The 72,089-nt window shown below is 36.4% G+C and overlaps 1 protein-coding gene across 1 annotated transcript; it reads right to left on the minus strand.

The window, feature by feature from the left end:
- Nucleotides 1-10,210: 10,210 nt before the first annotated feature.
- LOC131059677 (probable LRR receptor-like serine/threonine-protein kinase At1g56140) lies at nt 10,211-26,485 on the minus strand. The gene is made up of 9 exons (XM_057992705.2): nt 26,030-26,485; nt 12,974-13,169; nt 12,622-12,792; nt 12,336-12,454; nt 12,014-12,224; nt 11,656-11,893; nt 11,148-11,298; nt 10,901-10,981; nt 10,211-10,864 (listed from the first exon to the last, which is right to left on the minus strand). The coding sequence occupies exons 1-9, from the start codon at nt 26,483-26,485 to the stop codon at nt 10,658-10,660; spliced, it is 1,830 nt and encodes a 609-aa protein (XP_057848688.2). The 3' UTR covers nt 10,211-10,657.
- Between the last annotated feature and the right edge of the window lie 45,604 nt (nt 26,486-72,089).

The raw sequence follows: 72,089 nt of genomic DNA on the forward strand, positions 1-72,089 counted from the left end.
TTTTTCTGTTGGTCGATAGGTAACCAATACCGATAAAAGAACTTTACCGATATACTCCGGGGGTCCAAAACATTATTACCTATATGTTCCCCCTTAAGCTTTTCGAATCTCAATTTTTTGATTGAGGGGTCTCCACATCGGGTGTGGAAACTGGTACATCTTGTGGCTTTCTTCAGATTTTTTTTCCAAGTTTTATTCATATCTACATAAATAGTTTCAACATTGACCTTTCCTTTACCTTATGGGTCGATCAGTTTGTCTTCTGATGGATTATGTCTGAGTCTGCATGCTCTGGAAGGATGTCCCAGTTTGTGACAACAATAGCATACCATACCAGGTGCTCTCAATGGTTCGGTGTTCACCTTTCCATTCTTTCTCCTACATGTTGTAGCAATGTGACCGCTACCATGACAAATCACACGAGTTGCACGCCAACCGTTTGTCACTCCATAACCATTTGACCATTGGTCATAGGTTCTATACCAGTTTGGTTTTTGGTTCATAAGGGGTTCTTGGACAACTCCTTTTGATCTCGGTGTATCACCTCTAGGGTTGTTCATAACCGATCTGCAGTCAAAAGATCTATGCCCAAACTTGTTGCATGCATAACAATGACTATTAAATCTACCAGCTCTAGCCTTGTGGTTATACACATTGTTTTACATGTAAGGGAAATTATTATAAGTCTTGCTCCTGCATACATTGGCAGTATGTCCTTCCTTATGACAGTTAAAGCATACAGGTTTGAACTTTGACTTACCTTTTCTTTTGTTGTTGTTCTCAGGTACCGGTTTCTCTTTTGGTGCATCAATATTGGTTCCAGAGGATTCACCTTCCTCATGTGCAGAGAAACCAAGTCCAGTGGTATCCCTTGATGGCTTCATTGATTCCAGCTGTTGGTCTAGTTTTGTAGAGCTCAGGTTGAAATTTGCAAGTATCTCCTTCATTTGAGAAGGTTCTTTGAAAAGAGCTTCATTGGTCTTCATTCTGAGAGATGGTTGCATTGAGTTCAGTTTGCATTTCTTCTTTCTCTTCCTTACCCTCTCACAGATAAGCGGTAATGGTACCAATTTCTTGATTCAACTTAAAGATCTCCTGCTCTTTGTTCTTCACTAGATCCTCAACTTTTCTTCTATTTTCCAATTCCTGACTCATCCTAATGGTCAGTCCTTCCAGCTTCCTCCTCAGGTTAGTTTTGGACTCATTCATTTTCTCAACTTCTTCGACTAGGGAATCCATGTTTGCTTCATCAAAAGAGTTATTTTCATTAATTTCCAACATTTCCTCAGCAAGTTCTCTTCTTTTGGCTAAAGAGGCTTTATACTTGACCTTAAGTTCATCATAGGCTCTCTTAGATTTAGCCATATGGTGAGTGAGTCCCCTCATGTTGTATTCCCCCATATCTCCTTGCAAGCGGTTAGACTTAAAGAAAGGTTGGCTCTGATACCAACTGATGAATACTAAGAGGGGGGGAGGTGAATTAGTATACCCAAAAACCTTACCAAACACTTAAGCAATTTTACTTTAAACCAGTATAGCCCTTTAAATAGTAAACTGGTTAATACACAAACAAGCCAAATAGAAAATAAAGCATTCACTCACAATAACACAATCACCATAACAAAAGATATTTTGATGTGGAAACCCAAATGGGAAAAAACATGGTGAGTAAAACACACAAGTCTACTATCTATAGAATAGAAACTAGACCGTTTAAGGCCTTACAATGTTCTTCACCAGAACAGATCCTAATCTCTGTTAGGTGATAAGTCATGTTAAAGACTATCCTGTTAGAGGATTTTAGATCCACAACTGTGAACCACCATGTTAGAGGATTTAGAACAGACTTAACTGAGCCTACCCAGTTAAGGGTTTTTGACTTGTCAAAGAGATTAGTAATCAACAAGTAAGTGATCTAAAAAGTAGCACAAAATGATTAGTTAGATCCTTGATTGCACTCTATTAATGCATTACAACATTAATTCAGTCTTCTATCCTTTTCATGTTCAATATTTTTGTCACAAGATGCTTTTTTGCAAAGACCTAATCTTCTAACACAACACACTCAAAACCCTAAACATGATGTCCTGATATAGGAATCTGATTTCATGTCGATCCAATGAGATTAGATTGCAATTTCCTAGGTACAATGAATCTAGACACAATTTGTAACATGACATAGAATCACCGCATTGGTGTCGGTGGATGATAACTCATCACACTTTACAAGTTTTCCCGTTAACACAACAAGGTATACTGATTATTGGTTTACAAACAAAGACTGGTAAATTGGAACATAGTATTTCGATCTTGAAAAGATTGGTTGCTTCTTGGGTTCCTCGTACTGCTTGAGGTCCTCGATCATGCTTTGACCGGTAAGCTCCTTCTGCAAACACCGATAGTCTTCAACAAACAAAGAGTATGCATGCATTGGCACATAATACTGGTTAGAACAATACATCACATACCACCGGTTGAGAATAACTCATACAGTAAATAAGTATGTGTCCATCAATGACAATCACAACTAAGTACAAACATCATCAAAATGCCAACAAGTTAGGATCCTCCCACCTTTTTCTCAAGGCTCCTCTCCTATAAATACTTGAGGGGGTCTATTGTAATTGATATCTTTTGGCAATTCAACAAAATTTTGCCAGTTTGTATGTGCACTCTAAGTCTTTGAGCTTAGATGTAAATGAAATTGCTTTCAATAAAAGAGGCAAGTTGTGTTGAGACTTTGTGCCAATTCAAATTGTTGTGTGACATTTTCTGGAGTTGATTGTGATTTATGTTCTATTGTTTAAGAGGGATTTAAATTTAATCTTCCAGACTTTGAGCTGCTAAATGTATTTAGAGTTATATGTTTGGTTTCAGATTTGGTCTTGCAAACTTTGAGTTGCTTATCATATTTTAAGTTGGTGTGGAAAGCTCAAGTGGGAAGATATCTTGTAGAATTTGTGTTGCTTCTATTTTTAAGACTTGTGCATGTAAGGTGAAGTGCATCATGTAGTTAGACTTTGAGCTGCTACATACTATGCTTGGTTATTAGAAAATCATCTAAAAAGGTTGATAGGAGAATAGACAATTGAAGACTTTGATCTTTCTTTATGTTTTCTCGTCCCGGGAAAGTGACAGAGGTCTTTGTGCTTTCATAGAAACTTTGCTTCCCTTTATGTTTTAAAAATCCTACAAAAAAGTTTGATTTCTATATTTTCTATTATTTATTTCCAATTGCCATTACTTTTTTGTGAAGAGAAGAGTATAGTTTTTCTTGAAAGAAGAAGAAAGACTGTTGACTCACCCATATTACATTAGTTTAGTTTGTAGATAGGGGTAGCCTTCCCTAAATTAGGAGAGTATCATACTCACATATTGTGGCTGAAACCACAATCTTGCACATCCCCCAGGTGTACAAAATTTTCAACCAACAAGGTCTAGGACTAGGTAAGTGCACAAGTAGTTAGTGACCCAAGTTGACATGAGGAAAAATGGTTCTTCTGGGACAAGGTGTCACCCCCATAGTTTAACCCGACATAGAATTGGTTGAAGATCCACAAAAGGATATTCTTTCTAGATTGACGAACTTGTCTTGGAAATGTAAAATTAAATTTGTAGAATACACATGAGAGTTGTTTTAGTTTTAGAGGAAGAAGAAGAAAATGCCGAAATGCATGATGCCTAGCTTTAGCTAGAAATCACAATGAGAAGAAACCTTATTCCTCTTGTTAATTAATAGTGTTTCCCCCTAGACCTATGACTTGTTCAAGTCATAAAGAGAGGCTCTTATAAGACATTTTTTTTTATTTAGAGTAATTTTCAATTCTTTTCTTGAAATGATCACCTTCAAAGATCGTTATTTCAAAAGACAATTAGTAATTATTATTATCTTTATATGTCAGATAGGAGGTAGAAAGAGAGAATTTTTGTTTCACTAGCTTTTGAACCTTTTAACTATTATTGGAATGGATATTTATTAAAGAGATTTGAATGCAATTTTAGGAATCATGAACTTTGAGTTATGGTTGGTGAATTATGTTATTATTTTTATGTTGAATACCCTGCCACTTAGATTATCTTTTCTTGTTATTTGTTGAATAAATCCCAAGATTTAAATATCCACATTAATATGAATATTTAGCTTTGAATGAATGGAGTAGTAATGTCTTGGTTCCATAAATGTCAACATTTTAGGGTAGAATATTTGTATTCTATTCAAATATAATTCTATTAACCCCTCCTCCCTTTTTTAACCCTTAGAACTTTTGGATTAAAAACTCCACCTTTCTTGCTTTCTGGTTAAAGGCACACCTTAAAAGAACCAAATTACATCATAAGAGAGAGATATACCTTTAAAATTAAGAGGAAAAATACTAATTTGATAGCAATTTCTCCAACTATTAATTTCTAATCAATATTTCATCTTAGGCATTGATGAGTCATATTTGACTTATTGTAGAGAGAGAAATCCGTTAACTAATAGGAGTGATCATTTATTTATATGAGTATTAATTCTTTCCCATGAATAAAAGATACCCTATGAGAGGTACAATTGTGATTCATTTCAATATCATCTCTAATATTAGCCAGGGTTTCATTTGAAACATCTACCGAAGCTTTTATGAAGTCTAGATATTCCATCAACTTCTTTAAAAATGTCATTATATATCAACATGAAAAATGAATGAAAGCTTTGAGAAATGATTTAAACGTAAGAAAAAATGTTTGAAACCTTCATAATGCAATTTACATTAAAAATTTATATGAATGAATGCAAATGACATGAAGTGAAAGAAAGTATTAACCAACACATGATTTTGAAGTGAAAGAAAGTATTAACCAACACATGATTTTGATAAAATTAATTGATGAGCAATGTAATCATGTGTGAATTAAAAAATAAATCAGATTTGTGAATTCCATTATAAAAAATTAGATCTAGAAACATGCAATCAAAAATATGCAATATGTTAAAAGTGTCAGGTTCACCAAAATGTAATGCAAGAAAATAGGGTATTCACTAGCTTAGCTATGGAAACAAGGAGTAAACCTATTTACCCTACTCAATTACATTAACGAGATATAGGATCAGTAGATTCAACATCTAATGCTTGAAAAAGGTTGAATGCTAATTGAATTCCACCTCTCATTGTTTGAGTTGAATTTGATATTGTAAAGATGTAAAGTGAAATCTATATCTAGAGCTAAAGATGAAAATTAACATGAACCAACAGTTTTAGATTTGATATGAAGTTGTAAACAAAAATTTGGAATAAGGAAAATGAGTAGAACTTGTGACTAGAATTTGAGCTTGAAAAAACAAGACAAAGAGGCTCCAAATGACCCTTAGAATGTTAGATACTAAAAAAAGTTATCTTTATAGGATTAGAATGCAATCCTAAATATTTTACTGATGATTCACCAAAATATTGTCAGACATAGATGTGTGGAGTGACTCTATCCTCTATTTTTCGTACTTATAAAAGTTGGACTTGGTCGTCTCTATCTAATTTTCCTAATTCTAGATTAACAAGTCATGAACTTAGCATCTACACCTACAAAAGAGAGAAAGATGTTGGGAATAGGGGTTTACCTTAGTCAAACCCCAAGTTCAGAATTAACCCTTAAAATTGAATTGAATTATTGACGTAAAATGCTAAGTATTATACTTAAAATCTACTATAGAGGATTGAAGGTTGATGATGTAATTCTCTTTGAATGTGATCACAAGTTTTGATGCAATAACATGATGATACATGAATGACCTAAACACAAACATATTACATTAAGATTTATGTAATTTGATGCTCCACAATGTCTAGATCTTGAAGAATATGGTGGGATGAAATGTCGTCTTGATGCTTGAATGATGATGATAACAAATTTTTGATGAATTGTGGATGTGTTGTGATATGAAAATGAATTGGAAGAATGATCTCACAATGATCTTGTATGGGTTCTCAAGGTATTTCTCTAATTAGGTCAACCTCCAATGGCCAAATTAAGACATTGTGATCCAAAATCAACTGGTAGGAAGAGGGCACCAACATGTTCAATTTGGGCTAAGTTTTGGGGGGACAAGGGCACCTAAAGCGCCCCTATCGAGGACAAGGGAATATCAAGCTCCCTTGTCCACCCAAAATAGCATGAACAAGTCAAGGACATTGTGCACTTAGATCAAGATAGGTACTCAAATCACCATGCAAATAGATGACATTAATTTTGAGGTAAAAAGGTCAGAAATAGGCTTGGATAAGAGCTAAAACTGGTCATACTAAATCATAGGCAGAAATAGTGATGTAAATTGTACAAAGTTACAATTTATGATGATATAATTATATGTATATTTTTTATGTTTTACTGAACATAGGTTTTTCACTAAACATCAAGTTCTTTGTTCTACAAATGTAGAAAAATAGTTAATTAGTAAAACAAATTCTGAAAAATATCAGTGCATTAGGTATTGATGTCCTTGTTTCATAAAAACTAATTGAGTTTTCATGCATACAAAACGAGTTATGTATTTCAAAATACACCCGTGTTTAAATTATAATCTTTTTAATGTCAAAACTTAATCAATGCAACAAAATATTATAAAAGAAAATGCAAGTGCTAGATATTAGTGTAACAAATCTATAATTATTTTGACCTATCTTCTGTGCAAGACATTGGTATGCTACCACCACCCAATTTCCACCATCTCACATAAACCATGGCATGATACTGTGCAACTTCTAAACCATTGATTATAGATCAACAATTCTATCTGTGATCAAATATAACTTTTTCCCAAATAATTGATTATAGTCCATCATCAAATAATACCCTCCTCTATCTCTATAATTTGTATTATCACATGGCATTCATTATATCCAATCATACACCAAAAAACTAATCATGAATCACATTTGTGTACACTAGCTTGCATTCTCATTAAGCACTAAAAACTATAAATCCTTATTTCCAACTTGAATTGTTGGCTCCAAGTTTATTATTGGCTTCTATAACTATTTTATTGGTTCAAATTTTATATTCCTAATGCAGGAGCATCCTTGGTTCACAACAATCTTGCATCAACCAAAAAAATTTTCCTTTTTGTTTTGTTTTCTTTTTGCAGTTTTAGTTTTCCTTTTTGTGTGTCCCGATTTTGGCTCATCGGATCCCGTGGATTCAGATTCTACTTGAAGACTTGATCATCTTTCTTGCTTTCAGATCGCATCTCATTTGGATCACTTACCGACAAGACATCGCTACCGGTTTGTTGGCATAACTGATGGTGTTGGCACAACCGGTTCATCAGTTAGTATTGTCATTGATGACTAACACTTACAGGTGAATAAGGCCAAGATCATAGGCAAGGAGGTGTGGTAAACCTCAATGGTTTACTCATGGATGCATATAGTATGGAGGATTCAGTGCTTCCCTAATATGAATTATTGACACACTTAAGCAGTGTGTTGGTCGAAGACTAATTGGTTGAAGGATAAACAGAGTAGCTGATCGGTCAGTCAAGCATCCGGTAGGTGTTGAGATCAGTTTCTTAAACTGGCAGTTGAAATGATGATGCGGTCACAAGAGGTGACTCAGATTGCAATTTAGTAGTCTTATGTACGATTGGAACACTTTGGACAGACAGGTGATTAGTCTAATTAATGATTAATGATCAATGACTGATGGAAAAAGGTGAAGAGTTACACCGGTGAACTGATGATACAGGTTGAAGGATGATATCCACCGAGAATCTCAAAATAGTGACCGGTAAGTTGGATGCGATGACCAAAGGTGAGTCAGTCAGGGTGAGATATCATCAAACAAATTGCTAGTAAAGTATACAATAGTTAACAACTAGTTAAGATGAGATTTATGCAGATTTTTTGGTTCACATTAAAAAGTCAAAACACGACCCAAAAGTTGCTAAAATAATGAGTTGCAGTGGTAGATAAGGACGAGTTGCTGGCAAGAATGATGGAGAGCATGCAAAGAAAGTGCAGGAACATTTGAATTTCAAATTTACTGAGTTTTAGGTCTGAACTCATTTAGGAAACAACATTTATGTGTTGGCAAAACATGGTATAAAGGTTTTTGGTAAAAACCAAAAAGTTTGATCATAAAATTGCCAAGTGCAATCTAGAAGAGATGCGATCCAACAAGGTGAGAAGAGTGCAGGACTACTAAGTGAATAGAAGAGTGGTGAAGAGAGTGTGAAGAGTAGAGAAGGAATGTAGAGCACCATTAGAGTTCAGAGCAAGTGTAACCGGTGGTCAAAACAAAGAGCTTCAATTAGATCTGATTAAGCTAAGAGTAGCTATTATTGCAGGCCATTCTCTCTATTGTTTTCTAATAACTACAATAGTAAAATCCCTTAACCAAGTGGACTTTAACAGGTCCCTTTGCAAAATTCCTTAGTCGGGTGACATCTTAATTGATGATTCTAAGTCCTTTAACAAGCCTACCAGTAATAGGGTAAAGGTTCTAACAAGCCTTGAAGAAACTCCCTTAACTAGGTGGCACCTGAAAGTTTGTAATCTCCTAACAGAGATGGCTCCTCACTGGGCGTACTTCAGAAGAGTATAGATTTTGTGAGTTCCTGCTCACATCGTGGTTGGGTTTCCACGTGATAAACCTTGGTGTTCATGTGATTGATTTTATGTGTGCATGTTTCTTATTAATGCTGCTTATATTGAAAAGTGTTAAGTTTGAGTAGAAAATTTGATTAAGGTTAAATCTAGTAGAACCAATATAGTGTTGATTCACCCCTCCCCTCTCAGCATTGGTTGGGATCAACATGGTTTTCATGACAATTTCTTGTTACCAGTTGTTCCTTTGTTACCAGTTGCCTGAGACCTATTCTGGTGATCTGTCGGAACCCATTCCGAAGCTTGCGGAGCCTTGGGCATTGATTTTGATGTTCCTTGGCATGTAGCCGACCTTTTACCGCACTCTACGTTTTATCCTTTCAATTTTCCAAAGGAATCTCTTGGCGGAGGCCGACCTTGTTTACTTTGCCCGGTAGGTCTTGTTCTTCGGGTTTTGATCCCTTTTGGGCCAACTGGATCCTTTGGATCGATATATATATTTTTAATCATTCTTTAGAATGTAATCAATTAGAATCAATTAGAGTATAAGATAAATAGACTGTTCCTAGAACATAGATCTTTCGATTCAAGGTCCCAGTTGTGACCTATTATACCAGGCCTGTGTGTCGGTATGTTGTAGCCCGGTTGTTACCGACCAAGTGTAATCAAATTTCATGTAATAAAACTATCTATTTTGCATTGCCTCCATCATATCTGTGTGTTTTCGTTGTGTTTACTCTTGCTAACCGGTCCAAACTGATCTCTTTGAGGTCCCTCCTCACCAGTGACTGCTTCAATTCCCTATCTCCGAGACACAAAATATATATCATACCATTCCTTGTGTAGTCAAGAATAAACCTTTTGAGCACTGGAGCCACTTCATCATTTACTAATAATAATAAGAAAATCTTGTTTACTAAGAAAACAAGTTACTAAACTTTACAAAAAGAATTCTCTCTTTAATTCAAAATTTTTAAAAAATATTATAGACAAAATCTCCAAATCAATAGTTCACACCATCTTTAAATTCTTAACGGTTTAGCTACTATAGGTGTTAGAAAGTGAATTTGATTTCAATGTCCTACTTTGGTCAAAAAGTGGGCCAACCTTAAACTACATACTAAGCACCATATTAAGTCTAGAGAATGTTAGTCAATTCTGATTGTTCAACACTTTGAAGCCTAGAAGTCAAAGCTTAGCATGTGTGATTTAAGCCATCCAAAAAAAGTGGTACTCATTATCATGAGATTACTCATTATTTTTTTATTTTTTTGTGATGTGTAATATTCAATATAAAGAATTTGAATAAATATCAATGATTGGATTTTATAGTAAAATGATAGAGAGATTGGTGTTCTAATTAGATTCTGTGGACAATAGTGATTGAATGGCTAATGAGAAGTATTATTCAACAATTGCTATACTATTGGTCATGGAAGTAATGGGAATTTTTATAGATAAATTAAATTTTGTTGGTTTTTTATCTATTTAAAAAATATTTTTCTTTAGATGAATAAAAATATCTTAACCCAAAAAAAAATAAAAATTGTATTTATCATTATTTGATTGTATTTCTATCCATATTAGAAGAAGAATGAAAAATATTATTAGACTCCAAATTTTAAAAATAAATTATTTTATTATAACAAAAACATATATTATTGCATACAAATAAAAAGATCTTTGTTTTATCTTCTTGGACCTCGCTCTAGTTGGCTCTTTTCATATAGATCCGTCCTTTCCCATCTTGCTGCAATCTATGCATGACAGCTCCAAATTGACCAAACAGTAAGTACATATATATGTTTATATGTGTCATCATTTATAGGAGTCATTATTTTGTTATAATTTATAGGCATCATCAATTTGCTCATACCTTGTGTACATTACTTATCTCCCATGTAACTGGCAGTCATCTCTAAGATAATGTTATCACACCATGACATGGACCAGGTTCATGGGCTACCTGGACTAGCTGTAATATAATTACCAAGTAACAACAGATCAAACTTCTAAACTTTAGAAAGCTAATTCCAAAGTCAATTCCAGAGATGAAGACAGGGTTCTTCACTTTATTTATGTTACAACTTGTCTGATCTACCCTCTACTGTCAGGCTCATGCCCCATGTCCATGATTTACCATCTCCTGTGGTTGAATTCGTGGCATTCTGACTTGTAAGCTGCCAGTCCCTCATATATCCAGGACGGCATTGCGGTGGATTAATTTCCATGGCACCTCCTAGCATGGCAACAACCTGTGACATGGAAGGTCGTTGCGTGGGAGTTGCCTGTGTACATAAAAGAGCCACATGAATCACTCTCACAAAATCTTCTTCAGAGAAACTGGAAAGAACACTGGTATCAACCAAATCCAGAAGTCTGCCCTCCTCATACAACTGCCAGGCCTGCAGTTCATTAACTGATAACATAAGACATTGCATTGAAAGAGTACATATTAAATAGCAATATCTTCTCAAATATCTGCTGAATCTTTGGTTCAGTGTAAATGATTTTATTTTGATGAAGTCAGTAGAATAAATCACTCGGAAATCTAAAAGAAAACATTGCTACCGAATCGAGAAGAAAGACCGTCTCATCTGGCATGTTCCTGTCTTCATGACTTCTGTTGCTAACAACTTCTAGAGCAACTACTCCAAAGCTAAAAACATCAACCTTCTCAGTGAGATGTCCACGCAAAGCATACTCTGGAGCTAGATATCCGCTGCAAGCAGTACAAGCTTAAACTTTTATTATACAAAGCATAAGTATAGTGTCAACTATCATTTTAAACCTTGTTAGCATTCTGCATTTGGGTCTTTTCAATAGAACTTTGAAATCAAAATAGCCTACTTTGACTGAATCCGAGTAGTTTCTGCTTGAAAAAATAATGAAACATGTGAACTGTGCTAGCCATATATTAAATTTATTATGCTCTCGAGTCTTACATTTACTGTAACTGGAAAAGAAGAAATTCTAAATCTCACCCTGATCAACATTTCTGCCGATATTTTTTTTTCAATTTAGTGAAACAACCACCGGAAAATCCCCTCTGTAAGTATTAATGAGACAGAAATCTTACATTGTTCCCGCCACTCTAGTACTGATGTGAGTTTTCGCAGCATCATAGAGCCTCGCCAATCCAAAATCAGCTATTTTTGGATTTAAATATTCATCTAGAAGGATGTTATTTGGTTTGATGTCTCGATGTATGATTCTAATCCTCGATTCTTCATGAAGATATGCCAACCCACGTGCAACTCCAAGGCAAATGTTAAACCGTATGGGCCAATCAAGGCTTAGCTTAGGTAGATCAGACCCTGGGGTTTACAATAAAAAACGATATAAGTCACGTTAATAGTAATCTAAATGTTTTCAGAATAAAAAATGGATTCTTATAGTTCATAGTTAGTATGTCAGAGAAATATATAAGTTTATACCAAATAATGCTTGCCCTAGACTGTTGTTAGGCATATATTCGAAGACCAAGAGTCGCTCTTCCTCTTCACTACAACACCCATAGAGTTTGACGAGATTCCGGTGTTGCACAGCAGATATTGTGGCCACCTCATTTAGAAATTCCCGTTTTCCTTGACCAGACGTGGAGGTCAGCTTCTTTACTGCCACAAGATTTCCATCTTGTAGCACACCCTACATTTTAAATCATATATTGTAATATAAGCATTTCAATTTTGATTATTCACTTTCTCCAAAACTAAAGGTCATACCCCACATATAACCAAAGGTTACATTTTAATTTACCTTGTAAACTGCCCCAAACCCACCCTCTCCTATTTTATTTTCGATATCAAAATCTTTTGTAGCTATTTTCATTTCTGATAAACTAAAAAGATGAGCTTTTCCATCCATATTCTTGAAATCTGGACAAACAAACAACATAAAATTTATAAGATCTATCTTCATGGCAACACATTTCCTAATAACATTTTCACTAACAAGAACGATGATCTAAAAGGGAAAATATTATGCAGATGATGTAAAAAATGCATGGAGTTCAGTCCCAGGCTTAAACAATGTGTATTATCACCTTCGCTGTCATAGCCTGAAGAAAATTTTCTTTTCTTTCTATTTTTTCTTACAAGCACTAAGAATAAGCATAGTAGAACGCCAACCCCAACAAGAACTCCAATAATAATTCCAGTGGTTCTTGTTCGGCTGTTGTTACTGGAACTTTCAATGCCAATAGTTGCCTTGAATTCTGCAACAAGTCAAGGGAAAACAATTTCTGAAGTGACACATTCAGAGCAATACAAAGGACATTCCAGAATGATTCAATTTAAATTAAAATTGGAAAATTATTAATCTCCATAGCGAATGTCCTAAGATTAAAATCTAACATATTAATAATATATTTTTCCAAGGCCAACATAGTATCTTACCAGGAATAACCCTAATTGCTGACACTAAAGGTCCACGCGTCTCCTCAGAGGGTATGCCAAAAGTTCCCTTCCCAGCCCAAAAAAGATGCACATCAAGGATATTTTCAGTCACGCTGACATTATAGATCTTTGTAATTGGCACGTTTGAATCTCCAGCGGCCTGCTTGATATTGAAATCTTGTAACTTTCGAATTCCCTGCACAAAATGAAAGATATAAATGATATTTAAATGGTTGAAATGATGAAATCTTAATGTCAGTCAAATATCTGCTTAACGCTCAAAAAACCAGAGTTGCATGTGCAAGGCCTTCAGAAAATAGGCCATAGTCAATCAGTAAAGAAGATTCTACATCACAAAGGGACGTATCACCTAGTAGGCAAGGGAGCTGGATGGATGGCCGTCAAGTGATTTATAGCCTGTGAAGTGCTGGTGTATCCTCACCGTTATGGATCAGTTCCCCCTTAATGAGTCCTGACTCCACTGGACAATTATGACTTTGTCCCTCTAACTCCCTTGGACCGTTAATTAGGCCAGGAAGTCACGAAGAATTTTGAAAGCCATTTACAATAACATCGAGGTCTACATGAAAGCCTAAAGGGCCCCAAGGGATACAAAGTGTCAAAATATGGGCAACGCAACCATTAAAAGAACGCCGTCAGTCTCTCCCATTCATATCATATCAATAAAAACCTCTTCTGTATTTCAAATAGTCAGTCTCTCCCATTCATATCATATCAATAAAAACCTCTTCTGTATTTCAAATATTTTTATTCACGACTTAATCCAGTACTCATACTCCCCTTTTAGTTAAAAATAATTTGATTATTTATAAAAATAAATAAGAGCCACGGATAGGAAACAAATTATTAGTTAATCTATACATCAAACGTATAGATGAAGAATTGGTTGAGTCTCAAATTGATGATTCATAAAAATAAATAAGAGCCACGGATAGGAAACAAATTATTAGTTAATCCATACGTCAAAGGTATAGATGAAGAATTGGTTGAGTCTCAAATTGATGAGTCATATGATATCTTGAAAGAATTTGCAATAAACATCAATATACACTCATCTACATGTAGATTTGTTGATGGGAATCTACGTTATTTAATCCCTATCTATTTATACATCAAAAAGTTATTTAATCTCTATTTATTTATATGTCAAAAAGTTATCAATCATGCTTATCATATCCATTATATTTTAGTCATTGTGCAAAAACACAAGAGATTCATCATAATGGTGTCAAAGCCATGAAATCCCTTACCTTGCCATGCACAAATTCTAATGAATATGGAATATTGCTAACATTAGTTGTTCCTTTTAAGAATCCTAGAGGTAAGAGCAATGGTAGCCATAGACATTAAGGTCAAGGTCGCACTTTAGGTTCAAATATCTTGTACTTTTGTCAATTTCAACCTTTTGATGAAGCTTCAAAGGAAATCGGGCATAGTCAATCTCCCTATACCATTAAAACTTCCTATTCCATGATCATATTTAATATTTGTATATATCAACCCTCTCAAAATTGGCATGGTAAGGGTATCTACAAGTGAAAGTCCAAACTATTTAACTAGATTGAAAGCCTTCATCCAAAACACGGTCAATACATATATGGTGTCAGTTAACTTACTATAGATAATATCTACACTTGTAGGCATTTATGAACAAGGCATTGATGGAAACATGTCAAAATCTGCCCGAAGGAGATCCAGATCGGTCAGAGGTGAGAAAAACCGAGAATCCAATTTTCAATATTTCTCCTATGTTTCAGTAGTTTGCATTTTCGGAGGCCTTCGAAAAGTGAAATTTGGGGTCGAAACTATCCCTGGTCACTAAACTTGATAGCTGGAGGTATGGTGTTAAGGGACTAAAATTAGAGCTTTTGAAGATCTTTCCAACAGTGTAAGCGACTTAATATTTCGAGCATAGAGCGGAAAGTTGTGATTCTGCCAAGTCAAGACCAATTTGCTATTGTTCGTGGAGAGTAGGTATGAGCGTACCATGTATCAACATGACACGGTTTCTAGTAGGTCTGCAACTTCTTACTCTTTCAAAGGAGTGTAGGAAAGGCATGTGTCAGCGCCACGAGTTTTTCAAAGGCAAGAGGAAATGAAGTCTCTATAAGCCCCGCCAGCATGCCACGTGTCGATAAAGCGTGGGCCCATGGATGTTTTGAGCCTGGAGAGATTTCAAAATCGTGCCTTTATTTCTTTCAAGGGAGGAAGCCTGCAGGAGGTATCGTGTGGTGAAACTAGGGAGCGCGAATTCGAAAGAAGCCCACGTGATGAGGCAGTTGCAACAGAAAAAAGGGGAATCCCAGGTGGCATTCATGGCATGCGCTTGAACGGGAAATAATCATAATTACAATCAGGACAACTGCATCAACCTCCATGATGATGGTGGACACGTGGCAGATATGCAGAAGCCTTTTCAGTTTCAACCGCCCTTTTGGATCAAAGAGGTTTTCTCTATATAAGCCCGAGGGCGCATCGTAAAAAGGGGTTCCCAATTGTTTTTACCAATTTTGAAGAAGAAGAACACTCAGAAAATAGCTACGAATTTAGTTCAAACCTTATCATTGTAATTCAATCAATTAATAGAAAGAAAAGCATATCGGATTATGCCCTGTTTGCCTCTGCTGTATGTTTATTTCTGTTTCATGTATGAGCTTACAACTCCGTGTCATCTCAAATGAATCTAGCTATTAATTGTTATGGTTTCTAGCTTTTATGATTTCATCACAGATGCACGGGTCATTGAATTTGTTTTTACTCTTTTAATCATCTGTAATAATTTGTGATTTGAGGTTATATTATGCCTTTTGGCAAGCAAAATTCATAGGGAATAATTGTTTTGACAAGATAATAGGAACACCCCCTGCGAGCCTTAGCGGGAGCTTCTTGCGAAAGGATCTGAATGTTTTTCCCTATGTCTGTGTCACTTTGTGCATTCTGTTCTCTTCCCAACGATGAAGAGTCAGTAGCGTTCTGTGCTCAATCTTCTGGGGCCATCCGTTCCTGTTATTTGTTAAGGGGATTTGAAGCATTGTAAAAGATTTGTTGTATCGCTTTAAGATAGATTTGCTGCTTGTTTTTATTTCTACATAGTTCTATCGCTTTCCATCCCCTTTGAATTTTGAAGAGCTGACTTCTAAAATCTTAGAGCTCATTTCATAGGCTATTTTTCAATCCCATGCTTGCAAAACTTCTTGACTGTCCTTGAAAATTGACGAAAGCCAATTTTGGGGATCAACACTTACTTATCTTATTATCAATAAAATCCTTTAATACTACATAACAAGGCTACCTTAAAATAAGAAAAAAAAGGATGCACTTCTCTTTCCTTATTTCTTACCATCCAAAATTTTAATAGGAATTTTTCTTGTAGACTTTGATGGTAAGAATGCAATATCATATTAATGTTGACAAAGGTCTAGAAAAACAAATACAAACATTCAATTGTAAAGATCTAACAAGGAAACTGTTGAAACAAAGAAAAGAAACCAAGATTTGGATGATTTTTCTTGATTCAACGATATTGCAACTTGTGATATTTGATCCCTTTAAATACACATCTAAATGCTACACTTTGCCACTATTGGTTCAATGAAGTAGAGGTGTATAATATGATCCATAGACTAATATATGAGCTAGGGTATGAACAAAAATATCCTATATTTAACAATTACAAAGAAAATACAAAAAGAATAGATCATAACAAGATGATTATCTAGAGAAAAATAATTTAGAAGAAAAAATCCATGCTCTAAAGAAAAACCAATTATATTATTTAGTAACCAAAGAGTTACAATACAACCTTCAAGTTATGTCTTTATAGGAGTATCACTAACAGAGGCTTCTATAGCAATTTTAGTAGCGTAATAATACCTACAAATACCCTATATGGTACTCCATCCTCAAGCACCATTGAATAGAAAAATATCAAACCAGAAACTATGTTTAGATCCTCCTTTATGATTCCAAATATTATTCTTCATATCATGCTTAATACAACCACCTTATTTGAACTAATAACAACAATTAATAATGAATAACATCACCATAAAATAGAAATAAAGAGGCACAAATAAACAAAATAAGATAATCACATAACACACAATTTATGTAGATAAACCCCTTCGGGAAAAAAATAAACCAAGAAGATAGGTCAAGTATGTATAATCAACAATAAATTTGATTACAATACATTCACTTCTATTATCCTCTTTTCCTCCAACATGGCAACACTTTTGTACTTGTCAACAACATTCTACCTTTCCTTGTTCTTGCAAAGTAACTAGACACATTCAATTGTTCTACATAATTTTCCACATCCAAAGATTTGTTTATATTGAATGAAAAGATCTCCAAACCCACCAAATAGGGGTGCAAGGAAGGCACTTCATTAAAAAATATCCCAACCCTTGGATTGCCCCCACGAAAGTTGAAAGGACATTAGTTTTGGATCCAAAACTTTCCCACCAACTTGGGTACCCAGTCTTGCAAGATAAACATTACATTAAAAGCAATAAATGATGGAATACCAAGAGAGACATGTTGCTTCTTCCAAGACAACACTTGGATAAGCCCAAAGGACACTCATTTTTCCCCTTTTCATGTCAATGATTATCCCATTCTAAGAATCCACATGTGGGGTAAACAATGCTAAATATTTATGCCTACAACCCATCTTTATCATTACTGGTGGAACCCATTGCCCCTTATGAATGTATTAAAGCAATAGTGAAAATAAATATTACAAAATATTTTACCAATACACCCTAAGTGACCTAGAAATTTTTTTGATATGTTGCAACAATGCAATATGACAGGATTTACAAGGTAGATGACACCTTAATCCTAAAAGACAGAAAGGCTGAGCAAAGGGGAAATACAATACTAATATATAACTACTAATAAATTTGAGCTCCATAGACTCACTACAATACCTAAATGTTTTTTGTGTCCACCAACTTTGTCAATGCATCGGCAACATTCTAGAAAGTGTCAACCTTTTCTAGAATCATCTTCCCATCCTCTGCCATGTCACCAACAAAATGTTGGCAATATGCTTCATCTTCATATTAGGTTCTTTCCCAAACATATGGCAAACATATGGCACTCTAATTGTTACAAGAAAAATTAACAGCTCATTGGCTTAGATTAAGATAGATGGTTTACTTGTAAGTATGAATAGATATAACCTCAACATATCACTTATTCATCCAATTAATAACATCATCAAATAAGGTAAACACATTCGTTTGTTGATCTTCTAAACTGGATTATTTTTCTCAATCTAAATCCATAAATATCCTCTTAATGTTGGTCCTTTGTAGAATTACCAATATAGCAAATAAATTATTCGAAAGCATCCCACAAAATACTTGAAGACACTATTAATTGCATCCCAATGATCTTGTCCAAAATCAGCCATGAAATGACTTAGCATTCTCATTGATCGGTCAATGTCTAATCTGGTACAAAATATAGCATACATCAAACTCCCAACAACAGTAGAATAATGCACAAATTCCATGCCCTTCATCTCATTAAGTGTAGTCACACATTTATTGAAAGATAACTTATTATACATTAAAATAATCTAAAATACTCCATGTGATCTACAAAATGGCTAGGCCTCTAGAAGCACACTCTACACACATAGAAAAAGTATTTGAGAAAGGCCAAATGAAATTATAGACCTTGAGAAAGGTTTCCAAAGTTTTTTGAAGAAGCAAGATATCTGATGCAGCCCCAAGCCCAAACCTACTATAATAATCAAGAAACACACAACATTTCCAGTATACATATAACATCGATTTCATACAACTACCAAGAAAAGTGATTTAATTCCATATCTAAACAACCTTTACAAGGCTGAATTTTTAATATTCTCATAAAATAAGTCCCAAAATCTAGGGTTCTCTCCCCTCTTTTATTTATTTCCTACTCCTAAGTATTCAATCTTACGTATCCTCCATTAACTCCCCCAATCTACCTAAAAGACTCCTAAACTGACTCAACATAACTAACAACTCAATCCTACGTATCCTCCATTAACTCCCCCGGTCTCCCTAAAAGACTCCTAAACTAACTCAACAAACTAACAAACACTGACAAAAAATGGACATCTGTTAAAAACAAGGTCCAGTCACAACAAACAACTTAACATTTATAGATAAATCATAAAGAAAAGTTCCCTAAAATCCCAAACAACACCCATCCAACTAAACATGGGTGAGTAGTTGGAGTAAATGCTCTGCATCATCCTCCCCTGGTCTTGAAAAGTTTGAATATCACAGTCATCTTGATTCGAGTTCATAATCTGGAACAACTTGACTATACTTTAGCAAATTAGATTCTGAGATCCAAGAGTTATAACCATTAGGAAGGCCTTCCCACTTAACAAAATACAGTTTGTAACATCTGGATCAGGTAGCCACCAATTTGGTATCTAGCACTCATTCAATCTGCCCCCTTTTCTTATTTGAGAGGTGTTTGGTCCAATTGTCATTATCCTTCTCCTTTTTATCGTTTTCTACATGATCATCACAATTTCTAGCTAAGTGTGAATATAGGTCAGCAACGTTAAAGATGGGACTAATGTCCAAATCTTCAGACAATTCAATTTGAAAGGCATTGTCATTTATTCTGTTGATGATTTTGCAAGGTCCAATTTTCTTGGGCTTCAACTTGTTATAGGCACCTTGGGGGTACCTTTCTTTGCATAGATGTACCATGACCGACTCTCCTTCTTGAAAGGCTTTTCTTCTGCGATGCAAATCTTCCTTCTCCTTATATTGTTCATTCATGGACTGCAATTTGAGTCTGACTTGTTGATGTATTTCTCAAATATTTTCCAAAAAATATGTAGCTTCTTGGTTATTGTGTGGGCTTATTGGTAAGTCAACTAAGTCCACATATCCTTTAGGATTTGCAACATCTACAATTTGAAAAGGAGACTTACCTGTTGATCTATTTACGCTGGAATTATAAGAAAACTTAGCTTGAGGTATCACCAAATCCCATTTTTGAGGATGGTCTCCAACTAAACACCTTAGTAGGTTGCCTAAAATTCTATTAACCGCCTATGTTTGACCATTAGTCTGGGGATGGTATGATGAACTGAATTTCAATCTTCTATCTAACTTCTTCCACAATACCCTCCAAAAGTGATTCAAGAATTTGGTGTCCCTATCACTTGTTATAGTTTTTGGAACACCATGCAACCTCACCACTTCTTTGAAAAAAAAATGTGCCACTTGACTTGCATCATTGGTCTTCTTACATGGTATGGAATGGGCCATTTTTAAAAAATGGTCCACCGCTACAAAACACTGAATCATTGTCTCTTTGGGTTCTTGGAAGCCCCAAAACAAAATCCATAGAGATATCAATCCATGGCTCCTTTGGCACGGATAAGGGCATGCATATGCCTATATTTTGATTTCCTCCTTTTGTTGTTTGACACGCTCTACAAGCAACGACAAACCTGTTCACATCTCTTCTCATATCGGGTCAAAAGAACTTTTCACTAATTAGCACACAAAATTCATATCCCTCCCAAAGTGTCCACCTAAACCATTTGAGTGAATCACTTTCAAAATCTTTTTCCTTCATGATCCAAATCCATCTAACAACACGTAATCTTCAAATGGTTGCATATGAGTATGGTTTGGATTGTTTAAAGTTACCAAGATGCTGCTAAAATGAGGATCATCAACATATCCATCCTTCATCTCTTCAAACCCAACTAGACCATGCTCATAACCCCCAATAGATGACGTCTTCTACTCAATGCATCGGCCACTACATTGGTTTTACCACTCCTATGCTGCAAAACAAAAGTATAGGCTTGCAAGAATAAATCCCATTAACATGTTTATGAGATAGCTTACCTTGTGATTTGACGGACTTCAAGGCCTGATTGTTAGTCATCAAAATGAATTCCTTATGTAAGAGATAGTGCCTCCAATATTTTAATGCTTGTAACACAACATAGAATTTCTTATCATAAGTGGTATACCTCTTTTTAGCCGCATTCAATTTCTCATTGAAAAAGGCAATTGGTTTACTCTCTTGACTTAACACTCCTGCAATAGCTACCCCTGAAGCATCACATTCAACTGTAAAAAGTTTCTCAAAGTCAAGTGTGGCAAGGATACATGCTTTTGTAACATTCTTCTTAAGAAGTTCAAAACTAATATTAGCTTCCTTGGTCCAAGTAAAGACCTCCTCTTTTGTGCAATCAGTCAATGGTGCACTTATGCGACTGGAATTATTGATGAATCTCTTATAGAAATTTACCAATCTGATGAAATAACATTTCACAAAAATACTAGCTTATCTTTGCAAAATTCACTCTTTTCTTGATTGATACATAACCTTTCTACCTTAAGTATATCAAGTACTATCCTCAAGTATTCTACATGCTCCTTCAAAGATTTGCGAAAAATTAAGATATCATCAAAATAGACTTATCACAAATTTTCCAATGTACGTTCTAAATACCTGATTCATTGTTCACATAAATGTAGTTGGAGCATTGGACAATCCAAAAGGCAGATGACCACCCATTCAAATAATCCATCCCTAGTTTTGAAGGCAATCTTCCACTCATCACCTTCTTGAATCCGAATTTGATGATAACCACTTCCGAGGTCAATCTTGGAGAATATCTTAGCACCTGCCAAGCAATCTAATAAGTCATCCATCCTGGGTAGTGGATATAGATACTTCACTATGATTTTTTTAATGGCCCTTGAATCCATACATAGTCTCCAATTCGCTCCCTTCTTAGGGGAGAGTACAACAGGTGTAGCACAGGGACTCATACTTTCTCTCACAAATCCTTTCTCCATTAATTCTGTGATTTGTCTCCTTATTTCCTCATTCTCTAGAGGAGTCATTCTATAAGATGCTTGATTTGGAATTTTAGTGCCAAGAATTAGATCAGTTTGGTGAGTAATGCCTCTAGAGGGAGGGAAACCAGCTAGTAGATCATTTGGCATCAAGTTTGAATATTGTTGTGTAATATCCTTTGTCCAATCTGATGTAATTTTTTTCCATTTATAGCTCAAGGAATATTGTCAAACAATTCACATATAATCTTCTAGCGTACTGGTATGAGTTATCAGTCTCATATAATTGCATGTTATTGACACGAGGGCACAAATAATGCTTGCAAATGATTTCTATAATATCTAAACTATAAGTACAATACATAAATGACTTATTTTGATCTTTCCAATGCATATATATGATTTTTTAAATGAAAAATGTGCACCTACAACCAAGAGACATTTTCACAAACACTTGGCATGCAAATTACTATCATTATGAATATGGACATATAATCAAGTAATAGCCTACAACTTATTTCTCCTTTATTATATGCAATCACCAAATACAATAATCATATAGATGCCTTGCCTCTTGACTTACATTTATTAAACAACTTTAATGATATGTCTGATTAAAGACATCAACAACAACAAGTTCCCTATATGATCAATGCACTACTAAATACATGAAAACTTGGTAGGAGAAGTCGCATTAGAGAGAGAATAAATCTGCAATGAAGCTCCATTGAAAATGACCTCCTCAAGAGCCCAAATCATGGCCTTTTTGCTGCCACCCCTAATCTGATTGCTTCAAAGAGTAAATAAGTAAATACCAGCTTCTTTGCCACCTTTCAAGCATCAAAATGCATTGTTGTATTCTCCCAAATAGAGTGCTCCAGCCTAGGGGCAAAATCAATGCCCAATGTTGATGCAATGTGCAAAAACGTGGCTCTTATAACTAATTTGAATAACTAGAAATGTCTGGTAAATAAATCAGATTGCTCTAGATGGATATCCAACTCTCTAGCACAAATTGTTGGAACATAAATCCTCCCAATTATTGTCTCAATTCGAATCACCAAGTCTGCAAGTAAATTTGGCCCTTGGCCACAAATTTAGCCCAAGTTGAACTCCTGAGGTAGAGCCCACACCTAGCGATAATTCAGAATATCTTTCACAACCTCAAAATCGCATTACCAATTGAGAGTTTTTGTTCCCAATGACTGAAGATAAACAATAGAAACCCTTGGCTCCACAAGCTATCAAACAATGAAGGTGTCAAACATTTGATGCCAGAACAATGAGCCTCATCCCCTATTTATTCTTTTCTGCACATGGTTCGGTCTCCTTCTAGAAGATTCTCTTTTAATAATATTTAATTGCACCTTAAATATAATACTTAATTGCACTTTAGATAGTGTTGAAACATCATTATAATATAAAGTGCAATTGAGTTCATACATGACATCATATGTGAGAATAATACATTATCTCAGCAAAAATCATATAAAAATAAAATATGAAGCCACAAGAAACTTCCCAAGCACCCCTCTTATTAACTCCTTGGCCTACGAGGGTCAAGTAATAGGCCAAACCCCTCTACGATTTGATCCTCATGAAAATGGGGACATTACATGTTGCAACAATTACTACACTTCCAAAGGAATTATTTGCTGATATGATTTCTCTTGTCCTTCTGGGTACAACAAATTTAACATATATCTCCCTTAGATTCTCTTAAAAACTCTTTCCATTCTACTATAGATAGTGACAAATCTGTTATTTTTGCTGATCCTTCTTCCTTAAAAGGCTTCAAAATATGGAGTTTTCCTCCATGTTGTATCTCATAAGTATTTTATCTACCACGATGGGTTACATCTCTATCATATAGCAAAAGCCTACCCAATAACAAGAGACAAGCATCCATTGGCACCACATCACAAAACATCTTGTCTTCATATGGGCCAATTTCGAATTCAACTAAGCAAGATAGGTTCACAAGCACACTATGATCCTTCTTTAACCAAGAAATCTTACAAGGATTTGGTTTTGGCATGCAAGCAAGATTTTATTTTTGTACCATTTTTGTACTTACTAAGTTATCCGTGGACTCCCCATCCACAATCACCTTGCACACTTTGTCTTTACACTTGCATTGTGTTCGAAAAACACTATTTCTCCTCCAATCAGCTTTGGTGGTTTCTTTGTCCCCAGCTACCATGATCCTTCTCAACATCAAAATCTCTCCTATCTCTGCTTCCACCTCTTCTACAAAGGGCTCTTCTCATAGCTCTTTTGGGGTTTTGAGAGGGTTGTACAACTCTATGGGCTTCATTGCAAATATAGCACCTCAAAGGTTTCCAACCTCCCAAGAATGGTTGTCCTCTTCCTTTACCTCTAATGTCACTGCTCCCTTGGAAGTTTGGCTTCTCATTATACACGAGCTCTTCTTTAGTAGTTGATTTGGAGGGAACCCCTCTTCCTCTATGTGAACTACTACCACCTCTTTTGTTGGCCACTCTGCTGACTCTATTCAATTTCTCTTCAGCCTTCAAGGCTAGTTGATATGCTTCATCCACGATGCTTATTTTGAGTAGAGTCAACTCATTTTGGAATTGGAATCTTATTTTGAGTAGAGTCAACTCATTTTGGAAATGGAATCTAAGTCCATTAATATATCTAGCCATAGTATATGCATCTTCTTCCTGCAAATTAGTCCCGATTTGTAGCTTCATGAATTTTTTGGTGTTGGTAGATATGGAGGACTCCTTATGTTTTAGGTTTTGAAATTCTTTGAAAAGTTTATGTTGATAATCTGATGGCACGAATCTAGCCTTTAAATGCTTCAACATCTTTGGCCACAACTTAATTTTCTCCTTTCCTTGACTCCTCCTAGTGTTCAAGAGATTTTCCAACCATAGAGCTGCATGAGACTTCATCTTTGAAGTTGCAACTTTGACCCTTTGTGGACCATCTTCTTCAATTCCTTCCATATCATAGTATTTTTCTAACTCTTGAATCCAGTGCAAGAACACCTCAGGATTTCGTTCTCCTTTAAAATCAGGAACTTCAACCTTAGCTCTAGTTCCTTGTTTGCTAAAGGCTTCAATAAGTCTCTCCATAGGGTCCCCTTGTTGCCCTTGGCAGACACCCACGCCTAGGCAAAAGACATAATAGGAGGAGGAATTTCTCTTGCACAACGTGGAGCTCCCAAAACAAGAAAAGTTTCCCATCCCTAACTAGAGGCATTCGAAGGAGTGGAGGCTGGGATCCTCCTTTTAGGAAAGACAAATTTCTTCAACTATTACTTCTTATTTCTTTGGACAATAACTCCCAACAAAATGAGAATGAAGACACCGTACCCTCACATAATCTAGAGTTCAATGATCAATGAGATAGATGGGATCAATGCAGATCTTGCTGGGAAAGGTAATTGAGGTGACAATTAAAACAATCCTCCCTTTGTTGCCGTGGTTGTCCAGATGGATTTGAAGATAGGAATGATGCGATGGAGAGAGTTGTTTTATGTTTTATTTAGTTTTCTGCTTAGTTAGCAAACTTCTACGATAGGCCTATAGGCTTTTTTTAAGGTTTTTGTTTTCGTTTATACCTTTTTTAAAGGAAGAAGGCAAGCAGTCTATAAAACAATGCTCTGTTATTGTAATTTACAATCAAGTTTTTCAATATCATTGTTTGATAACATATTTGTAGTCTTCTTTTCAGCAGTATAAATTATAATCTTTTAAGCTTTACCAATTACTTTCCATCTAATGATCTGATTTTAGTATTTTTTGGTGCCTTAGGACATAGAACTTGTCCTTTATTGTTCATAGGGTTTTAGCAAACTTTCTGAAGGTTTATGTCTGATATAATAATTGTTAATATGGATAGGCTTTTCTAGGAGTTCATGCCCGTTATGAGTTTCATGGTGTGTGATCCCTTTCCGCCTGTTTCTTTTACGCAAAGTTGTAATTATTCCTTTTATTTTGAAGTAGCATAATCTAAAATTTCAATAAGAAACATCAGAAGTGATATATTCCTCTAGTATCAGGAGACATCTAGTGCCAGGAAACAAACAAAATGCTTTAACTGTCTTACACTTTAAATATGCATTAATAGCCTTAATACGGCATTGTTTATTATTGAGGTACCTTGCAAATTATATGTATACATTCCTGTGTCCACAAGGTTTGCTGAGAAATACCTGTACAAAGGCATCAAAGAAGCGCAATCCAAGGCTTCGCCAGACTTGTCCACTTGGAATCTGGATTTCTTCAAAGTGGAGTTCTACACTGTATATACCATTCTCAAGACCAAGTCCATAGTATCTCAGGGAAATGGGAGAAAGACGTGCTGTTTGATATATCGATGGGTTTTGATTGGCATTTGCTGTGTATTTATATTGATCACTTCTTTCAATACTTAAACCTGAATCATTTACAAAAAATCCCACTGAACCAACTCCCCAGCTCTCTTCAGAACTCATATAGAATGATGCAGCACTTAGTGTTTCATTATCACTCTCAAAAGTGACTCTTGTTGAAGAGTCAATCAACTTCGGACCTCCACAATTGATGGCCAATGAAGAAACTGTCAGGAAAGAGATCAAAAGTTGAATTATATAATGGACAGAGGTACCGCTCATTAATTCAATTATCATTGTTTTCGGTGAAATTACACAATACAAGAATACAAAGTAGAAGTTAATGATCTGCTTCCTAATTTTAACTGCTATTGAAGCGAAACTAATCAAAGGTGCAATAATATTGTGTTTTGTAATTTTCTAGGATGCGTGCATTCTGATAAAAGCATTTTCGCGTCAAACTTCTGTCGTGATTGACGTTGGTGACCCAATTATTCACACGGTGCCTAATATACTTCCTATACCAATGTTAGGAAGAAGATTATGCAAATAATTTTAAAAATGATGTAACTTATTATAGTAAGCAAAGAAATACATTAAACACTAAAATAATAAATAAAATCATAATATAGAGATTTACATGGAGAATTTTGTTTTGAAAGAAAAAACATTTCAAAACTTTCATAATGTCTTATGAATATGATAAAAATTAAACACGTGCAATGCAAATCTTCTGGGGAGTATGATATTAACAATATTTAAGGAGTAATTCTGATAGTTGGTAGCATTTGTGTACTAGTAAAGTCAACATACTAAACTATGTGAGATTTTGCCAAGATCAAGAGGCAATAGAAAGCACAAATAAGAGAACAAAATAGATGATAGAAATAAACTGTATTCTATCAAGATGAAAAATATGATCAACTAGATCATTAAGCATTCGTTACATACAATGTAGATGAGCCTGCTTATATAGGCAAGGCTAGGGATATGTGAGCACACAAACATGACATGTGAACCAATGGCACTCTAATGGCTCTGATACCATGTGAGATTTTGCCAAGATCAAGAGGCAATGGAAAGAACAAATAAGAGAGAACAAAATAGATGATAGAAATAAACTGTATTCTATCAAGATGAAAAATATGATCAACTGGATCATTAAGCATTCGTTACATACAATGTAGATGAGCCTGCCTATATAGGCAAGGCTAGGGATATGTGAGCACACAAACATGACATGTGGCTCAATAAGAAACAAGGGTAGGTAGGAAATAGGTGTGGGTAGGTAGGAGAAATAATATAATATTCCACATGAGGTGGATCACCCACTAAATGTAGAGTGTAACAACAAGATCACACCATAAAAGGTGGAAATTCTCCTACACACACTATCCCAATATGGCACAAACACCCAAGTGTCTCATACCCAAACTACTATGAAATGAATTTACTAAGTAAACTTAAGTAAGTGTAAAAATATCCAAGATGAATAATTATTTACACCAACAAACTATTATCCCACAATCTCAATATATAGGCAGACACAATACAAGATACGATATATAGTATTGTAAACCAAGTGGTAATATCATAGGGCAAAAGTAGGTGCCCAACTAGTCACAAACCCAAGAAATAGCTCCTAAAAGATGAGGCACAAATTCCCACACCCCCCACACATGTCGAATCACCAAGAATAATAGATGCCTTCTACCTTGTCACAATTCATCATTAAATAATCCATCTAGAGACATTATTATGTCCAAATTAATCTTTCGTATTTTTAGTTCTTATAACTGTCACATAACCTATCATAACATCCTTAAAAATAATCTTCCTACAAAATTTGTAAGACTGAGACACATAATTTCTCATAATTCTCTCTCATATAACTTCATATAAATTGCAAGAGCCAAGGAATAATATTATCATGAACTTAATTACTAGGGTTGAGAAACCCATAAACTCTAAACATCATGTGAATTTCTCTATGCTTACATGCTTAGTTAATGAATTTGCAACAATCATCAAAGTCTTAACCTTAACAACTCCACCTTGCCATCTTTGATAATATTTAAATCACAAAATAATATTGTACATCAATATACTTAGTTTTTGACATGAAATGTTGGGTTCTTAGCTAGGCAAACGACACTCTAACTATTACTACACCCTATTTTAATCCAGTATTTGAAAACAATCTCTTGAGATAATTGACTTTTTTTATGGACATAAGTTGTTTCTATATACGTTGCCTTTGTAGTGGACAAAGAAACTACAATGTGTCACTCGTCCAATTTATTGCACCACTAGATAAAATAAAAATCTTAAGTACCAATGGATCTTTTGCTATTAACATCATGTTCCCATTTTGAATCCACGTAACAATGACTATTAATATTAAGAGAATTCTAGTCTCCTATCAAACTACCAACACAATGAATGCTATGGGGTATCTCATCAATATTTGAACATTCTTTTAACTATAGCTCAATGAACTTTACTAGGATTAGACATATAATGGAAAAAAATCTCATTGCTTGTGTAATGTTTAGTCTAATATAGACCATAGCATACATTAAGCTTTCAATTAAAATCTAGGAAGACACATTTCTCATGTCTTCCATCTCCAATGCATATGTAGGAAAATGTGGAAATATAACTTCATTTCAATTGATAAAAGAACACACAATAGTCTAAAATATTGTATGTTAAACCTATACAAAATATGTACTTACTTTGACCAATGTATAGGTTTTTGTGCAATCTATCTCTTATGATCTCCATCCCAATAATATTTCTCATAACATAAAGATCTTTCGTTTCAATTTTTTTTTAAGAGTTGAGATTTAAGATTTGAAATCAAAACTTTCTCATTGCCAATAAACAACATATCATCAATGTATACAAAAATAACTAAAGAATAATCACCAACAATTTTATAGTAACACTAAAAAGATTTAGAATGCTCAATATCAAAACTCAACAAATACGTATCAAACTTTTGCTATCACATCCTAGGAATTTGTTTGAGGCCGTACATGGGTTCCTTCAACTTCAAAAAAACCATTTTTATCATTAAGAATGTAGTTCTCTAATTGTGTCATATAAAAATCTTCTTTCAAATCACTATGAAGAAAAGTTGCCTTTACATCTATTTGCTCAATCTCTAAATTATAAGTTGCAATAGAAATCATGAATCTAATGGATGTCATTTTAGAAAGAGGAGAAAACATCGGTCCATAATCAAAAACCTCAACTTGAGAGTAACCTTTTCAACCAACCAAAAAGTTGTATTTCTCAGTACTATTATATGAACCAATATTTTTCAAACACCCATTTATGTCAATTAGGTTTACATCCTTCAAGAAATGCTAAGGTCTCTTGCGTCTTTAGTTTTCAGAGATTTTGTTTCTTCTCCCATAATTATCATATAGGACTCTATGCCATTTCTACTCAACGTTTCATCTACAAATCTTGGTTCATCATTATTAGTATTAAAATAAAGAATACATTTCTAATAATCAAAAGAATACTCACACCTTTCAAGTGGTTGTCTATACCTTGTATACCTTTTTACAAGCTAAGGTGTATGTTTTTCTTTCTCTTCCTCTACTTCTCACAATTAAGAGCTTTGTGAACTCTCTTGAATTGTCATCTACCTTGGGTCCTTGATTCAAATTTCTTAGGTATAGGAGGAGGCTGAATCACTTTTTTTCTTTTCACTTTGTTTCTGTAGCGTCGTAAATTGTACGCACTCGCTAGGGTGGTACAATTTCACACCTAGTTTAGCACCCGCCTTAGCGCATTTTGCATTCTGCATTGCATTTCTCCTTAAGCACTTAATTAATCAAATTAATTAGGTCTAAAGTCTTATTTCATCATTCTCTACATCATAAAGTAGGGCCCTTTCACTAAAGCGCGCCCTTCGCATTTTATTCCTCCAATACATCACTTAATCAAAAACCCTAATTAAGTCCTATTTCGAACTTGGGGGCTTGGTTTCGGGGTCTAAACATCTCGAAATCACCTGTAACTTCGGGATTCTCTCTAAAATCATCATATCCGACGGCCCTGAAAATTTGGTGAAAAGTTGTCGGGACCATGGCGCCCATGCAACATGGTCCCGGACATTTTTCCCGAAATTTTGGGAGCACGATCCAATCATAAAATAAAGCTTAACCCCAAGAAATTGGCGGGATATTCAATCTCTAGGTCGGCCAAAATACGAATTTACGACCTAGGGTTTCATACATAAAAGCTCTCTTTCCTCATTTGAAGGGATCCGATTTTTGTTTCCAGGAACTTCATATGCAGCGAAAGAGCAGATCTTTGAAGACTTCAACAACACTCAACATCATTCTATCAAGCATCTATCAAATTCATTCATTCATCCAATTAGGGCTTGGAAGACATTGAAGAACAATAGGAGATTACCGACTGAAGATTGGCTTGTACTCCTCCCTTGAGGGTTGGGTATGATTTCATATTGTTTTCATGTCCTTACATAAGCTTTGATATATCATTTATTCATGCTTTAGATCACATTGCATCTTGATTTAGAGCATTTGCATTATCATTTACAAGCAATTAGGGTTTACTTTCTAGGTTGCTCTAGTTTGCTTTCTTGCATTTTGGACCTTGCACACACACTAGGTCTGCACACACAATACATTTTACAAAACAACTTGGCTATTCGTGGAGGTGGAAATCACCAAAGCGGGGGTTTGACTAAGGCAAAACCCTATATAGCCGCCCTTCCCCCTTTTCAGATATTATTGCAGGTTTCGGGATTCGGACGACGCCGCAGGACACAGATCTGGAAAGAGGAGACCGAGACAGAACTCTGTGTGCAATTGCAGCTTAGAAGACTGGGACAGGGGCGCTGGGCGCCCTGGTCCTGCCAGGACAGGGGCGCTGGGCGCCCTGGTCCCTGGGACAGAGGCGCTGGGCGCCCTGGTCCTCCGGACAGACAGCTTTCCGACAGTTTCCAGACAGTGTTTCAGGGTGCAAAACAGTGGTTTCCGGTGCAGTTTTCAGGATAGTGGCGCCCGCGCCCCCGTCCCGAACATTTTCAGTCTGATTTCGACTCTAGGTACATATCTGCATTCTTATTTTATCCTTACATTTACAGCTGTTCATTGTTTAATCTCAATTCTGCAAACTTGTTACTAGTTCATACTTACATTTCGAGGTTAGGGTTTGAACTTGTAGCTTTCAATTTCAACAAGGGAATAGAAATCCTAATAGATATCCCGTGGCTCTCTCTTTCACCAAAAGAAGTAGCCAACCGTGCGATATCTCTAGGCTCTTTCGTATTCCGCAATGTGTGTCAAAAGTTAGGATTAGGGTACATTGTCCTAGTCTCGCTTTTTCCCCTACACATTTTGGTGAACCCGACGTGAATCTATCATTGCTTCCTCTTGCATCGCATTTGTTAGATCTAGATCTAGATTTAGTGTGTTTTTCATTAAAAGAGAAAAAAAAAAAGGAGAGAACTTGTGTTTCTTTGCATTGTGTGTTTAAATTTTATGCAATCTTTTCAAAATGTCAGATTTTTATTTGCAAAATGTTCATGCATTTGATGATTATTATGAGTATAGCCAAGATTAATTAGATGAAGCTTTAGATGAGTTTTTAAACCCTAAGGATGCTAAACCTTCATTTTACCAAAAACTCATAAACCTTGTTACTATGCCATTTAGGTGTGATGAGAAAGATAAGTCGAATGATTCCTCTCAAGGATACATTCCTATCCACTCTTCCCCTGAATCTAGTAACATGGTTGTTTTCAATAATCCCCTCTATGAGGAGATGTCTCCTTTTGAATCAAAAGACAAACCTTTTAACCGATATGATTATGCTTTGTTGGATGATGCCCTTGATGACTTTGTGGCCTCGTCGAAACCTATAAACAAAAACAAGACCTCTAAGTTGGTTAACATGATAAATTTGAATGAATATAACAAACCTCTCTTTGAAGTCCAAGGTGCTTATCCTTCTCCCACCTTTCAAATTCCTAAGACTCCTCTCCTTACTGTCCAAGGGAGGTATGATCATGATTCCTTTTGTACTCCGAATAAACCAATCATTACCGTACAAGGAAGACAACCTATAAGTCCTTACAATTATGCTAAGCAAATAACTAGAGAGAGTTATCATGCGGTTGCCCATACTTATCATACCAGAAATAATAAGCAACCTAATCCTCCTCCTGTTGTTCCAGTCTCTCTTCCTAATCCTCAACCAATTCTTCCTCAAGCTCCCCGTATTTCGCAAGTTATGGGTAAGGAATATGATCTCATAGAACAGCTTAAGGCTACCCCTGCTAAGATATCCCTTTGGGATTTGATTCAAACTTCTTCCGCTCATCATGGAATGTTACAAGATGCCTTGAAAGATTTGAATGTTCCTCCACCGAATACATCTAGTAATATAGCATCTTTTGTTAACTCTGTGATGAATCCTAAACCTCAAATTGTGTTTACGCAAGATGAGTTGCCTACTAGTGAAGTCCAACAACAATATGATCCCTTGATGATTGTGGTTGTCATGAAAGACACTGCTATAAGACGAACACTAGTAGATAATGGCTCTGGCCTTAATGTGTGTAGCATCAATCTATTGCATAAGATGAATGTGGATACATCTCTTATGGAGCCTGACTCTCGTTCTATTCGTGGCTTTGACAATGTGGCTAAGACTTCATTGGGTATCATCACCTTACCTCTCACAGTGGGACCTGTTACTTTGCCTACTCCTATCCATGTTATGCCGGGAAATTTAACATACAACTTGTTATTAGGGAGGCCTTGGATTCACAGCATGCAAGCTGTCCCCTCTACATTGCATAGACAAGTTAAATTCATCTATAACAATAAGACATATACTTTGATGGGAGATACTAATTTTCAAGCTTGTCTACAAACATCTAATTCCAAAGGAGATTCTTCTAAGCCATCCTCGTCTAGTGATGACTCTTTAAACAAGAAACCTATCGATGAGTCTTCGCTTTCCGATGATCAAAATCCCTGGGATGAATCTGGAATTCCTAAGGGAGATCCTTCTCAGCTTGAAACTACACATAAAAAGGATTTTGATCCTGAGAAGGTTCTCGTAGAAGATGATTGGGGATCTCTTGACTTTAACCCTACCTTTGTGGGTGAATATAAGATTCCTTCTAGAGAACTTAAAGTTGAAAAGAAGGAAGAAGCTGAAAATCACAAAGTTGGAAAGAAAGAAGAAACTAAAAGACAATCAACCCTGCCTGAAGCTATGAGTAATAATTTTGTGGCCGCTTCTCAAACTTCCTCTTCTCACATCTATAACTATGAAGAGTTTGATTCTTTGTCTTATGAAAAACCACCTTCTTTTCCTGAAATGGCTGATCGCTATGGTCGTGGTTTTCGCATTTTTGCTAAGCATGGGTATCATGGAAAAGGTTGTGGTGCTAATGAACAAGGGATTAGAGTTCCTCTAGAGACTAATTTTCAACATTATGCCTTTGGACTTGGCTATAATCCCTGCAGACGTACTAAAGTCTCTAAAAGACCATGCATTAGTGTTAATGCCATCTCTACATCTTTATCAATACAACACCCTGAGTATATTGATGAGGATTCTTTGGGTGATTGTTCTCTAGATATCTTCCCTACCGACGACGCTTTAGCTGAGTTCTTGGGAGCCTATGACACTCTTCCTCGTTATCATCACAATAGGGGACTCCCTTATTGTTTGAACACTGAAGCTTATTTTGGAAAAGAGATTGATAATGATAAGACTGTGAAAGAATTCCCTCAGTTAAAGGATACTCCTCAACAAAGTAATCTCCTCATAAGTGATACCCTTGATGTTAAGATGGATCCTTGCAACAAAGAAAAAATCATTAAAATTGGAAAATGTTTGGATGAAGAGGAACAGAAACAATATGAAGAACTATTGCATGAATTCCCTGAGATTTTTGCTTGGGCATATTCTGACATGCCTAGTATAGATCCTAAGATTGTTACTCATAATATCGTCTTAGTACCTGATGCTAAGCCCGTGAAACAAAAGATTCGAAAAATGAATCCTAAGATAGCTCTGCTTGTTAAAGTTGAGATTGAAAAGTTATTGGAGGCTGGATTTATCCGCCCTATTGACTATTCCCCATGGATTTCAAACATTGTCGCTGTGGCTAAACCAGATAACAAAATAAGAATGTGTCCCGACTTTCGGGATCTAAATAAGGCTTCTTTAAAAGATGATTTCCCTCTTCCAAACATTGATATGATAGTTGATTCTACGGCAGGACATGCCCTCTTATCCTTCATGGATGGTTTTTCAGGCTACAATCAAATTTTCATTAACCCTCAAGATCAATACAAAACCGCTTTCACCACTCCTTGGGGTACGTTTTGTTGGATAATGATGCCTTTTGGACTTAAAAACGCCGGTGCAACTTATCAACGAGCGATGACCCTTATCTTTCATGATTATATGCATAAGATTTTAGAGGATTACATTGATGATATTTTGGCTAAATCCTTTCTTCGCATGGATCATGTTAAAGTCCTTCGTCAAATCTTCGAAAGAATTCATAAATATCACATGCGCTTGAATCCCCGAAAATGTGTTTTTGGTGTGGATAGTGGAAAACTATTAGGGTTCATAGTTTCGCATCGTGGGATTGAGGTGGACACTAAGAAAATAGATGCTATTGTTAACATGCCACCTCCTCGAAATGTATCTCAACTTAAAAGCTTACAAGGAAAGATTCAAGCTATTCGTAGGTTTGTGTCTCAACTTGCGGATCGTACCTTTCCTTTTACTCAACTTCTTAAAAAGGATATCACTTTTCAGTGGAATGAGGATTGTCAACAAGCATTTGAAGATTTAAAAGTGTATTTAGCTAGTCCTCCTATTCTTCAACCTGCCGAACCTTCTAAACCCTTTATCCTGTATACAGCTGCTTCTTCTCATGCTCTCGCAGCATTGTTAGCACAACATGATAAAGATGGTAAGGAGTGTCCGGTGTATTACATAAGTCGTACCTTACTTGATTATGAGACCCGATATTCTGTGATAGAAAGACAATGCTTGGCCGTGGTGTTTGCGACTCAGAAATTGAGACATTATCTTTTAAATTCAGAAGTCCATGTCATGGTTAAGTTTGATCCGTTGAAGCATCTTTTCTCTAAAACTGATTTATCAGGACGTCTCGCTAAGTGGGTTATGATGTTAACTGAATTTGACCTTAAATTTGTTTCACAAAGAGCAATTAAAGGACAAGCGTTGACTGATCACTTAGTTGAGGCTCCTTCACCTTTTTCATTCCCTAACCCTGAGTCCTTTCCTGATGACTTCATTCTTTCTATAGAGAAAGATGAAACTTGGGAGTTATATTTTGATGGCTCTAAGTGTCGTACGGGATCGGGGGCAGGTGTTGTTTTGGTTTCTCCTACAAAGAAACCTATTCCCTTATCATATCGTCTAAATTTCCTGTGTACCAATAACATTGCTGAGTATGAGGCTCTTATAGCAGGAATAAAAGCAGCCCTAGCTCTTAATATAAAACACATACATATCTATGGAGATTCGCAATTAATTATAAGACAAGTAACAGGAATATATCAAGCAAAACAAGACAAATTATCACAATATAAAGACCTTGCTATATCTTTATTACAAAATTCTGATTCTTATACCATGGAACCTGTCCCTCGAAAAGATAACCGACATGCGGATGCGATGGCATGTGTGGCTTCGTTAGTATCTTTAGAGGACCCTATGGTCGATCTTAACTTCGTTATTCACAATCTTACTTCTCCAGCTATTGAAGATGATTCTAGCTTGGTAATATGTTGTGACTTTGTAGACTCAGATGAATGGTTCTCGCATATTGTAAGATATTTGACCGATGGTACCTTCCCTAATTCTGCTAATAGGAATACTAGGGCTAGAATCCGTAAGCTGTCTGCTAGGTATATCATCCTTTCTAATGTCCTTTATCGAAGGGGTTATGATGGTCTTCTTCTTCGTTGTCCTAACAAGTCAGAAATCCCTGTTGCTCTTGAAGAGGCACATTTGGGTGCCTGTGGGGGGCATTTTGGGGGCAAATCCCTGGTTCATAGGTTGCTTCGTATGGGATACTATTGGCAAACTATGCAGAAGGATTCCTTCTCATTTGTTAAGAAATGTCACCAATGTCAACAACACAATAATCTGATTCATGCTCCTGCCCAAGAACTTCGTTCTCAAGTAGCTTCTTGGCCTTTCTCCACATGGGGTTTGGATCTTATTGGAAAAATTTCTCCTCCTTCATCTCAAGGACACACCTTCATTATAACTGCAACAGATTACTTTACGAAGTGGGTAGAAGCTATTCCTCTTCGCTCTACTACTGCTGAAGTGATTTGTCAATTTCTTCTAGAAAACATTATTTCTCGATTTGGGATACCTTCCACTATTATCTCAGATAATGGAACATCGTTTAAGAACAAGGACGTGAAGAAATTCCTTGAGAAGTATCATATCAAACATCGATTTTCTACACCGTATTACCCTCAGTCAAATGGTCAAGCCGAATCATCCAATAAGATAATTGAGCAAATTCTTCGTAAAACCGTAAATAAGCATGGTAAGGATTGGAGTAACCAGCTAATCTACGCTCTTTGGGCCTACCAAACGAGTGTACGAATTGCTACGGGAACTACTCCTTATAATCTTGTTTATGTTGCTGACGCTATTATGCCCTTAGAGTTAGAAATTCCATCACTTAGGGTTTCTCTTAAAGGTATAGTAGATGATGACTCCTATAGAGAACAACGACTTCAACAGCTTGAGATGCTTGATGAACAGCGTATAAACGCTCTTGAGCATATTCAAGCGTATCACAAAAATCTACAGCGAAGCTATAATGATAAGGTCATTCAACGTTCCTTCTCAGTAGGTGATTTAGTCCTTTATGAGAATCAGTGCAATGTGAATGCCTTGCCGGCCGAAAAGGGAAAATTTAGTCCTAATTGGCTTGGACCATATATCGTCATTGAGGATTATGGATCAGGTGCTTACAAAATAGCGGATGTAGACGGTACGCCTCTTAAAGAACCTATCAATGCTATGCACTTGCGTAGATATTATGCTTAAATTCTTCACTTCTTATCTATCTTCTTCAACATTGGATAATATGTTAGTGTTTCTTAATTAAAAGCAAAATAGAATTAAATGTTATGATGTTTGATCTATATTGCTTCGTTCCTAACAAGCATTTCTTCTTACTTTATAGTTTGTCTTGAATTCATTAATGTAAATTGTAAAAGGTTTACATTTTTATAATGCTAGCATATTATACAGTGTTTTTATGTGTTAAGTAGAATCGTATCATGTTGTGTTTAAGTTCACAATTAAATCACATTAGTTATATGATTCTTAGACTTAATGCATATTTCTTCCTTATCATCAATGTCGTACTTGATTAAATATTTTAATTAAGTCACACATGTATCAATTTAATCACGGAGCATTGAGAAATCAATCACATAGAAATTAAATTCTGAACATACATGTACATTTACCAAATGTATTAGATTTAATCAAAACAAAATATACATTGTTTTAGGCATTAAAGATAACACATTTGAGACAGAATGAGAAGCATGTATATATACATATATATGTGTGGATCGTATACAAACATAGGTCACTGTATATCCAAAATGTGATCTCTCTCTTACATCATACAATCATCTCCTATCCCTAGGGCTAGTGGCTGGAGAGTGTCGACTGGATGCTCCCTCCTGATCTGGCCGTGGAGGTGGACCCATGGGTGTGTAGCGCGATACAGATCGTGATTGACTCCAAGAGGAACTCCTACGATCCCTATCCATGAGGATCGCACGATAGGTGGTAGCCTCGGTCTGGGCTGCTACTAGATCTCGCCGCACCTGCTGGAGGTCCTCTGATAAGACTCTCTCTCTCTGCCCCGCCTGATGGAGATCCTCTAATAGGACTCTCTCTCTCTGTCGCGCCTGATGGAGATCCTCCGATAGGACTCCCTCTCTCTGCCGCGCCTGACGGAGATCCTCTGATAGGATTCTCTCTCTCTCCCTCCATATATCTACCTGTAATCGAAATGGGAAAAACAAATCCTCATGCCAACCCGCGTTCCCCTGAGGCCTGTAGGTAATCTGTGAGGAACTAGGAATCTGTGCTATCATGGAGATGTCTGTCATTGCCTGCTGAATCAAGGAACGCCAGTCCTGCACATTAGCTGTGGCAGTAGAATAGATCTTTGTTAGTACCATTCTATATCATCAAAGCATTAATCAATCAATATAAACCTACTATACCTGGATCTCCCTCGCGCCAGTAGGGATCATGATATGGTAACATCTATGACTGGGAACCGCTAGGCTCCCCTCGCTCAAATACTCTATCCACGATGGGTGTAGGCTGGACGGTACTGGTGACAGGTCTCCGTATCGCCTCCTGTTCCTCCTGTTGGGGAATAAAAGGTGGATCCAGAGCTATGGTATCGTCTCCTGAATGGTGGGGAGCTGCATCCGACTCCTCCTCATCATCTCTATCATCCTCCTCGTCGTCCTCCTCATCATCCTCATCCTCATCCGCATCATCACCTGCATCCTCCTCGTCCTCCTCTCTATCTGCATTCTCCTCCTCCTCATCATTGGGCTGATCGCCTGTAGGTGGATCAGGATCTCCCGTCTCCTCATGACCCTCTCCCTCATCTGGCTCCTCTGACCTGGATCCCTCGTCCTCGTCTCGGTCTCCATGGGCCTGGATAGCCTGTCGGATGATCTGGTGGAAAGATAGGACCTGGATATGATCTCATGAACCATGAAACATATCTACGTTGTGCTCCAGGCTCTGCAGAATAGTCAGTGACTACATCCTGATCTGATCCCTCCAAGTCTGTCGTCTTGATATCATCCACCGTCGGTCTCGCTACTGCTCTAGGTCTGGGAAGGACCCGTGAGTGTCAAGTATAGATGGGCACATCGACTGGAACACACTACTCTAGTCCGAACTGCCTCCATACTCGGTCGAGGTAGAAAGGGACTATGATGTGTGCATATCGTCCTCGCAGTAGGCGGTTCCTCTGTAGACATGCTAACTGTCTCTCCATACCATCCCATCTGTGCATCAGTAGGTAAGGTCTCCACACTATCACCTTGGCTGTCAGTCTGTCAATAGTCACTCTCCAATACAACAAATCCCCAAATCTCCACTCGCTGGTCAGTGGATAAGCGAACACCCTAGGTCGCTCGCTCGCTATACTCAGTGGATAGCTGACGGGCCTGGTGCATGTGAAGTGCTCTAAGATCCACACCTGCAGAAGTGTGCATGTCATCAAACTACAACCCTGTCCGAATACATACTCCTCAAGGTCATGATAGAGATGTGCAAGCATACTCGGACCCCATGCATACACTCTCCTATGTCTCTCCATCGCTCTGATACACCATGTGAGGCCCCCATGCATGTGTGTCCCTCACCCATTAGGGCAGACGGCTAGTGCTATGATGGCTATCATGAGGCGTCTCAGAAGTGGTATCTCTCCTGTAGGATGTAAGAGCCAGCTGACCATGATACGACCTCTCGTCTCGCTCGGCATGACTCTCCCTATGCAGTACATCTGCTCCTCTGATGATCCTCTGCTACCCGATCAGTCGCATATGTGACTGTCGCTCCTCTGATAGGAAGACGCAGTATACGGTACACATCCTCGAGTGTGACCGTCAGCTCTCCTACTGGAAGGTGAAAGGTACAGGTGTCAGGATCCCATCTCTCCATCAGTGCCATCAGCATCGCAGGATGAAATCGAATGGCCGGCATAAGAATCATGTACCACAATCCTACTATCGATAGGGTGTCTCTCTCTGACTGAGTCAGCCGTGGAATCTGGTCTCGCAAAGTGCAAAGGATGTGTCCCGCTGTATGCTCTCTCATGTACGGGAGACCCTGCAAAACGAAAACATGACCAAAATCAGTACTCAATCATCGAAATCGCAAATGCAAACTGTTGAACATTGAATGCTTGCCTTATAACCCCTCGCCAGGCCCTGATTGGGGACCATGGCGCTCTGTCAGGGACCATGGTGCCCTGAGGGGACCATGGCGCCCTGTCAGGGACCATGGCGCCCTGCAAGGACCATGGCGCCCCTGTCAGGGACCATGGTGCCCTGGGGGGACCAGGGCGCCCTAGGTGGGCCCCGGTCGGCGTTCAGGGTCCGCATTCGATCACGGAAAAGTCAAACATGCGAGAAATCAAAAGTCAAACGTTCAGTCAACTCACCTCGTCTAGTGGCTCGTCGTCGATCACGGCTTGGCGTAGGATCTCGATCCTCGTGGGACGCTCCGGTTGTCGTGAAGGCATGATGACTAGGTGGGCTCCGCTGCACTGAATAGTATCCTGAAATCGGCAAAGTGACGAATACAAGTGTCACTTTCGAAGTATATACTCTTGTTTGTCTATTCTTACTTCTCGAAACCCTAATTTTTCCCCTATCATTCATTTTATCATAACTTGGGTTTGGGAGATGCGATTTTCGAGTCGTTTGTTGCGTTGGAATCGTATTTTCCTTCTCCTACTCTCGGGATGTTCCAAAAAGTGCTCTGATGAAGCCTATTTAGTGAACACCCCTCATCAACACTCTATTACACAATTTGTCGCAAGTAAACATGCTACCCTGTTTCACCTCCCTAAATAAGCAAGTCGAAACAAGGGGGGGCATATAGCTACTCACAGATTTCATCACTTTCCCTAGTAAGCATTAGGTGATTTTGTGATCTAACGTTTGTTTTGTAGGGTGCGGTTCCTAACTGTGTACTGCAGATACCGCTGGGGGCTTCATCCGACGACTTATGGATATATCCTTTTTCAAATAATGTTTACTTTTCTGTACTTTAGCTTGCATATGCACGTAGTACTCATATGACCGCTAAAGTGGGGGCTAAATGTAGCATCGTAAATTGTATGCACTCGCTAGGGTGGTACAATTTCACACCTAGTTTAGCACCCGCCTTAGCGCATTTTGCATTCTACATTGCATTTCTCCTTAAGCACTTAATTAATCAAATTAATTAGGTCTAAAGTCTTATTTCATCATTCTCTACATCATAAAGTAGGGCCCTTTCACTAAAGCGCGCCCTTCGCATTTTATTCCTCCAATACATCACTTAATCAAAAACCCTAATTAAGTCCTATTTCGAACTTGGGGGCTTGGTTTCGGGGTCTAAACATCTCGAAATCACCTGTAACTTCGGGATTCTCTCTAAAATCATCATATCCGACGGCCCTGAAAATTTGGTGAAAAGTTGTCGGGACCATGGCGCCCATGCAACATGGTCCCGGACATTTTTCCCAAAATTTTGGGAGCACGATCCAATCATAAAATAAAGCTTAACCCCAAGAAATTGGCGGGATATTCAATCTCTAGGTCGGCCAAAATACGAATTTACGACCTAGGGTTTCATACATAAAAGCTCTCTTTCCTCATTTGAAGGGATCCGATTTTTGTTTCCAGGAACTTCATATGCAGCGAAAGAGCAGATCTTTGAAGACTTCAACAACACTCAACATCATTCTATCAAGCATCTATCAAATTCATTCATTCATCCAATTAGGGCTTGGAAGACATTGAAGAACAATAGGAGATTACCGACTGAAGATTGGCTTGTACTCCTCCCTTGAGGGTTGGGTATGATTTCATATTGTTTTCATGTCCTTACATAAGCTTTGATATATCATTTATTCATGCTTTAGATCACATTGCATCTTGATTTAGAGAATTTGCATTATCATTTACAAGCAATTAGGGTTTACTTTCTAGGTTGCTCTAGTTTGCTTTCTTGCATTTTGGACCTTGCACACACACTAGGTCTGCACACAATACATTTTACAAAACAACTTGGCTATTCGTGGAGGTGGAAATCACCAAAGCGGGGGTTTGACTAAGGCAAAACCCTATATAGCCGCCCTTCCCCCTTTTCAGATATTATTGCAGGTTTCGGGATTCGGACGACGCCGCAGGACATAGATCTGGAAAGAGGAGACCGAGACAGAACTCTGTGTGCAATTGCAGCTCAGAAGACTGGGACAGGGGCGCTGGGCGCCCTGGTCCTGCCAGGACAGGGGCGCTGGGCGCCCTGGTCCCTAGGACAGAGGCGCTGGGCGCCCTGGTCCTCCGGACAGACAGCTTTCCGACAGTTTCCAGACAGTGTTTCAGGGTGCAAAACAGTGGTTTCCGGTGCAGTTTTCAGGACAGTGGCGCCCGCGCCCCCGTCCCGAACATTTTCAGTCTGATTTTGACTCTAGGTACATATCTGCATTCTTATTTTATCCTTACATTTACAGCTGTTCATTGTTTAATCTCAATTCTGCAAACTTGTTACTAGTTCATACTTACATTTCGAGGTTAGGGTTTGAACTTGTAGCTTTCAATTTCAACAAGGGAATAGAAATCCTAATAGATATCCCGTGGCTCTCTCTTTCACCAAAAGAAGTAGCCAACCGTGCGATATCTCTAGGCTCTTTCGTATTCCGCAATGTGTGTCAAAAGTTAGGATTAGGGTACATTGTCCTAGTCTCGCTTTTTCCCCTACACAGTTTCGTTTGGAATGTAATAGTAGACGAATTAGTTTCTCTAAAAATGGCATTTCTACTACATAATATCTTTTGTTCTACAAGATCCCAAAGTTTGTATCGTTTAGTACAGATGAATTAGTTTCTCCAATATTTCTACTATATAATAGATTTTTGTTCTATAAGATCCCAAAGTTTGTATCCTATCACACTGTATTGGTAAGCAATGAAGATACATTTTATATCTTTGTTTGCTTCTCCTTTGGTGCATGTGCATATGTCTCAACCAAAAACCATAAGATGTATCAAATAAGCCTTGTGACTTGACAATGCCTCCATATGAATTTCATTAAAAAGACTCAATGCAAGAGTCCTATTAAATCGGTAGCAATCAATGATTACGATTTCAAGCATACTAAGTTATCCTTCTCCTTCATTTTTATTTTTATTCTTTCCAAAACTCTATTTTCTATCCAGATTATAAATTTGTCTTTTGTATCTATATACCATGATCTTTATGTTGATATTTAGCTATAATAAAAAGGCACAACCTCCTTCTACAAATGGATCCAAACTAGCAAAAATTGCAATATCTATCATTTACAATGAGAGTATAAGTAATGTAAATAGAGAGCCTTGCATATATAAGCAAGGTAGATGAGGTAAACAAGTTGGATACAATGACTAACCCTCCAAAGATGAGAAACTTGTCATCTCACTTAACAAGTGTGTGAGAAAGTGTCAAATGTAAATGCTCATAAATGAGGACACATGTCTCAACTAGATGAGATGAGACAAAAGATTAAAATTCCCTAAGTGGAGACTAAAGCAATGTGAATAGAACTATCTATAGGTATAATAATAGATAATTAATTTGATAAATTCACTATTTACACCAACAACCCCCCTTAAGTGCAACTTAGGGAGCGATGCATGCTTGATGACGATTCCCAGATACTATGTCAAGTTAGATACTCTTGTAGACACTTAAAATTGTCTCATGAATAACATGCTAATTATTCATTTTCGTTAATTAAATAATTATTTAAATTTTAAGCTAGTTAAATTCTTCTAATCATCATCAAATCTATATTGATAATTATTCAGTTATATCTCCATCAATTATTCATTTAACCTTTCTTTATATTAATTAAATATTTATTATTTAATTGATTATGGTTTAATTCCTTTAATTGAATAATCTTCATTATTTATTTAAATTCAATTTCCAATAAATAAATAATTCTTTAAATTATTTAATTAACTAACTTATTCTTCTAATTCAAATTTCAATTCCAAATCCCCAAATTCTAATTTCATCTAATTTAAATATTCTTCAAATTCAAAATCAAATTCAATTCCCCAAATTCTAATTTCATCTAATTTCATCTAATTTCAATATTCTTCAAATTCAAAATCAAATTCAACTCTCCAAATCGCAATTTCAACTAATTTCATCTAATTTCAAATGAATGTGCATTTCAATTTCATGATTTTGAAATTCTAAATTCAAATCGAATTGAATTTATAAATCAAAATTCAATTCAAAAAGCAAATCAAATTGAAGTTCAATTAAATACCCTACAACACATGCTAAATTTACAACCTATTGATCAAATCGGTTATCTTTCAATCATCCTTTTTCTAACTCCTAATCAACTTTTTCTAACAATGCAATCAAATTAATTAACTCAATTAACTAATAAATCTATTCAATCTATTCACTTAAGAATTCAATCTATTGAGTTCCACCTTTGAATCAAATCAATTCAACTATCAATCAGCATGTGAGCTCACTTGAGTTCCACCTCTTAACCAATCTTCTCCAAAAATCTATATAAACAACATCAATTCTCCATTTTCAACAATCATGAACTTCAAATCTTTGGGCCATTTGTAGGTTAGTAGTGCAATATCTAAGAGCCAACATCACTCAAGGAAGAGAAGAACAATGGAAATGATTTGCATCTCTGCAACAAGGGGTTTGATTGATTTATTCTAAACCTTTTTGTTTTGAATGTTTACTTTCATTGATATTTATTAGAATTCGTTTACTAGATAGGATTTATGAATTCCTATTTAATTCTAGTTAGCTATGGTGAATTTAATCGATAAACAAATGGTGAACCTGACGTGAATCTAATAGCATTCTGATTTGGAATTTTGTGCATGCCTGCAAGTATAGGTCCTGGATCTCGCAATGTTACCCAATTTGTTTTTGCCTTAAAAAAAAAGTTTGTCATTTTTAGTAGGTTTCCTTCCCTGGTAGGTTTCTAAATCTGGTAGGTCTCTAAATTTGGTAGGTTTCTAAATATGGTGGGTTTCCATTTTTAGCAAGTTTCTAAATCTAATAGGTTTATTTTTTTAATAAAACAAAATTAAAAAACTAAAGAAATTTGATGTTGTAATTTTGATTTCTGCTACTAATGGTCTATCTATAGCTTTTGGCAAGAAAAACATGGAAGACTTGATATGTCCAAGATTGTTCTTAAAAATACTAACGTGTGTAATTGCAGGACCTTTTAGTTTTTAATTCACACTTCATTTAGTGCTTTAAAATGGACATGCGTGCTATTCACACTTCATCTTTGGTGCTTTAAAATGGACGTGCATGTAATTCACACTTCATTTAGTGCTTTAAAATGGACGTCCATGCAATTCACACTTCATTTAGTGCTTTAAAATGAACATGCATGCAATTCACACTTCATCTTTAGTGCTTCAAAATGGAAATGCATGTAATTCACACTTCATTAAGTTCTTTAAAATAGACATGCATGTAATTCACACTTCATTTAGTGCTTTAAAATGGACATGCATGCAATTCACACTTCATTTAGTGCTTTAAAATGGACATGCATGCAATTCACACTTCACTTTTAGTGCTTTAAAATGGGCACACGTGCAATTCATATTTCATTTAGTGCTTAAAATGGACATGCATGGAATTCACACTTGGACTTTGGTGCTTAAAAAGGACATGCATGAAATTCACACTTCATTTTAGTGCTATAAAAATCAGCATGAGATACTACAATTAAAACGTACATGCATGCAATTCATACTTGGATTTTGGTGCTATAAAATTGACATGGACATGTGAATCTCACACTTCAATTTTTGGCTTAAAATGGACAGGTATTTATCTTATGATTAGATCATCTCACACATTGTGATATTTTAAGGGAAAGAGATTTCAACCACTTGCTCTCTGTCAAGAGTGGTCCTACTATTAACACACACTATCCTCTCCCTTGGCTTTCATGGACCTACGTGCAAGAGAAAAGTGTTAACGAAACTAAAGAATATATTTTTTAGAAATAGGGCCTACCTTCTGGGACCCCGCTGATTTTGGAAGGGAACAATCCAAGCTATACTCTCTTTCAGTCCACTATATAAATATTCATGATTTTGGTGAAAAACATAAATCAAATAGTGTTGTTGTGTTATACTGATGGTTTCCCTTAGTATCGACATACAAATACCTTTGTGGTCTTGACAAAAGTCATAATCCTCTGGTGCTTGTGTGCCAAATGCATAAAAACATGTGTTCTACATGCTAGGATATCTCTTAAATGAGCTAGCCATCGCATGTATAACCACCTGATTTACCCCAAAAGTTCCCCCACTATGAACCAATTTTAGTAGCCAAAAATCTCACATTTGATGGTTCAGGGAGTGTGCATCGTACCCCAAAGATACCTCTCATGTACCGTTCCTAATGAGACAAAAATCCCCAGGTGATAGTACATTCACATCTTCAAGGTAAGAGAAACTGGTATTCCCGAGAATTGTGTGTTGTGGAGTGGAGCCAATGCTGCTAGATTATCTATTTGTCCATTTTGTTTGATATTTCATAGAGGCCTCATTGAATGGTGTCCACTTTCTAACTTAGGCATATGTTTGCTATGATTGTTTGTGTATCGCTCATGTGTTGAACCAGTAAGAGTTAGTATTGATCTTGGGCTAATCTAGGCCTTTTCCCTTGCATTACTCTGATTCTTAGAGAGTGTTAAAACAAAATTCATTTGGCCATACTCATCTATCAAAAAATTTGTTACTTGAATAAAGTCACCTCAATAATTTGATCAAATAATCAAATTTGCAGACAAGGTCCTCAGTACAAAACAAGATAGAATATCTTATCTTTTGTGATCATAGGTTTCCTAGAGTCCAAAGTCATAATATCCCACAAGTCCTTACATAAGCTCTTGCACATAGTTAGGTCATATTTCCCAAGTCTTTACATAACTCCTTACATAGTCCTTGCATGGTTTTTGTAATCAAGTCTAAGCTCATCAAGGCTACATTAGTCCTTGCATAAGGTCTCCATTTACATCTCTCAAAGTTCCCCATCAGCTGCATATTCGTATTAGGAGTCATAGCATGTGTCGAAATGGGTTTGCATTCATCATATTTTGTCAGTGTCAAGTCCGCCATCTACATCCTAGGCGTATCATAGTTTGTCATAGATCTTAGAATCATCTTAAGAACCGTTCATGCCCATAATGTGGTCGCAAAAGGCTAAAAATAAGTTGGATCCAAAGAGTGACCCATTGTTAAATCCTACTTGGAACATGGATGTGTCAAATAGTCAACCTAATTGGAATGTAAACTTGAACATGCCTTAATGGAAGAAATCTGACACAACTTGACACATGAAGAACTCGAGGCCACCCAACAGGATCCACAAGTCCTCATGGTTCTCAATGCTCTTATCAATAATGATAGGGATAGGTGTATTTCCCTATTAATAAAAAACAGAGCTAGTTTACCCTAAAATTTTGACATTACATCAATTTTTCCACTAGGGGTAACCTTGAATCAAAGTGTTAATCAGACATCTTCGCAAACACAAGTTGTGGCTTCAAGATCAACTCAAAACACTACTCAAAATTCTTTAAGATGAGATCAAACCTAAACATCCAATGAATCATTGGAATCCTCATGGAAAATTCTTTCCAATTACTAAGTTTGCCAATTTTGCCTTTGTGGTTCAAAATTATGAAAAAATAGCCCCCTTTACAAGAATTTTAAATTGACTTGATAGCTAACCTAAAATACTTGCACAATATTAATTGTGATGGTTACAATAATTGTAGTGTAAAATTTTATCAAAACACATACAACAAATGCCAATGGTACATTAAATGTTGAAACATTTAAAGATAATGGAATCTGATGATTAAAAGTGGTTGTTGAAGAGTTGATTGAATCATTGGTGGGAGCCATTTCCCAACATTTAACATGCCCAAAAAGTATTGAAGTCACTAAATGAGGCCTCATGGGAAAGATATTAGTAGTTCAGGTTGCGGAAAACATTCCTTCACCCACAAAAATAACTAAAGAGTCCATGTGGCAACTTGACTCTTGGTTTGAAGGCATCATGGCAGTTTGACCAGTTCAAATTAGACTAGAGGCATGTGAAAGATCAAGCCAAATGAAGGTTGTTGGAGTAGAATATAGGCCACAAACAAGTCATCAAATTTCACATGAATCTAGGGGAAATGTTGTTGAGATGCATGGAAATGTAGGAAGTTGATTCAAAACCACCTATTAAAATATAAATTTCCCCTTCAATGAGAACGAACGCAAGAGCTCTCATTTCAATAAACAGATGATAGTATATTTCTATAGGTTGATGATTGGAAATGTGCCAACCAGGTGACAAATAAAAAAGAATATAAATCATGCTTTTATATCCTGAAGGATGTATGGGTGTTAAAGAACAAAAAATCCCTTGGAAAATCTTGATATTATTGAGGCCATTGTAAAAAATAAGATTGCAATACAACATACAAACTCACATTTTAATGCATCTAGTATTGCAAAAAAAAAGTAGGTTGATGGATCATGCAAATGGCCAAATAAAAATAGATCATTACATCAAATTACAATGCAATATCAACTGTTGGTTGATTGTAACTCATCACGGAAATCCGATCTGCACCAAAGTCAAACCCGTAGCTCACTCCGCTAAGCACTTTGCACATTCCCAAGAAATTCCTCCATCATATGCACCAAAAACACAATGCAAATCATTCACGAGGGTTGTGTCATGTTACCACCTTCATGTAGACTTGTCATCAATCACCGTCATATCAAAATCATTACCAGTTTAATGATTTCTTCACTAATCCTTAAACCCTACTAAAACCTTAGCAAAACTTCATCAGAGATTTGAAACATGCCTTCCGATAATCATCACAAGATGCAGTTTCGGTCATATACTCCTTAGCATGATACAAGCTTTAATTCCAAACCACAAAACACCAAACATTACCGATCACCTAATTCAATCAAAATATCTCTACTTTACCGGTTAAAGTCCTAATTCATAGACTTTAGCTCTTTGTCGGTAAACCTTGTCTCTGGTAAACTAAATCACCTAGATGACAAACCAAAACATTAGGAACATCAAAAATCATCATCTAACATCAGTTGCCAGCAATGACAATAAAAATAACTGATCATGTCATCTAACCACAAAATCTTAGTCTTCTATCCTCTACCGATATAGTCATCCACATTCGACTACATCACCTGCATCATCTCATCTGCATCAGTTATTCCAAATGCCAGCATATTCTACACCTCCAAGCCAGTGTTCTTAGTTGTGTAATGAGGTCTTCTTGTTCATCTTGCCAACCCAAGTTTGGTTGAAGGTCTGGGAAGAAATCCTTGTGAGGAAACACCATTTTGATTCATCACAAACAAGAAATTCATCAAAATTGGCGTGGAAGAGCATTTAATATGTTTATCCCCAACAGAGTTGCCAAAAATATGTTGGTTAACAATTTTACCACCTAACTTTGTTTTCTCATGCCCAAACAAATGGCAATTGAAACCACTAATTGAGACAGGTCTAATGATATTTTATACTTTCTTTTTGCTTATTTTACAAGGTGCAACTACCTTCAAATAGAAAATAATAAATGAAAGTCATACATGCTTTTAACTAGAAAGAAGGGGACGGACAAAAATTTTAACCAAAAAGCTTTAAAAGGGGAAAAATCAACGCTAAGTTTACAATGAAATAGAATACGAAGATTCTATATGATAGTCATATCACAACAATTTCTAATTAAGAGATTGTTATAATATTCATTTAAAGATGAATTATTCACAACATATATAAAATTTTAATCATTTTTTAGAACAATAAGAAATCATCTAAATGACAATTATATTCCATGTAAGAATAATAACTCTTGAGATTATTGTAGCTCAAAGTTTACGATTCTCAAGAATCAATTCATTTTTTTTTATTAATTTCTCCTTCAAAAATTTGTACCCCTCTCTTTCTCTTCTCCATTCTAATTTATAGCCAAATTCTAATAACTATCATCAGAGGTAACAACTTCTTGAAAACAACCTTTACAAAGACAATTAAACAAGACTTCAAGAAAAATGACCCCTGTAGAGCCATGTCGCATTCTTCTTTGAATATATGGAAGGCATGTGTCTCCCTCATTTTCATTTTTCTTTAATACCATTGTGGCTATCCTTTTACTCTTGGTGGCATTAGGAAGGACCAAACTTTTGAATGCAGAAAATAATTAACCAAAAGAATCATGTGACATCAGAACTCAACAAGTGAGTTTGTGGAGACTTAGGGAAATATATTGCACGGGACCATGAGGGAAACATTTAAGATCTTCAAGACAACTAGCCCGAGAAGAAAACCTTAAAGATATGATGATAAATAAATGAAATAAATTGAGTCTAACCTATCTCTCTACTTCTCTGCAACGTCCTTCTCGATGTGGAAAAATTAAATCTCCTATTGTTGCATGTTTCGAATGAATTTTTTTAGAAAGATGGTGATATTTTTTTTAATTGAGGGGTTAAATGCATTTAATTATGGTGAATAAGGTATTGCAAATTCTCTTGAAACTGTGCTAGCATGCTTCTTATGTCTTTTATCCTCTACTGACCATTAATAAACTAAATCAACTGATGTTATGAAAAGATAATGCCCCAAGAGCTAGAAATGCTTTGGGTCAGGTTGTCGGTAAAATAGCGAACTGCTAAACTGGACTAACGAAGGGTGCACGGGTTATAAAATTTTCTTACTAATCAACTATAGGAACTCACACATCATGAGGACCGATAACACTTCAAGGAGAGTCAGATGGTCGAGAATTATCTAAACTTGTGAACTTGAAGGAAAGGTTCGGAGACTGGTTAACTTTTTGGCCGGTACAATATCTTAATGAAGACTTTACTAAGAACAAGGCTTGACAACGTTAAGTAAAATGTCAGGAGAAAGAGTGACATATGAACTAAAATTTTTAAGTTTAACGAAGGAGAATAAATTTTTAAGAAATTAAGGCAACAAAAGAAGAGATGATAAAGGCAAAAAGATAGATGAGAGAGAGGATAATCCTAAAAGAAGTTTGTACTCCAAAGAGAGTAGCCATTCATTAGAAGAGGAGGACTACAATGAATCTAGTGATGAGACACTATTTGTGGTTGTGAAAGTTGATAATGATGAGAAAAATCTATATTCAGAAACCTAAAGGATCTTTGATACTATGGTTTGTTCTACATACTAAAGAGGAACCAAATGATTAGGTGATTGACTATGGCTACTCTAAAAACATGACTAGTGATAGAAGAAATTTTATCAATGTTGAAGAAAAGAATGGTGGATTAGTGAAGTTTGGTGGTGTGGAATTAGCTCGAGTTTGTGGCAAAGGAACAATATTCATTGATGACTATTGGGGTTTTGGAGACTACCAAAAACAACTCTGTTTATCTCTTCTAACTCTTCAAATGGGTTTTTCACAAGATTAAAAGCCTCAACCTAAAACAAAGAGCCCTTTCCTCAAAATTTGAATATTTACAGGTTAAGGGGATTTGGGGGAGAAGCTGCAAGCACTAATACATTTGGCCTAAAATTCTGACGGAGGTTTCTAACGGAGAAGGTATATTGTGATCAAATTTGATTTTTTTTTTTTTAAAATGCCCGATTTCGTCGGAATTCCGACGATAATGCAACATTTGGTTTCGACGGAGAAGGAATTGGCAATAACATTTGGGTTTTTTTAGAAAAAGTGTCTGCATTCGTCAAAATTCCGACGACCGCATGCATTACTTCAAAAACAAAAAAAAGACCAAGTCATTTCATAAATCCCGCATCTTCATCTCGTCGACCTCTGCCATTACTTCGTCCTGCCTCTACCATTACAAAATCCCGCCTCTGCAGGCAACCAGCCGTGGAATGAAGTGGTGCTCCAAGAGAAGCTATACCAAGATACCAGGCAACGGGAAACTTTCCAGCTTCATGGTAGGAATTTTGTTATGTTTTTGTCTTTTTTGTATGTTTAGGGGCATTTTCAAGTCTGGGCATTATTTAATGTAATAAGGGCATGTTTTGGGCCCATTTGTCAGCCGTTTGGCATTTTGTTAGGGGTGTATGGGTTTAGGATTTAAACCGATAACGAGGGAGAACAATCCAATGACAATGAAGGCCTACCCGCACCCCCTGGTAACATTGCTCTCCAGTAAAGTTGTTTCTCGTTTGTTTAGCTTCCTTCCAAGCACTGGTTGAACTACCCAACCTCTCTGATTAGTTGAACAAGAAAACATATCGAATGAATTAAGGAATTTCGGTAGTAGATGTGATTACAAGTTGGACATTTATAAGTGTATCCCAATCGAAGGATAATTGGTGTATCATTCAAACAAACACCAAAACAAGAGTCAAGAAGAATGGTTAGAAGGGAGTGGAGGTATTCTAGGGAACAATCATGGAAGCTCAACATTTTAACTAGGTTCCTTTGAAACCCTCCGTTGATGCTGTTATTTTATCTCTGTATGTTGAGGCTAGGGTTGTCACATCATGGATTGCATTTAAATTTTTATAGTCCAGTTTCTGTAGTTGTTTGATGAGGAACTAGAAATATGTATGGCCTCTTTATATCATTGTGATGAGCTTAATGCTTTCACAGGAAACTCGGCTGAAATAAATTATGATTCATTTGAGCTGGGACTGGAGTCAATACTTCGTGAATTCGATAGGGGTTTAAATTTGCTGCATAGAGTTTACATAGTTGCCATGTTTTTGAAAATTCATATGGTATGAAGGGAAACAAATGTATAATTTAGTTTTATTGTTTTAAAACCACGATCTAGGAATGGAAGCTGGTTGTATTTCATTGAATTTGTAGTCCAATTATCATTGTTAGGATATAGGGTTTTATGAGTTCGGCCATTTTATTACGACTCTCTCCCTGTTTTGGGGAACGTTTGATATGATTTTATATTATTTATACTGTGATTGGCATTTGACATAAGGGATTACTATTGCTTAGATACAAATCAAATTTTACAGTCGAACAAATTCTTCTTTTTTCAAACAAATCAATCTACTTGCCATTGAAGCAGTAATTTTTTACAATAGCGGCAACTATAATTCTTGTACATTTGATTCATTATAGTTAAATATAGAGTTGTTCGCAAGAAGAAAAGGAACTACTCAAAATAGCCACTTTCAATAGCAACGATATTTCTCGTTTGCATAGGCAGTGTTAATCATTTTAGTGGTGTAGGATTCTATCAAAATATGCTTAACAAGTGAGTATCATATTTTATCTCTGTGCAATCAAATGATGACTAGGAATACGGATTCTATTGGTGGACTTGTGTTATCAAGGTTATATGTGTGCTTCCCTGTAACATATAAATCCAATATAATTGTCAGACATCTGGCCAGAAGACAACAACATGCGCATTGAACGTAGTCTAGGCACCCAACTAACAAAACAATATGTCCTTGTGAGTCCAAACTCTTAAATCTAGATAACTGATTTTCTTTACTTGAAACACAGTAGCACACAACATGGGTTGCTCTAATGGTGAATGGTGATGCACTCTAAAATGGAGGTTATATGTTCCAATGCAGAGGGGGATAAGATTGGACACCTCATTTGATAAATATCCAAGGTAATTGGAAAACCAATTCCCTTGCAAGTTGCTTACTAAAAGGGGATCTTATATAGTAAAATTCTTAGTTTTCTTGGTGGTGACTTAAAAATTGTTATTTCCTTTACCTCTTATTTTTTTTTTTTTTGCTTTGAATATGATTTAAAATTTAAATGAATCATAGTTGTTGAATCCAGTGGGATCTGAATTTTTTAGACTAACTGGATTTTGTTCGATTCAATCCAGATTTCTCAATTCCTATAAAAAATTTACTTTGTTTTTGAAGATTTTGTATTCCCCATTTTTAAAAATCTTCTTGACAAATTGAATTATTCAAACCTGGTAACTATGAAATGAAGTAAAGATTGTTGTTTTATAGGATTTGTAAAGCGGAAAATCGTGATCGAACCCTAGTTGCTCTCCCCTCTATAACTCCAAGGAGAGAGAAGGGAGATTCACTAGGGTTGATGGTTTTCACTTAGGGGAGAGACTTTACATTCAAAAGAGGGGTTGAAACCCACAAGATCCAATCCCACGTAATGCAAGATTGGATGCTAAATGAGTTTCAAGGGTTATGACAGCAAGGCTACCCTCTTTTGTAAAGAATGTGCATAGAAGAATTAAGCTAGGAATGCATAGAAAGTGACAAAGATTCGCTTATAAACTGAGATAGGAATACAGTATGAAGCTGCGGACCTGGAATTAGCAGTAAAATGTCGATACGGCATTGTCCTGCAAATTTGAGCGAAAGTTGCCGGGACGATGGCGCCCGAGCGCCACAGTCCTCCGAAAAATCCGCGAAACGAAGGGGGATCTGTTCGTCTCTGCACAAGGATTCCAGATCTTCAATTTCAGCCGCGTACCTGCAACCTACACATAGAAAAGCGAAGATGATTGGGGGGTTAGGGATTAGGGGTTTGCCTTTAGGTCAAACCTCGGTTTTGGAATTAACCAAGAAATGAGCAATGCTGTAAATGTAAATGTCTGTAATGTAAAACAAGTACTAATACCTTGTTGTAAGGATGTTTGTATCCTTATGTGCGAAGGTATAGATGTTGTATGTTGTATGTTGTAGTAGTATGTTGTAAGTGATCTCCTCTTCAATGGTTGAATCCTTGTCTTGAATGCAACACTTAGCCTTGAATGGAGACTTAGAATGATCAATTGCTTGAAGGAATGCTTGAATGCTTGAATGCTTGAGTATAGTTTCCACGCTTTCTCCATCATATCAAATGAAAGAGGAAAATGTAGTTTATATACTTGTCAATTAGGGCTGATAGACTGATTTTCCCGACCTTAGGCCGACCAGGAAACAATAATTTCCAATTTGCAAACATAAAGACCCGAAGTCCAAAAGAGACCGAGCCCAAAATAGGACCCAGGGACTAGGGTGCTGGGCGCCATGGTCCTGAAGGACCAGGGCGCTGGGCACTCTGGTCCCACCTCCCGGGACAACAGGGTGCAAAGGAGGTTCAGGCCAGGGTGCTTGAAAATGCAGTTTTCAGTGTCATAATCAGGTTTCGGGGTTTCCATTCAGGTTCCGTGTTGCGTCGCCATCGTGAAGACCGAAATGCAGTCGAAATTGCAAGTGTCACAATTTTAGGACGCTACATTTAGCCCCCACTTTAGCGGGAGTATGTATGCTCATACTTCCGGTAAAGTACAAGGAAACAATATTGAAAGACTTTCACCACGTCAAGGAGGCAAGACACACCAAGCCCCCAGTGGACTAAGGATCTTACGACTGACGAGGGAAAACCATGACTGTCAGTAGTAAGGTTCCCTCACTATGAGTCATGCAAGAGAAATACCGAAAATTTTCAAGGCAAAGCTGAGTTCTCCAAGAAATTTTCATGTATCCTGAAGGGATAGACAGGGTGTATGCCCCCCTACGTTAAAGCGATCGCACACGCCTCAACGGGGGTGATTGTTTTAACGTAGTGATACACATAAGAAATGAGAAAGGAAAGGAGCACGTTATCGCAAGGATTTAGCCCCCAAGTGTGAGATAAACCCAAGGATAATAGACACAAAACACAAAGCACGAGGTGACTTCACTTTCCTCGGGGTCAGTATGCTGTATGATAATTCATGTATATATATCATATGTATGTATGCATAATTGTTCTTCATTCCCCAATCAAGGAAGGTCACCTAGAAGAAGGGAACAGTCAACATGAGAGAGATCGAGAGATCTCAATGCTTTGCATCGTCCTCAAGTAGACAACACCAAGGACAACAAATAGAAGAATGAGAATAACGTATAGAAGAAGTAACACAAGAGGGGAGGAGAGAATCTGCTATGCTAATGTAACTAGTCTAGCACGTCATCTACCCCCCGATCTTGCTGATCAATGTTTCGGGAAGGCAGGGAACACGCTAGAGGAGGAACATTCAACACAGCAGATGGAGCTATCACAAGATCCAAACAAGGGCTATGTTCATGTTCCAAGCCACGTTGTTCTTGTCTAGGAGCTAGGATAAGTGCTTTAGAAAATTCATTAGATAAATGGTTATCAATATCAACAAGTTCATATTCACTATCAGAAGCAAGAGGAGTAACATTTTCATCATGAATAACATTTTCATCTATAGCATCATCAAGATTTATAAAAATAGGGTCTTTAATTCGCACAGGATCAAGACCATCATGCATCTTATGTTTTGGAGATTTTGGAGAAAATGGAATAATGCTTGTTGAAGGTGTTTTTGGAGATTGCAAAGTTTGAGAAGCATCTGCTTGAGCTCTAAGATGACGCTTTCGTCGGCGTTCACGTGCAGAACGATTTCGTCTAGTCTTAGTAGGAAGTGAAGAAGATTGAGGAGGAGGAATGTTCTCATCCTTATCACTTGGGTGTTTAGGTTGTGGTCTCTTAGGCTGGATAATAGGAGAAGAAGAAGGTCTCTTCTCTCTATAAAAAGAAGGAGGAGGAACTGCTCCATATAAAGGAGGAATATTTGGTTTAGGAAGGAGACCAAGTCCATCATGACGAGGAGGGATAGGTCTACTTTTAGGAAGTTTATTAGATATAGACATAGTCACATCCATAGGGATGGGTTGGGAATCTTCTTGAGGAAAGACATTAGTTTTATCTTTCAAAGGAAGAACTTCCTCCTCAAGAATGATAGGAATGTCAAGTTTGGGTGTTCTAGGTTCACTTAGAGATAGGATCATATCTGTTTTCCACTTTTGATAAGATTTGAAAAGATGATCACTTCGCGGAGGAAGAGATTGGAATTGTTTAGGCCAAAAGTAATCAATAGGAACGCTAGAAGTTCTTTCAGCTGTTTTAAAGAGACTATGATTGACAGTAACAACTTCACCATTATGGGGAAATTTCAAACACTTGTGAATAGGAGAAGCAATAGCTTTCATGGAAGATAGCCAAGGATAGCCAAGCTTCACACGAAATTGTTCGGAAGAAGGAATAATAGCAAAGTTCACATCAAGGGATTTGTTATGGACCTCAATAGGCAATGTAATAGAACCAATTGCAGGAGAAGAAAATGCATCAAATAGTTTCACAATCACATTTGTTTTGTCATATATCACTTGATTCAATTGCAAAGTAAAAAGAAATTCTTCAGTAATAACATTAACCATGCACGAAGGATCAATAAGCACTCCACGACAAGGTGTATTCTTGACTTTTGCAACTATGTATAAAGGACCATCAGGTGCCCTAATGGTTTCACTGGAATCAAATGTGATGGAAGGTTCTTTAGGGTTTTCTTGCTGCTCTACAAAGTTAATCACATTCGGAGTCATAGACACAAGACCATCAGATGAAAGAGAGGAATCATTAGTCTCAATCGCATTAGAGGTATGAGAAGGTAATGGATCAGTGAAAATCTAAAGATTTTGATTAGGAGGAGCTACAGATGTATTGCCTTTATCATTCACTCCAGAAACATAAATAGTATTATTATCAATCAAATCTTGAATTTTACCCTTTAAAGAAAAACATTTTTCAGTATCATGCCTAGGTTGACGATGAAACTGACAAAAAGATTTGTTATCAAAATAAGGTGAAGTAATCTTTGCGGGATCAATTTGCCTTATAGGAGGAAGAGTAAGCACATTTTGTTCCAATAACTTATTCATAATACTATGCAATGATTCATTCAAAGGAGTATACTTTCTTTCTTTCTTGAAAAATTTAGAAATAGGAGGCACAACTGATGCTGCATTCACATTGTTGTTGATGATGTTTTCATTGAATTTGATGGAATCTCTGTTCGGTTTAAACTTCCCAAATGGTTGTTGACTGCTATCACCCTTATCACTCGGAGCCATAGGATGTGATTGTTCCATTTGACTCACAGTCAGTTGATAATTGTGAAGAGTTGCACACAACTGTTGGAAAGAAGTAAACTCAGAAAATAGAAGTTTGTCTCGAATATCTTTGTGTAAATTAGAAATAAATATTCTTTGAATATCATTGTCAGGCACTGGAAAAGAAATTTGAGCATACAAATGCTTATATCTACCAATGAAATCAGTCACTTTTTCTTTAACACCTTGTTTACAATGCATTAAATCAATCAAAGTAACTTTAGGACTTATATTGTTTTGAAATTGTTGAATGAAAGCATTTGCAAGTTGTTCGAAAGAAGTAATAGAATAGGAAGGCAACGAGCAATACCATTGTAGGGCTTTGTCTCTTAATGTTCTAGTGAACAGTTTTGCAAGCAACCTTTGGTCATAAGCAAAATCGGTACAAATTGTTTGAAAAGTCTTAACATGTGTTAGAGGATCTCCTTTACCATTATAAAGCTCCAAATGTGGAATTTCAACATGTTTAGGGGGAATAGCTCGAACAATGTCAAGAGAAAGTGGGCTCACAACATCAAATGTGGGCACACTAAACTTAGATTGATTCATAGAGGCAATTTGTTGCTGTAAAGAAGAGACAGTTTGTGCAAGATTGTTAATGGTCGCTTCAGTCGAAGAGTTCATATTAGATGTGTTAGATTGAGATGGAGGTGTTATGTTATTGAAAGAAGGTAAAGAGTAAGGTGGTGGGACCCTATGATAATTAGTCATAGGAGATGATTGGACAGGAGGAACACTACAAGGAGGAATGGAATGATTGAATGAATTGCCCCCTTGCGTCATGTTCATTTGTGGAGATATAATAGGGACACTCATTGAAGGAGTGAATGAAGAAATCGGATTGAATGAAGGAAGAGGGTTAATTGAAGAGGAAGGATTGCCCCCATGACTGGTGATCACAGGAGGAATGTCTTGTGTAGAAGTAGTCATTATGTTTGATGTAAAGGTAGGTATGCTAGCAATAGAAGTCATCAAAGGAATAGAATGATTGACTTGAGTAGGAGGTTGTGTATAACCCAAATTTTCAGCACAACTCTTCATAGGCATCACATTCGAATCCACAATGTGTGCAATACCACGCAAAATATCAATTCCATTCTTATCACTTTGAAGCATATGTTTTAGACCCTCAATTAAAGGAAGAGCTTGACTATCGGGGTATTCTTGAGACATCCATTGTCGAAAATCGTCAAGTTGGTTATCCAATTTCGAAAGTTGTTCTTCAGAAACCTCATGGAGAGCTTCTTCATCATTAGGAGGATTAGAGGAATTACCCATGTCCTCGTTAAAAAGGCTATTCAAATTAGGTTCCATCTCCTCAGTAGTTAAACCTCGGAAAGACCTAATTCTACGGCTTCGTCTAACGGGAATAGTGTAAGTAGGGCTTATTGTTGTAAAACTCATGCACTAGAGAGAGAGAAAGTTTTGAATTTAGAGGTAGCAATTTTCAGTAAAATCAGCCAATCTTCTGGATTTAAGCTATTAAATACAATTAGGACAATCTCCCGAAATTTCAGAAAAAATGTCAGGGACCGTGGCGCTTCGGAGTGCACACGGTCCCGGCAACTTTTTTCGAAATTTGCAGGGATGAAAGTTATGATGATTTTAGAGCTAATCTGAAAAAATTGAGTGGTTTTACGATCTGTAGATAGGCCAAATTAAAGTTGCAATCTCGAAATTTAACCCTACCAAGATTCTCGAAAAATGCAAAAATTTGAATTTTGAAAAAGAGAGGGAAACTGAAATTTTGAATTTTATGATTTTAGAGGGAATGTCAAGAGCAATGCAAATTTTGAAATTTTAAAAATTGACTCAATTTCACGCAAAATTCAATTTTGAAAGCGGAAATTAAAGTTGTTGTAATTAAGCACTTAATTTCAAAAGTCACAAATTGTAAGAATTTGAATAAAGCAATGAAATTTCGAATGAATGCAAACACACTTTTCAGATTTAGGACAGTAAGAACACAATTTTGACACAAAATTTCAATTTCGATGATTTTTGAATGTTTAGAAGCCTTAATCCAAGCAATCACAAGACCAACTTTGACTGTAATTTTGAAAGTGTTAGATTTGATAAAATCAGCCAAAATTCTGGATTTTAGCAGGAAAATACAGTAAGATCTAGCTCCCGAAATTTCGGAAAAAATGTCGGGGACGATGGCGCTCGGAGTGCACACGGTCCTCGCAACTTTTTTCCAAATTTTCAGGGATGAAAGATATTGTGATTTTATTGCGGAATCCAAAGTTCCAGCTGATTTGGAGATGTTTTGATCAGTGAAATTGTCGGACAAAGGTTGAATCAAGAGGGTTTTAAAAATTAGGGTTTTGACACTTAACCACTTAATTTTCAAAATTAAAGCATAGATATGAATTGATAATTTGTAATAGAAGGGCAGATCTGAAACAAGCATTAACATTTAGACATTTCACAAGTTCAATTACTAAAAAGAAAATTTAGGGTTTTTATGCAATCAACCTCTAAAATTTGCAAAAGATCAAACATGGAAATGTAATCAAGGAATCCAATTTTCAGATCTAACCATGAATAATCAGAAAGGATGTTCACGTCGGGTTCACCAAAATGTAAAGCGGAAAATCGCGATCGAACCCTAGTTGCTCTCCCCTCTTCCAACTCCAAGGAGAGAGAAGGGAGATTCACTAGGGTTGATGGTTTTCACTTAGGGGAGAGACTTTACATTCAAAAGAGGGGTTGAAACCCACAAGATCCAATCCCACGCAATGCAAGATTGGATGCTAAATGAGTTTCAAGGGTTATGACAGCAAGGCTACCCTCTTTTGTAAAGAATGTGCATAGAAGAATTAAGCTAGGAATGCATAGAAAGTGACAAAGATTCGCTTATAAACTGAGATAGGAATACAGTATGAAGCTGCGGACCTGGAATTAGTAGTAAAATGTCGATACGGCGCTGTCCTGCAAATTTGAGCGAAAGTTGCCGGGACGATGGCGCCCGAGCGCCACAGTCCTCCGAAAAATCTGCGAAACGAAGGGGGATCTGTTCGTCTCTGCACAAGGATTCCAGATCTTCAATTTCAGCCGCGTACCTGCAACCTACACACAGAAAAGCGAAGACGATTGGGGGGTTAGGGATTAGGGGTTTGCCTTTAGGTCAAACCCCAGTTTTGGAATTAACCAAGAAATGAGCAATGCTGTAAATGTAAATGTCTGTAATGTAAAACAAGTACTAATACCTTGTTGTAAGGATGTTTGTATCCTTATGTGTGAAGGTATAGATGTTGTATGTTGTATGTTGTAGTAGTATGTTGTAAGTGATAACCTCTTCAATGGTTGAATCCTTGTCTTGAATGCAACACTTAGCCTTGAATGGAGACTTAGAATGATCAATTGCTTGAAGGAATGCTTGAATGCTTGAGTATAGTTTCCACGCTTTCTCCATCATATCAAATGAAAGAGGAAAATGTAGTTTATATACTTGTCAATTAGGGCTGATAGATTGATTTTCACGACCTTAGGCCGACCAGGAAACAATAATTTCCAATTTGCAAACATAAAGACCCGAAATCCAAAAGAGACCGGGCCCAAAATAGGACCCAGGGACCAGGGCGCTGGGCGCCATGGTCCTGGGGGACCAGGGCGCTGGGCGCCCTGGTCTTGAAGGACCAGGGCACTGGGCGCTCTGGTCCCACCTCCCAGGACAGCAGGGTGCAAAGGAGGTTCAGGCCAGGGTGCTTGAAAATGCAGTTTTCAGTGTCATAATCAGGTTTCGGGGTCTCCATTCAGGTTCCGTGTTGCGTCGCCATCGTGAAGACCGAAATGCAGTCGAAATTGCAAGTGTCGCAATTTTAGGACGCTACAGGATGCTCATTCACAATTGTTCACATGGTACCCACCTTCACGACCATGAGAGTCCATTGCTCATCAGTCCATGCCCCATGTTTCATATTAGAATAATAGGGACACTTAACTCATTCAACATGGTTATAACCATAGAAGCAAATAACTTCCTTGGTAATTTTGTGGCTTACCAAAACATAAAGATACTTTCAATTTCTTTGGATAGTCGAAAATAACTGGTAACATATGGTGAACCCCTAAAAATGAAGAAAAATTCAAATGAAAAGGAGAATTAACTGATGTTCTTTTACATTTAAAAATTTAAATCAATCCTAATTGTGCAGAGAGTGAGAAAGTGAAAGTGAATGAGAGGATACACCATTAATTTTGAAATATGGATTTTTCTCATTAATTTTGAGATCACTGATTACAAATAATTATAATATAAATTTCCTTAAGAATGTCAATAAATGCCTCTGCCAAACTGATAATGATTGCTTCATATGATAAAATACAACTAAGGTAAATAAGACATGTTAACCCTACCAACGTCCTTAACCAAGAGACCAATTTGTACACAAAATAGTTAATGCAGTGCTCAAATTGACAACAACAGTCTACCTGACCTCTTCAAATACTTCTTAAGTTAACATCAATGATAAAAATCATGCCTGACATTTTAGGACAGCGATGTCCTGTCTTAACAACAATGTTTTATACTAATTATCATGATCAACAATATTTCCTATAATGTTATGGCAGCAGCAATGATGAACATATTAATTAATCACAGTTCCAATAATGATGCTACTGAATTCTTTACTAGTTAAGAATGATACAAATCACAATAATGATAGAATGCTACAGACCAGTGATCAAAAGAAGATTGCTAATCACAGAAGGATAGTTATGTACCTATACATTAATGATGTTAACAATCTCAACTGATACAACATTATTAACAGCTGATATGCAACAATGAAGTTTCCCAAACAATGACCTCAATTCTAAAACTTTGTTTACAAATGAAGTAACGACAAGATGATCTTAAACTACATGTTTTTAAAGATGAAGGTGCATTCGGGGTTTAGATGATCTTCCATGACCAAGTCAAAGGAAAGTGATATAAACCTATTTTAAAAATTATATTATCATTATACTCAAGCCATTTGGAAAATATAAAAAAATATATCCAATCTCTTAACTATTTTTCTAAAACCTAGCATTTTGTTTGCCCTTGTGAGTACTCCACTCCTAGAACTAATAAATAAAGAGTGTATTAATGTAGATTAATGAATTAAAATCAATTTGTGATAGTAAACATTCACATAGCATGTATAATTAATTCATTTATGATGGACTTTTAAATGTAATAAATTATCTCCTATAGTTATAAAATGGTGAAAGATGATAAGATAGGGAGGTAAGTGATGAAGGATGTAATGGTGAAAGAGTAAGTTAGGATATGTTAGGGGTTTGGAAGGTAGGAAAGTGAATGGGGGGAGATAAATTAAGGATGTGAAGGATGGAATGGGGTTAGGTAGGTGAAGTAAAAGTAAGTGTGTATGAGGTCAAGGTTTAGGATAGGATGTAGGAAAGTGGAGGAGGTTAAGATAGGGGATATGAAAGGTAGATGGAAGGTAATAATGATAGGAAGTGAGGTAAAGGTTATGAGGTGTGGGTTGGAAAATAGGTTGTAGGAAATGGAAGGAAGGGTCATATCACTTTGAGAGTTTTCACCAAGATGAGTAGCCCGAGTATGGACCTCAATTCTTACAAGCCACATGAGGATCCACTTGTAGTAGAGGATCATATACTTGCATCTTGGGAGCTTATTAGGAGTTCGCCTTGAATTTTGGAAATATACATAGAGGAGATAGAATATTGATCAATACACATTACCTAGCCTCATCATGGATAAATACACATATCATGAGCCAAAGGATCATATTCGAGAGTTGCTTCATCTCCAATCCTCTACATTTTTAAGATCCACAAATGGGGTTGAGGTTAAGTCTTGGTTACTTAGCTTGGACTTGTGCTTTGGGTTGCATCTATATGTGAGCAACTTAAAGGCATCATTTTCAATGCAATTTTTGAGAGGACTTGATTCCACCTTGTGGTACTGGGAGGATAAAATGCACCAACTCACATTGGAAACCCTCTCCAGATACCAATATTTTGGAGTGCTTCAAAGTGTGTTCTATTTCAAAATATTTTTGACAAAGATGCATAGATGAGTTTCACAATTTACATAATAAGGTTTCATAGCAGCTCAACATGAGAGTTAGTTTTTGGAGTTCTTGTAGTTTGTATATTACATTCAAGACAAGTTACTTGTCAATTATTTCATTAGGGGTGGAAAGCCCAAAAATTTCAGTTTTCCTACACATGGCCAATCCAAATGACTTTAGGGTTGCTATGGCAAAGTCTCTTATGGAAAAGGAGGTACATGGGAGGACACAAGAGGCATGAGAGAAGTTTGTAACCAGCTATGGCAAAGTTTCTCATTTTAGGTATGAGAGACTATAGGGCTATCAAGCTAGGCCTTCTATGACTCAACAACCTTTTAGGGGAGAATCTAGTGTTTTTAGTAATTAGGATCTTCTAATTATGGTGGGGCCTAGACAACATAGGGTTATATGAGAGGCACATGTTATGTATATGTTAGTATTAGACAGAGAGTGCCCACAAGGTTTTATAGTAGGTGGACACCATCCTAGGATGTCAAAGTAGATAGTTGATATGTGGGTCTTTACCCTCCCAACAACTCAACATATACCACCATGGGTCTTTATCCTCCCAAACAAACAAAGGTCAAAGGAAGATTCACTGCTGCAACACTCACTTTTTGTGACAGTCTCAAGCACTTAGGACAGTCACTCCTTTCGTGGCCATTCTTCTCCACACAACACTCTCTAACATTAATTATGATGATAGTGTACCTCCTTAAACCTTCCACCAACACCTAACTCAATACCAAACTCTTTCCCAATCTCGCTAATGGACTAATTAACTCAACTCACTGTGAAATTGTGACAGTCAATGCAAGGTTTAGGACAGTAGTAATTAGGATCTTCTAATTATTGTGGGGCCTAGACAACATAGGGTTATATGAGATAGGGGTGTGTTCAATAGTGATTTCTCCTTCAATTCTTTTACAATTAATTTATTTAGAGTGTTTAGTTCCATTTTAATCCTTTCTTTTACAATTAAATATTATTAAAAAATTGTATTATTGTTCCAAATTTTGTGGATATTTAGGAGACACAAATAAAATATAAATGTAATCATTCCATATTTTTGTAGGAGATATTGGAATGAGACTAATAGGAAGAGTAGTAAACATGATTCACAATGAGAACTTTAGAGTAAATCTAAACATTATAAGGAAGAGTATCCTAGAAAAATAGAAGCGCAACTTATTTTCCAATATGCAAGATTATTACTTGGGAAAGAATCTTGAAAGAGGATTGAAAACATTCCTTGAGCTAACATTGTCTCACTTGTCCAAAATTATGAGGAAGGATTCATTAATGAAATGGTCATTAACAAGATGGAGAGAATAATAATTAGGAAGAGATAGATTTCACATGCTACTAGGTGACTAGATTGGAGAGAAACTAGAGTCAAATCATTTAGCTTGGCCATGACACATAGTCTTAGAATAGATGCCAACCTTGGTGAATGGAATGAAAATCCCAAACAATTAATGAATGGTGAGACAAGTAGAGGCATCTATAAATTTTGTTTTGAATAAAATAAAGAAAAAAAGGGACTAAAACCAAGGGAAATGCACATGGAAAGGATAAAGGGTTATTTCTATGAATATCATCCCACTCCATGCCTTCTTAGATATGAATAATATTTTTAATGGAATTATGGATTTTAATGAATCCTATTTTCTTTGGTTAAATAATAAATTGAAATAAATGATAGATATGCAATGCAAAAACCTTGGTTATGATTTTGAGTGATTTAGGAGTACAAAATTTTTACTAGACCACGCATCTTGGTACTTCTTACTTTTAGAAGCTCACTCCTCTAATGTTTGATAAGATAGATATGAATGATTGACCTTAAACTACATGTTTTTAAAGATGAAGGTGCATCCAGGGTTTAGATGATCTTCCATGACCAAGTCAAAGGAAAGTGATATAAACCTATTTTAAAAATTATATTATCATTATACTCAAGCCATTTGGAAAATATAAAAAAAAAATATCCAATCTCTTAACTATTTTTCTCAAACCTAGCATTTTGTTTGCCCATGTGAGTGCTCCATTCCTCGAACTAATAAATAAAGAGTGTATTCATGTAGATAAATGAATTAAAATCAATTTGTGATAGTAAACATTCACATAGCATGTATAATTAATTTATTTATGATGGACTTTTAAATGTAATAAATTATCTCCTATAATTATCTCCTAAAGGTGGGGCAATTAGGTCCATATATGATGAAAATCAAAATAAATAGTTTGAAGATAATATTAGTTACCTAAAGGATATTCCACTTGATTATTTGGTATATCATAACTATTTTGACAAGTTTTGAAACCATTAGAGGTACCTTTTGCTTCTGTAGATGAGGCATTCATTCATGTCTATACTTTCACATTTTCCAAACATGTCAAACAGAGCATTTCCAACCATAAGCATCTGATATTAATTGCTCTTACCTTCTTCTTTGATGGAAGCCCATACTCTATTCCAAAGCTCCCATTTTGGCACAGGTAGAGAGTACGTTGGCAAATAAAACTGATCAAAATGGAAATCTATTTGTTCCTTACCTTCAAAAGTCTTTAATGGCTTCATTGAGTCCTTTGGTCTTCCAAATGCACTTGCATCAACTTGAATTCTCCTTCAATGCTTGATTGCCTGTTCACTTGGAATTAAATTGATTTTATAATTAAGCGATCACTTGAATTGTAGGTAGACCCCTTCAAATGATAGGGTGGGCTTCCTTTTATACCTAATATATGTCTTGAAAGCATTTTATCCTGATGGCTTTAAATTAATGTACTTTCTCTTCTATTTGGTATTGGTGGAGCAGAGGTTGCATTGCATCGTCCTAGGATACATATTTCCACAGATACAACACAAGTTAAATGTATCCCAGGTCGATGCAAAGCATCCTCTGCTCCAGAGATCACCAGAAAATAGAGAAAGAACTTTAATTTAATGCCATCGGGATAAAAGTCTTTAACCAAGACAGATAAATGGTATGCAACTGGATGTATTTGGAATGCATTACCCAAACACCGCAATCGATCAATCACCTTTGAAAAGAAAGTGGTATGATGAAATATTTAGGCATAAAATAGATGAAATGCACTCCATACTACTGCTGCACAATATTTTGGTCGATGATATTTTTAAAATAGTAAAGGAAGGTGTATGGAACAACCAAATTCTTATCATTATAAACAATGAATATTTTAAGATCCTTTTATGATGTGTAAGTTGAGAATATTTTATGAAAGGTCCCTAAATGAATACACTTTAAACTGATTTTAATATAACTTGAAGTGTGCAATATGGAAGGTTTGTATTCTTAATCTCCTGCCCATTTCTTAATTTAAAAGATCATGATATCTTTATTAACCTGATTTCTCCTTCAATTCTTGATGAATGCTTGATTGCATGTTCACTTGGAATTGAATTGATTTTATAATTAAGAGATCCCTTGAATTGTAGGTAAACCCCTTGATTAAAGACTTTTATCCTAATGGCATGCAACTGTATCTATTTGGAATGCATCACCCAAACACCGCAATCGATCACTCGCACACGAAGTTCCACGAGTGTGATCTTTTTCAAATCCTAATATGATTTCTATCTTGTCAACCTCTAGAGGAGCCACCTGACTTGGCCCCACCCAAACCAAGATCCATTCTTCCCACTTTTCAAGATTGTATTTCTCTTCACTATCTTGCAGTTTCCCTCGTGAATTTTCAATTATAGTGCAGAGTTCTTCACGAAGAACACCACCAGATCGTCTAGAGTCTATGCTTCAATTTTTTTCTTTGATCCCATGGAGGCCAATAGTCCTTTGTTTGAGGAAGTGCTTCTTGAATAGTCATGGGGGGGAGAGGTAATGCTTGAAATTGCCCTTCTATTGGGAGATTGTGTACATAACCTCTTAGTCTTCTGAAAGCTGACAATTACTTCGAGCCCGCCAACTCTGGTTCCACACTATAGAAATTTTTGGATATTGACTTCCAAATATCCTTTGGTGCAAAAGCATCATTCTCATAATAGAAAAAAGGTGCTCCTTGCATGAACACATTGATTTCCTCCAAAGCGTGGCCCAATAAGTTTCACAAGAACTCCAAGACCAGTTAGTCCCTCTAGACATAAATTAGAGATGTCACATCAGACACTCCAAACATTGTTTGTTTGTATTGCATACTCTCTATCAATTTATCACTCTTTAACACTTTCCTCTACTTTTCTCCAATTGCTCTCTTCTAGGCAAATGATGAGCTTGTTTCCATGTCATTCAAGATAATGCTTGCTTGCTTTCTTTTAGGAAATTTGCTTGGGCATGATTCTTCAGCTTGTATGTTCTACTTCCATACATATATAAATTTTAATTCACACTCAGATAATAATTAAATAAAATAAGCATTTGTAAAGAAAATATTTAGTCATTCGATGTTACATATTATCTGACGGAAAGATCCTAGACAATTCTTGGAGAAAGGAAACATCATTGATAATCATTTTTTGCAAATAACACTGAATCAAATAAATTAAAAATGTTTAATGCAATTTTAAAAAATAGAACTTGTTCAATGCTTTCATTCATCGACAAAAAATCTGTTTGATCCACATCATCTCTCACCATCGGAATTCCGACAACAACTAATGGAACGTCTGACAAGGATGTTGTATATTCGACATCACTTCCATGTCGGACGGTCATCGAGGAGCAATCATAACATCCGTCGGAAATCCGACGGAAATCCAACGATATTTGTGGTGGGGGTTGCAAATATAACCACCGTCAGAGGAGTTCATAACAACGTTGGACAACCGACGCAAATGGCATCATCGGGCAGCCCGGCGATGAGTTTTTGACGGTAAAGTTTGTCGAAAGTCCAACGTTTGGTCCTCGCAAATCCGATAATTAGCCGTCGAAAATTAGGCCCAAATGTACTAGTGAAGGTACTGCTAAGCTGATGCAATCTGGTGGTGTGAAGGAGAAACATCAAGGGACCTCTGTTTGTGCCCTTTGGAATGAAAATGAGAAGATAATGATTGCAGATTGTTTAACCAAGAATGTGGAGGCTATTGAGAAAATGAAAGATAGGTATGATAACAAGTTTAGGGAAGCATAACAAAGGATTAACAAATGTGAAACTACCCTACGGAAAATCATGGAGGACAGTCATAAAATTGTTAAGTCTGCGGTGGATAATATGAGAACTGTGGTGGCCAAGCTAGAAAAATTTCACTAGGATAGGGTATTTGTCGACCTGGACCATGATAAGGACCTGGGTACTAAGGACACTTTAGGTCCGAGAAAGAGAACTAGGGCTAGTACAAAAAAGAGGTCTACTAATATGCCCCAGGATATCCTGTATTTGAAAGATACAACCCAGAAGATGGATCGGCTCAAAGCTGAAGTTGATGAGACTTTAAAGAACCTGGGTTAGTGCTATCCCTTTTCCTGGTGTTGTTTAGTCTCTATGTTGACTTTTTGCTATTGTTGGGTAGTGTGTTTCTATGTTTGTCTCATTTTCCTATCTGTCTTGCTGTCTTTTTGGTTTGCTCTGTTTTGAGGGGCCTAAATGATATAGCATATGTAACTTTTGTGTAAAGTTTTTCGGGTCCCTTCAAAATCTGTTTTTGCCTTAATCAAAAACAATATCCATTGATGGGAAGATCAAGACAAAGGATGTTATGTATGTAAAGGGTTCGAGTCACAATCTTCTTAGTGTCAGTCAGAGGTTTAGTAAAGGATTTAAACTTACATTTGATGATAAGGGTTGTGGGATCAGAAAAAGTAACTCTGGAAGAGTGATTGCAGAAGGAACTACAACTAATGGAAATATGCATTACTTGAACGAAGCCAAAGACAAAAATTGCTTGATTGATTAGATTTGTTAGAGTTGGCTATGTCAGAAGAGATTGGGACCTTATAAATTTTGATAACATAGTGAAGATTAGTTGCACACAAGCAGTAAAATATTTGCTGAAGATTACCAATCCTTCTAACACTTTATGCAAGGAATGTCAAATGAGAAAGAAAACAAGAACAAGATTCAAGAGCAAGGTGTTTTCTTCTTCAAAACATTTGGAGCTAGAAATTCATACAGATCTATACAGACCTATCAGAACAAGGTAATTCAATGGTGAGAGTTACTTTATGGTTCTTGTTGATGATTACTCTAGAATGACATGGGTTACTTTTCTAATAGAAAAATCAAAAGCTTTAGATATATTTAAGATATTCAAGTCTATGGTTGAGAATCAAATGGATGCAAAGATCAAATGATTAAGGTATGATAGAGGAGGAGAGTTTACATCAAATGAGTTTGAGAGGTTTTCTGAAGAGAATGGTATTAGGAGACATGTGTTTTCTCCTAGGACACTACAACAAAATAGATTTGTTGAAAGGAAAAATAGGACTCTTTAAGAGATGGCTATTTTAATTTTGAAGGATGATAATTTACTATATGTTTATTAGAAGGAAGTTGTACATACATTCTTAACAGAGTGAAGGTGAGAGTCAATCACTTTAAAAATCCTTATGAACTTTGTTATAAGAGACCTGCTTCTGTCAAGTATTTTAGAATTTTTGGAAGCAGATGTTATATCAGGAGATATGAAGATGATCTTGGAAAGTTTGACACAAGGGATAATGAAGGAATCTTTCTTGGATACTCTACAAGAAGCAAGGCTTACAAAAGTTATAATAAAAGACTCATGAAGATAGTTGAAAGTGCATATGTTAGAGTAGATGAAGATTGGCAACAACCTACTCTAGTTCAAAAATATTTTGGACAAGATGTTGCTCCTTGTGTTGAAGAAAGGGGTGAAGAAGAAAGAAAAATAAAAGAAAAGGAATAAAAAATGATCCCCAAGACTCCATCAAGATATGTTCAGAAGGATCACTCTGAGGATCAAATTATTGGTGACAAGAATGAAGGAGTATATAATAGAAGGAGACTTGCTAAGACAAATGAACAAGCCAAATATTTTTCTCTTATCTAAATTTGAGCCTAAAACGTTTTTTGATGCATGCAAGGATGAAATCTATGGAAGAAGAACCTGATCAAATAGAGAAGAATCATACATGATAACTTGTTCCCAAACTTGCTACAAGAATGTAATTGGAACTAAGTGGATGTTTTGGAACAAACTGAATGAGGAAGGAAAAGTGACAAGGAATAAGGCCAAATTAGTGTGCAAAAGATATTCTCAAGTTGAAGGCATTGATTTTGAGGAGACTTTTACTCTAGTAGCTAGAATGGAAGCAATCGGAATGTTCTTAGCCTTTTCCACTCACAATAATTTCAAACTATATGAAATGGATGTCAAGTTAGCTTTTTTGAATGGTGAACTAGAGGAAGTCTACATAGAACAACTTGATGGATTTCAGTTGGGAAATGATTTGGATATGGTATGTAAATTGAAGAAGAAATTGTATGGTCTCAAATAAGCCCCTATGACTTGGTATGCTAGGTTGGACAAATATCTACTGCAACATGGATTCAAGAAAGGTAATATTGATGGTAATCTTTATTTCAAAATTGAGGATGGTAATTTGTTGATAGTAGCTGTATATGTTGATGATATTATCTTTGAAGGTGAAGATAAGGCATGCAAAAGGTTTGCAAAAGAAATGTAGAAGGAATTTGAATTGCCAATGATTGGTGAGTTGAATTTATTTTTGGTCTTCAAGTTGCTAAGCTAGATGTTGGAATCTTTATTTCTCAAGATAAGTATGTCAAGGAGATGTTGAAAAAGTTTGGTACATTAAATGCTAATCTAGTGAGTACCCCCATGGATATTGGTTATCACTTGAGTAAGGTTCATGGATCTCTAAATGTTTATTAGACTCAATCTAGATTTGTGATTGGTGATTTGTTATATTTAACTGCATCTAGATAAGATATTATGCAAGCAATTTGTACAGTGGTTAGATATCAAGCAAATCCTAAGAAATTGTATGATGTTGTCAAAAGTATATTCAAATATTTGAAGGGAACTCTAGATTATGG

Source organism: Cryptomeria japonica, chromosome 9 (assembly GCF_030272615.1).
Source record: "Cryptomeria japonica chromosome 9, Sugi_1.0, whole genome shotgun sequence".
Taxonomy (NCBI): Eukaryota; Viridiplantae; Streptophyta; class Pinopsida; order Cupressales; family Cupressaceae; genus Cryptomeria; species Cryptomeria japonica.

What these genes read in the sequence shown, in the direction of transcription:
- LOC131059677 (XM_057992705.2), bottom strand. Translation starts at nt 26,485, where the DNA reads ATGATAATTGAATTAATGAGCGGTACCTCTGTCCATTATATAATTCAA. An exon ending in GGTTTGGGGCAGTTTACAAG is followed by an intron (nt 12,225 to 12,335) that starts GTAAATTAAAAT and finishes TTTAAAATGTAG; the next exon opens with GGTGTGCTACAAGATGGAAA. An exon ending in GTTTCTCTGAAGAAGATTTT is followed by an intron (nt 10,865 to 10,900) that starts GTGAGAGTGATT and finishes TTATGTACACAG; the next exon opens with GCAACTCCCACGCAACGACC.